The sequence below is a fragment of the Ahaetulla prasina genome, chromosome 7 (assembly GCF_028640845.1).
Source record: "Ahaetulla prasina isolate Xishuangbanna chromosome 7, ASM2864084v1, whole genome shotgun sequence".
Taxonomy (NCBI): Eukaryota; Metazoa; Chordata; class Lepidosauria; order Squamata; family Colubridae; genus Ahaetulla; species Ahaetulla prasina.
In genome coordinates this window covers 54899546-54971634 of record NC_080545.1, presented here as the reverse complement: position 1 = coordinate 54971634, position 72089 = coordinate 54899546, and the positions used below count along the sequence as shown (strand labels likewise).

General features: G+C 37.0%; 2 protein-coding genes across 3 annotated transcripts; one reads left to right on the top strand and one right to left on the bottom strand.

Moving 5' to 3' along the window:
* Nucleotides 1-23067: 23067 nt before the first annotated feature.
* Nucleotides 23068-61426, bottom strand: METTL25 (methyltransferase like 25). Of its 2 annotated transcripts, XM_058189896.1 has the most exons (13): nucleotides 61135-61426; nucleotides 58895-59053; nucleotides 57775-57881; nucleotides 52289-52927; nucleotides 50475-50619; nucleotides 44697-44791; nucleotides 36366-36395; nucleotides 34219-34292; nucleotides 33511-33604; nucleotides 29592-29666; nucleotides 27982-28053; nucleotides 26554-26662; nucleotides 23068-24387 (listed from the first exon to the last, which is right to left on the bottom strand). In XM_058189896.1, the coding sequence occupies exons 1-12, from the start codon at nucleotides 61424-61426 to the stop codon at nucleotides 26576-26578; spliced, it is 1869 nt and encodes a 622-aa protein (XP_058045879.1). In that variant the 3' UTR covers nucleotides 23068-24387; nucleotides 26554-26575. The 2 variants fall into 2 exon arrangements, with proteins under 2 accessions (XP_058045879.1, XP_058045878.1); XM_058189895.1 differs by having other exon boundaries at nucleotides 23068-26662.
* On the top strand, nucleotides 61253-66749 carry CCDC59 (coiled-coil domain containing 59). Its single transcript, XM_058189897.1, has 4 exons — nucleotides 61253-61825; nucleotides 62805-63027; nucleotides 64243-64342; nucleotides 64712-66749. Exons 1-4 carry the CDS (start codon nucleotides 61687-61689, stop codon nucleotides 64871-64873), a joined length of 624 nt encoding a protein of 207 aa, XP_058045880.1. The 5' UTR covers nucleotides 61253-61686; the 3' UTR covers nucleotides 64874-66749.
* The last annotated feature ends 5340 nt before the right edge of the window (nucleotides 66750-72089 follow it).

Here is a 72089-nt window from a genome sequence, read left to right as displayed (position 1 = left end):
CTTTCTCTTGACCCTTTTATCTTAATATCTGCTCCTTCTTCGCTTCTAAGACAGAAAGGTCAAGAGAAAGCAATGTAGAGTTCAGAAAGGACAACCAATAGTGGATTCAAGTTGTTTGATGATTTATTAATTAATAGAGGACAGAGTGATAAATTAAGTAAGTTGAATCCAGAAAGACTCAGACAACAACTTGTCCCGTATTTATCTGCCCCAGCACTATGATCCTCATCAGATCCTTTCCAATGTTGTTTGTAGAAAATGAATAGTACCATAGTATAGAAATACAGCAAATGCTACACACTTGAAAGGCCGCACATCCCCTAAAAAGGATCAAGTAGAAGATTGTGGGAAAGGAACCTCTATGTTAAAACCTTTGATGAGCTCCAGACTACAACTGCTAGCATTGGAGAAAATTTCAAGTAGGGTTCTTTCAGTAACACAAATCCATCTGTTGACGCACAAACTACTTCATTATAGTACCCAGGGTATTAGAGTAAATACATATGAGCAGTGGGGTGCAATCCAATACATCTGTATTTATAGATATAATCTTTATACTGATTAAAAAATGCTTACAATTGGATACAGCAGCAGAATATTGGATCAGATATAATAGCATATTGTGTGCTTAATGAAATCAGAAATGGTGAAATAGTTAAGGTGATATCACAAATGCAATAGTATTTTGAAATACCAATGGCTACGTCTTTAAGAATAAAATTTACTATCTATGCATTGGTTTACTCTGTTATCTTCATTTGGACTTGTTTCCCAAAGCTTTTCTTACCTCCCATTGTCCTTTTACTGTTTAATCAATATTTTTGTCTCTAAATATTGGATGGATAAACTGGCAGCTTTATTTTCAACAAGAACGTTGACTTGAAAAGTGATTTGCTTATCTTAACTCATAGGTTTTTCCCCACACTAGGTTAGGTGGTAAATTTGGCCCTTAGTGACAGATGATTATTTCTTTTTTCTGAATTCCTCCTCTTTGTAGTCTGTCTGCCTGTCTGTCTGTCTGTTGATTGACTGTGGAACAGATTGTGAACTGCTCATATGCAAGTTCCAGGTTAAGCTAAAGAAAACGAAAGCTAATCAGTTTCCATTAATTAATACTGTGGATTTATCCATAACATCAGGAATTGCTTTGAAGTCTTGAACCTTATTAGATAGAGAAGGAAAGGAACTGTGAAATTAATTTAAAATTATTAAGGATGAATCAGAAGAGAGACAGCCAAAGATGGAAAAACAGAAGAATGAGTAAACAGTGAAAATTGCCAAGAAAAGAAGCAAAAGCCAAGAAAGCCAAAAATCTCAGGAAGGAGGCAACAGAAGAATCAAGTTATGTCACCAAAATAGCATATGCTAATGGAAAGAAGTAAATCTGCAATCCAATATCAAAAAAAGAGAGAAAAGATTACTACACAATATCCTTAAATCTTCATGTTAGCAGGATAATTCTTAGGATCATCCAATACATGTTGGAGCCCTACATGGAAAAGGATATGTTGGATTTTCAGTCTGGCTTTAGAACAAAAGTTACTATTGCTGATGCATGCTGGATAATTGAGAAAGTGAAAGAATACCAGTATGTGCTTCACTGAATACAAAAAATTGATTTTATTGATTGTGTCAAGTTGTGGAATGTTTTTAAAAAGTGGGAATCCCAGAATGTCTCTATTTTCATACTAAACCTCTATCTACTGGTCAGGAAGGCACAATACAGACAGAATGTGATGAAACCGACTGACTTCAGATTGGCAAAGGAACGAAACACTGCTGTATACTCTCTTCGTATTTATTCAACCTTCACTAAGAAAAACTGGACTGGAAGAAGATGAGAAGCACTGTAAAACTGAAGGAGGAAACATCAATAACCTGTATAATGCTGATAATACTGCTCTAATAATTAAAAATGTGAAGGACTTGCAAGGTTTAGTATTGCACCTGACAACATTGTGCCTGACCAATACTTTAATGCGTGCCATACATGTGGAACTATTAGGCTAAAGGCAGACTTGTCCCTTTCATCATGGGTTTTCTTTTCAAGTGGCAAAGGCATAAAAAAGAATAGTATTAGCCATCAGCATCATGGTTTCTCTGGATGAAATGTGAAGATTACATACACATCAAAACAACAATAGACTAACACCTTAATAAGACTATATTATTAGCAGCAAAAGGATTTAAGGAAGAGAACATATTTAAGGTCATTGTGGTGGCTCAGCAGTTAAGACACTGGATTTGTCAGCTGGAAACCAGCAGTCCAGGTTCAAGACGCAAGCGCATGTGATGGGCTGAGCTCCCATCCTCACCCAACCTAGCAGTTTGAAAGCATGCAAATGCAAGTAGATGAATAGGTATCACTTTGGTGGGAAAATAACAGTGCTCTGTGATATCATACTGGCCAGATGATTGGAAATGTCTTCAGTCAGCACTGGTTCAATGGCCTTGAAATGAAGATGAGCACTGCCTCCTGAAGTCAGCAACAATTAGCGGAATAAAATCTGCAGGGACTCTTTTACCTTTACATGGTTAAGAACTCTGGTTCCTTATGGAATAAACTGGCAGCTATACAATGCAAAATTTTACAGTTTAATAGAGGAGAGATTATGAAATTGTTTCTTTTTTAGTATTCGGTATTTGAGCAAGACAAGAGTGGAAACATTTTGGCATGAAACCTTTACTTTGCTTTTGTGCCTGGACATGGTTTGTGATGTTGAAGGGATATGCACAGTTGAAAAACTAATATTTTCAGCATGCAGGTTAATAATTTATCTCTCAGTCTAAGCTATTTTGCAGAATGACTAATAAGATACAGTAGAGTAATATGCATTATCCAGAACTGTCCAGAAAATAGCAGATGTTTGAAAAAGGAATAGTAATAAATAATAATAAAATAGTGTCTGCTTTTTAAACAATAAAAAACATGAACATGCAGCTAAATAAATCTGAATGGAAAAGTGGTTCAGAAATAATCTGAGAGGGATGTATGGTTGGAGAAGATGCTGGTCATGAAAGAAAAATTGCCTGGGAATTGTTGGAAATACCTTACAAGAGAGAAGCATCTGTAGGTTCTCAACCTTATAAATATTCAACAACCATAAACTATCAGACTTTACTGTCATCAATGACGACAGCTGATTCTTTTGGCAGATTGTAAGGACATCAAAAACAGACTAAGAAAGTCTCAGTGCAAACATACATTGAGATTGATTGGTTCTTAATTGAAAAGTAGTTCACTTGCTGAATTTCTGTACTCTTTCATCTTAGTAAATCTTGCCAAAGGCAGGTTTGTAGCATCATACTTCGGGGGAAAAAATCACTTTTAGTTCAGGAAGTTGTCAAAGCTTGACAGCATCTACTTACAGGATTTAGTTATACATCTATTTGGAAAATAAATGTTTGCTCTTTAAAACAACCCCTCCTAAAGAACTTGTCATATCCTACTAGCATTAAGGTGAAATTTCAATTCATGTCAAGATCGATAGATCAATTATCATTAGAAAAGTCAGAGTTAACCCTTCCAGCTTCCAAGCTTCCATTCTCCTCTAGAAAACTGGATGGCTTTTCAAAACTGGTGTGGTATTGTAGGGTAGAGGCAAAAAAAAGAGGTCATATCCTAATCTGGACTTCACTCAAGAATATTTAAAATTATTTGTGAAAAGAAGGGAAAAAAAGAAAAAAAGAGCAAACCAAAATGCAAATAAACAAGATAAGCAAGATGCTGATGTTGACACTGATGATTCCTGATTGTCTGTAAAAATAACAATAGAGTTTTATAGAGCTTTCTTCTATTTTCCTTCCCCAAAGCTGACAGTCTGTATTTATTAAATATGGTAAATGGTGACATCTACTGGAATTTTCTGCACCAGCCAATATAATTTCAACAAAACACCATATTTTATGCATTTAAATGTAAAACTGCAAAGTAGCTTTAAAAAATAAATAATCAGAATTTAGCTGCATCTCTTTAGTACCCTTTAAAATAGACAGAGATAGAGACCAAGTATTGCCATTATGACATTTTTTGTGAATGTTCACATAGGAAACCCCCAAACTACATAATATACTGGAAGAAGACCAGGGGCAATCACTAGGAATCGTCAACCTGTTCTGAAGGCAGATGAAATGTTTCTCAGGCCATTCAGTTTAAGCTTAATTTTCTTTAATGTTCCTTTAATTACTTTTATAATATTACTTTTGTGTCATTGTGGCTTTTGTGAGTTTCCAAGTAAAGGGTGCTTCAGACTTGCAGGACTCTAGTTTTTACTATATTTTCAAATTCGAGTTACAATTTAGGCATACTATTTAGAATGCTTATTTTACTAGACAGGAGTCAAAGCGAGACAGAAAGGAAATAAAAGAAAGGGGATAAAAATTGTCTGCACAATGGGTGTCAAACTTGATCGTGTCACGTGACGTATTATTACGTATCATGATGTTTTTTGCCTTTGCAGAGCCAGGGTGGGTGTGGCCTGGCCATAACGCATCAAGCCTGTGGGGCTACCAGTTTGATAGCCCTGATCTATACCCTGTTTGATTAGGGCCAGTAAAACCTAGGGACAATTCTAGATGCTAGGAAAAAATACTGAAAATACTAATTTTTCACATCTGGTGATTGTCTAGCAGCCTATATATGTAACCATAATCCCTAGCAAGACTTTCACTTTTAAAGAAGGTTGACCAGCAGACCAAGTATTTTCATTTCTGTGATCACAGGTAATTAATAGGCTTGGTGGGAAAGGCAACTTGATCTCAAAAGCCACATTACCACATGACAAAAACATGTGAGCTTTGGAATCTTTCCACACATACTTAAAATTGGTGTGTGTTTTCTGCTTATGTTTTAAATACACCCAATATGGTGTACATTAACCATACAACAAGAATAGACAATGCTTGAAAGGCTGACGATTGTACTGTATTTCCTGAGCTTCCAAAAACCCAGAGAAGTTTATCCATAGATAAGATGGCATTGTTGGAAGGAGCAAGGCCATTTATTTACTGCTGTTAAAGGAGAGGAAAAGAATAAACCATTTTTTTTTCACATTTAATTTGCCCACCTCAAAATACAACCCCCAAAACCTAGTATTCATTATCAAAATGACCAAATACTGATTTTGGTTTCAGATCTTTAGGATTTTTTTTAGGTGGGAATAGATTTGCTTCCAGGATGGCTGATTCCATTCTTTAAAAAAAAGAAAAAAAACATCAACCAAACCTAGTCAGTCTTGGGGACTAAGAAACTATATAAGCCTATGGCTTGCCTGTGCTTGCTTCACAGCAACAGTTGGTTTAACACAAATATCACAGTGATTTACACACAGAATAAAAGGATTGGAAGGAAAAGTTTTCTAGTCCAACCTCTTACCAGGGCAGGAATGCTCAGATTGTCCCAGACAAATGGCTATTCAGCCACCAATGTTGGAGCATCCATGACTTCAGGAGACAGGCTGTTCCATTGCGTAATAGCTCTCACTGTCAGGAAATTCCTCCTTATTTCAAGGTGAGATCTCCTTCCCATTGGGTCTTGTCCTATAGTATAGAGTATCCACACCTGTGACAACCCTTCAAATGTTGGGAGATTGCTATTATGTGTCCTCTTCATCTTTTCTTGTGGAAAGTTTTATAGTGGATCTTACCAGTCAATGTTATCACTAGAACTGTTAACTAAACCCATTCATAACTCACTGAGAAAATGAGTTTGCCCATTGTAAATGTGTAACGGCAAGACTGCAAACTTGTTAAATGAAAAAAGTATCCTAGCAACCAAAGTTATTCCCATGTATGCCTAGTTTAATTAATTCGAGGAGTTTTTGCTGTAAGGAGGCTGATCTATACTGTTTTGAATATATGCCTGTTTTGCTGTTCACAAAACTACGTCCTATTTGCTTAATGCCCTTTTGTTTCATCAAGCCCATAGATTTGATATATTAAGACTGTATTTATTCTCCTCTATTTGTTTTTGTGAAATGCTATGTTTATCTGAGAAAAGGGACAAAAAAATGTGTGAATGGCGAAGTAAAAATTACATAATTGATATTATAGAATAAACTGAGAAAATGCTCAAAAACCTAGTTTTCTTTTTCAAAATTGTAAATTCAACTTTATTAGCCCAAACAAATAGAATAGAATAGAATTCTTTATTGGCCAAGTGTGATTGGACACACAAGGAATTTGCCGTGGTGCATATGCTCTCAGTGTACAAAAAAGATCAGATACCTTCATCAATGTACAACACTTACAACACTTAATGATATTCATAGGCTACAATTAAGCAATCAGGAAACAATCAATATCAGTATAAATCATAATGATACAAGCAACAAAGTTACAGTCATACAGTCATAAGTGGAAGGAGACGGGTGATGGGAACGATGAGAAGATTAATAGTAGTGCAGATTTAGTAAATAGTTTGACAGTGTTGAGGGAATTATTTGTTTAGCAGAGTGATGGCGTTTGGGGAAAAACAGTTCTTGTATCTAGTTGTTCTGGTGTGCAGTACTCTATAGCGTCGTTTTGAGGGTAGGAGTTGAAACAGTTTATGTCCAGGATGTGAGGGGTCTGTAAATATTTTCACGGCCCTCTTCTTGATTCGTGCAGTATACAGGTCCTCAATGGAAGGCAGGTTGGTAGCAATTGTTTTTTCTGCAGTTGTAATTATCCTCTGAAGTCTGTGTCTGTCTTGTTGGATTGCAGAACCAAACCAGACAGTTATAGAGGTGCAAATGACAGACTCAGTAATTCCTCTGTAGAACTGGATCAGCAGCTCCTTGGGCAGTTTGAGCTTTCTGAGTTGGCGCAGAAAGAACATTCTTTGCTGTCCTTTTTTGATGACGTTTTTGATGTTAGCTGCCCATTTTAGATCTTGCAATATGGTAGAACCTAGAAATTTGAAGGTTTCTACTGTTGATGCTATGTTGTCTAGTATTGTGAGAAGTGGAAGTATGGAAGGGTTTCTCCTAAAGTCTACCACCATTTCTACAGTTTTGAGTGTGTTCATTCCAGATTGTTCCGGTTGCACCATGAGGCTAGTTGTTCAACCTCCCATCTGTATGCGGATTTATCATTGTCTCGAATGAGACCAATCACTGTTGTGACATCTGCGAACTTCAGTAGTTTAACAGATGGATCATTAGAGATGTCCAGTTTAGATCTTGCGATATGGTAGAACCTAGAAATTTGAAGGCTTCTACTGTTGATACTGTTTTGTCTAGTATTGTGAGAGGTGGAAGTATGGAAGGGTTTTTCCTATAGTCTACCACCATTTCTACGGTTTTGAGTGTGTTCAGTTCCAGATTGTTTCGGTCGCACCACGAGGTTAGTCGTTCAACCTCCCATCTGTATGCAGTTTCATCATTGTCTCGAATGAGACTGATCTGTTGTGTCATCTGCGAACTTCAGTAGTTTAACAGATAGATCATTAGAGATGCAGTCATTGGTATACAGAGAGAAGTAGGGAGAGCACACAGCCTTGGGGGGGCGCTGTGCTAATTGTACAGGTATCTGATGTGATTCTGCTTAGCTTCACCTGCTGCTTCCTGTTTGTTAGGAAGCTTGTGATCCACTTACAAGTCTGTTCAGGTACCTGTAGCTGGTTTAGCTTAGTTAGAAGCTAAATTTGTTCATTGCTAATACTTACTCTTCTCACAAAGTTCCTGTATTAATCATTTTGTTCATGTAATACCATAAAATGGTTTGAGGGGGGGAAATGTAGTATTGAGAACTGTTACTAAGGCAAAGCAACAAGAGGCACTTTGCTCTAGTAGTTAAGGCTAGAAACCAGGAGACTGTGAGTTCTAGATCAGCCTTAGGGATGAAAGCTACCAGGGTGACTATGGCCAGTCACTCTTTCTTAGCTCATTTGACAAGTTGGTTGGTCAATTCTTGTAGCAACCAATTGATCAGCACTCAGGTGGTCTGAAAAAGCAGACCCTGCACTTATGAAAAAATACTAGGGAAAAAAATGCAAAATTACAAAATCTAGAAGATACGTTTTGCAACAGATGAAATAAGCCAATGAATGGCAGGAAATGACCACAGCAGCTAATTCTCTTATGTTTGACCATGCTAATCTAAACATGCTCCATGTGTTTAAATATAATTACATTGGGGAATTAAAGTTATGCAAAAAAATTGCATATCTGTAATCCCAGAGTTTATTTCTATAGGGTTTCATAGTATGATTTAGAAAGAGCCACCAAGTGTGTAACTACTGCATAAATAGTTGTTGTATAGTTAAATGAGAGTTTTAAGTAAACAGGATCATTTAGACCTTGTACAACATTGTATTTCTAGAAAAAGAATAACAGTAAGGTATGGTTCAGAAAACGTTTAGTACCCCTGTGTATTGCAACACACACAAATCTTTGTAATGAGCCTGCTGACTTTATTACCTGGATCTTTCATGCAAAAGTACTTTTCCAGAATCTTATCACCATCCCATGAGATCTAGCTCTACAAAAGGAGACCAACTGAGAGTGCAATAATTATTAGTGCTACAACCACATTGTAGGAATTGTGATGTCGGATACTGCAGAAGAGACATAGCTTTTGAAGAAAGAGAAGAGAAAACGAAGCAATTTAATATTGATTAGCTTTTCCAAATGATATTAGCAGGCAGCAGGAGAGAGTTCATAGGAGTTCATTGCATCAAGCTAGCTCATTGGAAAAAATTGTCATAAATAAATCTTTAATATTTGGAAAGATCTTAAACTGCTAGTCCTCAATGCCATTTTAACCCCATCTATATTATCTTATATGGTGTGAATCAATTGTGCTTTATTCTGCAAGTCATATTTAAATAAACAATAGGTATTTTGTGAACTCACAACTACACTGAATGTACATCTAAACTGGACTTCTACACATCCACCACTACATGTTCATGCAATGATTCTTGTGCAATCAAATCAACTACATGTACATTATTGTACATGTGAAAATGTTCTTTTTTAGGTGTGCCCCTCCACATGCAGAGGAAGAATTTCCAATGTAGTGAGATGGGACATAACAAAGGAATCAGAGATTTCATAGCAATATGAATGGATCAATCGGTTGTGGTTGCCATTGTAGTTACACAATGCAGTCAAAAGAAAATCATTTTCTTCCAGTGAAAATTGAAAACAGCAATAACTCAACAGCTAATCTGAAGCTACATTTTAAAATGTTTATTTCATAAACCATTGAAAAGCAATAGTAATGAAAACACTTGTTTTGATATGTATTGCACTGTGCTGAAAATAAAGACATTAAAAACCACTCCCTAATTCTTGGTTCAGATAATTAAAATTAGCTTCCCCAGCACTCAATGTTGAATCACTGAATTATCCCCAATAATATGCTAAGCCGCAGTAAAGGATTAGAGGGAATACGCAAGTCACCATCTCTCCCTCCTTCCCCCATGTGCCTCAGTAATCAAAATCAGTGGTTTATTTGAGGATTAGTATGTCACCAAAATAGCCACAATAGAACTGCCTGCAGTCTTGAAACCTCCAGGACACCTGTGGAAAAGCAGCTGGTAATGATACTGCAGTGCTCACTGCTCAAATGAGAGAAGCCATGAGACATTTCTTTCTAATCAGTGTCATATGGAGATTATTTTTATTTTTACTAATAGAGCTCTGCCCTTCCCTTTCCTGTAATCACACACACACCTCCCTACTTCACATCCCATCTGGCTGAAGCTGATGGTTTAATATCCATCCTGATATCTCTTGATACCTTTATTTCAGGCATGAACTCTGTAGGTGATTTGGTAAAATGATCAGGATGGAAGCATAGTGAATATTTGAAGATATGCTAAAGTGTTATTATAAATAGCTAGAGGGAGGGCTAAGATATTAGAATCTACAACTTTCAAGACTTCATTCCCTCCCAGCCTGAGTTTTACTCATTTCCATTTTATGGAAAAAAAGAAAGAAAGAAAAAGAAAAAGAAAGAACAATTCACTGAGAAGGCTGATCTTTGAAAAAAGATTTAAATAGTTAATCCTGCTTTTTTTGGACAAGATAGGATAATTTTCTATCTCGTGGCTTCTTTAAAAAAAAATGTCAGAATGATATATATAGCAAATGAGTGCTAAAGTTCAAATGCATTAACAATGCCTGAAAGGGATTTGTTTCACCTGCATAAAATCTTTGGGGGAAAAACATAAAGAGAAGCTATATATTCTGAGCATAAAAGAGTATCTAAGTACTGTATTCTAAAAGATACTTCATGTACCATTATGTATTTCAGATACTGAAAGGAATTAAACTTAGCTGAATATGAAGACTATAACAAGTAGCACAGAATAATTATATAAGGGGTTTCACATGGGGAAAAGAGTCTGAATCTCAAAAGCTTCACTTTCATTTTCTAGCTGGCCTGAGAGCACAATTTATTCTTGAAAAATGCATAAAGTAGGAAAGTGTTTTAGGAGAGATGTGATTTCTCAAGGACTTGAATTTGTAAAGCAATCTGAAGTACAACTGAGAAAGGATATATATCTTACAGTACCATAATGCATAATGTAAATTATCACATTTTTCTCTTGCCCAGATGTATTCAATCAGAACTACCAATAGTGGCCAGGGATAACAAAAAGTGATTCTTCAACATACTGGAAGAACTAATTTGGACATGGCTGAGTTACAGTATGCTACAAGGAGTCTCCAATTCAAATTCTAAATCACCACTAACCTCCATTAACTAGAGTACACTGCGTTGATTTGTAATATGGTTTGATTTTGGCTTTATTTATTGCCACTGAAGCTTGCAAACCATGATATTACACATATTACTGTATATGACAGTTTCATAATTCATCATGATCTTTTTAAAAAAATGATTGGCATGACCTGAATTCAGTTTTAATCTAAGGTATTTTAGACCAACTATCCCCAACCTCTGTGGACCAGTGATGGCAGTGGATGGTGTCCGCAGTGGGGAGGGGGTAGGAGAGAGGGATTGATTTTGCGTGTGCAGCCTAATCCCACACATGCACAAATGGAGATTTGCATGTTCACTCATCACTTGCATGGCCCATTTCTCAACAGGCCGTGGACCACTACCGGTCCACAAACCAGGGATTGTGGGGGGACCCCTGCTTTAGACTAAAGGAAGGACAGTAGAGGCTACTATAAATATTTTGGAGAAATATAGATAACAGTTGTGCTATTTTTAATTGCTAAAGATACATTTAGTTAATAAAACAAGATCACTTCTTTAAAAAAAAGTCTACATTTCTAGCCATTTGAAATCATTTTTGTTTCCCTTTTTCAATAAAATGTTTTGCTGAGTAAAAACAAAACAGATAATCCTGAAATAGTCCATTATCTGGAAAACGTGACTGCATCAAATGCTAATTGAGTTAATTAACTATAAATCATTGCTCTCACAAAATGTTCTCACCAGCTGGACTATTAAAAATTATTTGCAATTGAAGAAATAAGTACTTTGCTTGGGAAAACAACTAATGACCATAGTTTTTTACACAAATTTATCAGACATTGCAGTGAACAGAAACAACACAAACTATGTAAAAATGTTTCTAAAGGAAGCCCTTTATTAGATTCTAGTTTGTTATCAAAGTAAATTAATTTCTCACCCTTTATAATTATTAATTTGAATGTGATATGAATTGGACATTGAAAAACATTATACTAAAACCATTCTAATACTAAAACTGATAAATCTTTATTAGTGGTTCATTAACATTTGGAGAATAGATAGAAAACATTGAGACTTTGCTTATTTTTTCAAATATCACTTACTTTTGAATATTTAAAGTCTCACTAAATGATAGTTTACCTTTAACACAGTAGAACTCTGTGAATGTTGAGATTTTTTTTTTAAATTATCAAATCTTGAACCATGTCAGAAAACTGTATTTTAGATTCTGGGGATGAGTTTATGACTATATCATCCATTTGTTTTTACTTTATTTTAAATCAAGTTAGAGAAAAAATTCTCATTGTTCTCATGAGAAACCTATCTGCATTTTATTCTATACTTACCGGTACTTAAAGTATACTTAAAATACTTAAAAGTTATTTGAATGTATATATAATGGTATAAAAGCAAAAGATTTGTTGGAACCAGAACGCTTAGATTTACCAAAGAAACAGTATTTTCTAAGTTAAAAGTGCAAAATAGCTTATTAATTATAGAGAAGTAATTTAAACTTCTAATGTCTACTGAAAGGTCACAAAGATTCCTCAATTAGACAAAACAGCACACAAAACAATGAATAAGATTTCTAACAATTCATTAAAGTTTTAATGAAACTTTAATATCAAGTTTAGTCTTCTTCCCCTTCCCCCAACAGTCAGCTAAAATCTTATAATGGTACATTCCCCAAAAGTTTTCTCTTTTTAAAAAAATTGTTTTTGCTATGATTTTGTGCTTTTTTAAAAAACAAAGCTATCTGTTATTTTTAACATTTTAATGTTTTTATATTCTTGATTTTATTGCATTTTAAGTTCCAGAGTCATTCCAATAGTGAGATGGGCAGCTTATAAATACATAAAATAATAAAAAATGTTGTTTCCAAAAATGTAAATTTAAATATATCAGTTCCAATATAGTTTGGGGTATTCCTCACTTATATTAAAGTAACTGGCCATCCTTAACAACTGTTATGTCTGTTTGTTACATTCTGTAATTATCAAATTAAATATCAAAAAGACTCTTGTAGCAACTTTTCCGAGTAATCAAATAAAAGGCACATACAGAAAATAAATGTCAGGAAAAGGGCTACCATACCATATTCTTGTTGTGTTTTCCTCTATAGACCAACACTGTTCTTTTAATATTCTTAATCATCAGGAAAGCAATATAAAAGTAGATGTACTTCTTTTCTCAGAGGCACGTATTTATAGAGTAGAATAGATTTTTTTATTGGCCAAGTGTGATTGGACACACAAGGAATTTGTCTTGGTGCATACGCTCTCAGTGTACATAAAAGAAAAGATACGTTCATCAAGAATCATAAGGTACAGCACTTAATAATAGTCATAGGGTACAAATAAGCAATCAGGAAAGAATCAATAGCAATATAAATCATAAGGATACAAGCAATAAAGTTACAGCCATACAGTCATAAGTGGATAATGGGAACAATGAGAAGATTTACTAAATCTGCACTACTATTAAATAGCTTGACAGTGTTGAGGGAATTATTTATTTAGCAGAGTGATGGCATTCAGGAAAAAACTGTTCTTGTGTCTAGTTGTTTTGGTGTGCAGTGCTCTATAGCATCGTTTTGAGGGTGGGAGTTGAAACAGTTGATGTCCAGGATATGAGGGGTCTATGAATATTTTCACAGCCCACTTTTTGACTTGTGCAGTATACAGGTCCTCAATGGAAGGCAGGTTGGTAGCAATTGTTTTTTCTGCAATTCTAATTATCCTCTGAAATCTGTGTCTGTCTTGTTTGGTTGCAAAACCAAACCAGATAGTTATAGAGGTGCAGATGACAGACTCAATAATTCCTCTGTAGAACTGGATCAGCAGCTCCTTGGGCAGTTTGAGTTTTCTGCTTTTAGCTTTTATGCTTTGAGAAGTAAAAATTACTGAAATACATGAGTTTAATAGTCTATTTAGAATTTTTTTAGGCTTATCTATTTAACAATGAAATGTATGGATCAATGAATTTGTCTGAATGTTACCTGGTAATTCAGAAAATAATCCAATTCAATTTGGAAAGTGCTCAATAGCCCAATCCAAATTTTTATTCAAAGTATAGAGGTTTGGGCCTCTTGCTTACTTTTACTGCAAATCAACCAGTGGACATTTTGTTTCTGTCTGACAAAATTGGATGGAATGTGGAGTGTTATTGCATTCCTTATGCAGAACCCTGTGAAATGTCAATAAATTGCATCTTTTTGAATCAGTGGCCTTTACATTGTGACCTTTAATTAAAAAAACCTGGCAGTATTTTCTGAAATTTATGGGCATACTTGCCATGCTAAGAGGATCAAGGATTTAAGTTAATAGGTTGAAGGGGGTGGGGATGCCACAAATTTTGCCCTTTTAAGAATGTTTGGGTTTTTTCCCCCAGGCAACTCTTATAGAAATGTCAATCACTTTCCCTAAGAGATTTATGAGATTAACCTAGTTTGCTAAAGCAAACAGAATATTCTTTTCTGATTGGCAGATTAATAATTCTACCAATTGTTAATAGGTAGATTAATAATCTTTCCTATTTTCCCTTTCCCAAGTAATTTATGTATTACATTTTCATGCCTCTTCTAAAAAAAGAAATGAGAGCAAATTAGAATATTGTCATAGAATTGCCTATTGAGACTCAGTAAAAACCAAGTAGCAGCTGAAAAAAGCACTAGTCTCTGCAATATCTTCAGACCCTCTTGGGAATTTTAATCTCTGATCCAGAGCATATTAACTCTAAGCAGCAGCACTACTACCAAATAGAGCAGGGGTGTCAAACTCAAGGCCCGGGGCTCAGATCCGGCCCACGGGCTGCTTAGATCTTGCCCACAGGGCTACCTTGAAATAACAAGGGACTGGCCCATGGTGCCTCTGCCAGCGAAAACAGAACTTATGAGGTCCACATGCGGCTGTCCCAAGCTTCATTTTTGCTGGCAGAGGGCTGTAAGAGGCTGTCCCAGCTGAAAATGGAGCTTAGGAGCCCATTTTAGCTGGCTGAATGGTTGGGTCACCACAAATGCCCCCCAACACAAGTGATGTCATGCTGGCCACACACACACACTCAAGGTCAAGCACAACCCTGATGCGGCCCTCAATGAAATCGAGTTTGACACCTCTGAAATAGAGGGAGGGGTCTTTGAATAGTGGAAGAGTTTTAGAAGACAAGGTCAAGCTCTAAGGATGCAGAGAGCTACTGTGATAAGAGAAGGGAAGAAGATATCAGAAATAAAAATTACAAATTGACTCTTTGCTATAAAACGGACATAAATAAAAATATTGTTGCAATGAGCAAATGGCAGCCATGACAGGATGGACTTTGCCTAACTCTTTGTTGTGCACCAATTGCACTCTTTCTTGGACAGGAAGGCTCTATCAGTTACTCATGCATTGGTCATCTTCTGATTGAATTACTTTCAATGCACTCTACATGAGTGAAAATTATCTGCAAACTTCACCTGGTGTGCACCACACTGGGTGATTGAAGACATATATAATACTCTTGCTGCATTAGGAACCAGTTTGCCTCTGGGTCCAATTCAAGGGTATCACCTATAAAGCCCTACATGGCATGGGCCCAGCTTACTTATAGGACTGGCTTTGTTCCATCTCATCAGCCAGTCTCACTTGATCAGGCAGGGAAGGTATGTTGCAGACTCCTTCAGTCAAAGAATGTTGAGTGGCAGGGTCTAGGAAGAGAGCTTTCCCAACATTGTGGACCATCCTTCTCCCAGAGGTGAGGAAAGTCCCCAATCTCTTGACATTCCACAAAGGGGTTAAATCTTGGTTCTGCACCCTTCTATGGGAGGCACAGAAGACAATGCAACTGTGTGGTTGGCTAATAAGAACCCCCTCTCTTAGGATTTTTTTCCTCTTTTAATGTTTGACATTACTGTATAATTTTTTAAAATGCTAATTTAATTGTTACGTTAATTTTAATATGTTGTCTTATTTATTGATATTACATTGTATATTGAGCAGAAACCTACCTTGAAGGAGATGGGTGGTTTAGAAATATGATATATAAATCAATAATAGATAAGTATTTTACTGTCTTTGGACCCACATACTAGGTTGGGTAATTCTTTCTCTAATATCCTAGTTTATCTTGGTTTTCAACCTTGGTTGACTCTTTTTCTCAATTCCCGCAGTTCCCGAAAATAACACAGTGGTTCCTCCAGGCAAGATACTGGCATTTTTTTTAAAAAATAGAAAACCTACAAATGAGTAATGAGTGGAAATTTTGTTGTAGTTGTGGTTTTTGTGTTGCCTGATTTGCAAAGTATGCAATAGAGTATATGATGGATGTGGGACATACAGAGCAGAAGGGCATGCTCAAGTACTATCAACCCTGAATTAAAACACCCTCTGATATATTACTTCAGCTTTCTTCTCCCAAGGCACCAACTGAAAAATGCTAGCAAAAACATTCATTACAATTAGAAGTTATCAATCATGGACTATGTCTTTATCATTTTAATTTATACTCCATCTTTGTAGCTATTAATGGCCAACACATTAAGCATAATTTCATTATATGGATGAAAATAATGGTCAATTAAATTGAAGAAAACATCCTTCCTTACAGAGAGAGTCCGAGGAGAAAGATATCACATTCTGTTCCTGTCCTATTCTGCATTGATATTCAGATTAGGATTGCAGCTGTTCTTCAATTTTGATAGTTCAAAGATTTTGTCAATGAACCTTATGCAAGATTAAACTCAGAATTTAGTTATACCCAATGAACAATTTTATTAATGAACTCTTGTTGGATTGTAAAGCATTCCAAAACTGAAACATGATTGGGGTGGGATCTTTCCTCTTTGCACTGGGTAGACCGGGCCAAAGCCATGCTGGCCCGATCTTTCTTCTTCGCATTGGGTAGACCAGGATGGGCCCATGGGCCGGTTCCAGCCCATAGGCCTTGAGTTTGACACCGCTGCAATAGACTATTTGGGAACAGAAGATTTGTTGCAATTGAATGTCTGAGAAATGGGATTTTATTGCTTGCATAAAATGTATGCAATATACCTTGCTGGGGAAATTTAGACTTGGTCTATTGTATAAAAAAATGTACAGTTTCGCTGAAACTATAAAATGAAGGATTTACAAACATGTCCCATAGATAAATACTGTATTTATTCACCTATAATAATATATTATATTTATATAATATAATATAATAATATATTTATTATATAATATATATATAATATAATATATTATATACTATTATATTATTATATAATAATATATTATATATTATTATATATATTATTATATATTATTATATATATATTATTTTATATTATTTTTTATTTTTTATTATTTTATTTTTTTATTATTATTTTTTATTTTATTAAATATTATATATAGATATATTATATAATAATATATAATATATTATATAATAATATATAATATAATATAACATAACATATAATATATTATAATATATTATTAATATATAATATATATAATATAATAATATATTTATTCACCTATGTGATCAAAATACACCTAATTTTATAGACAGTGTAACAAAATACACATATTTCCCAGCTTCTGAATCAATGTTTTAACTGTTTTACTGTAAAATACATTTTTTCAGAATTTTCCAATGTGTTTTTCTCCACAAAAATATGCACAGATATGTTTATTAAAGAGTACAGCCAAAGCTCATTTAGTGGTTACCTCATTTTAGCAACTGTTCATAAATATAATGGTAATTTTACAAAGTAATTTTTCAACCAATACCGCACATTTCTGACCAAATTTTGTGAGCCTGACAACCAAAGTCTTTAATGTTAAACTGACTAAGTTCTAGTCAGTTTCAGGCCGTAGCTGAGGTGCTGAGGATTCTAATGGACTAATTAAGGCACAGAGCTGAGCTTGTTAACTTGAGGTTAATGCTTTTAACAGAGGTGCTGTGCAGGTGGGGAAAAAGCAACTCAGGAAGAGAGCTCTGCACTGTGAGGGGGCAAAAAAAAGGGGGGGAACCATGTCAGGCACAGGACACTGTTTGAGATAACTATCTGAATGAGACAGCAGCAATCATTGATCTTTGCAGTTGTGCTTAGTTAGCAACCATTTGAAAGATAAAACAAATATGAGGGTTTGTTTTTTTTACTTAAAACACCCAATAATACTTTTACTATTAATGGTTACAGCACGGAGACGGCTTTGGTCGCGTTGGTAGATGATCTCTGGAGGGCCAGGGATAGGGGTTGTTCCTCTGCCCTGGTCCTATTAGACCTCTCAGCGGCTTTCGATACCATCGACCATGGTATCCTGCTGCGCCGGTTGGGGGGATTGGGAGTGGGAGGCACCGTTTACCGGTGGTTCTCCTCCTATCTCTCCGACCGGTCGCAGTCGGTGTTGACAGGGGGGCAGAGGTCGTCCCCGAGGCGCCTCACTTGTGGGGTGCCGCGGGGTCGATTCTCTCGCCTTCTGTTCTTTATCTACATGAAACCGCTGGGTGAGATCATCAGTGGTTTCGGTGTGAAGTATCAGCTGTATGCGGATGATACTCAGCTGTACTTTCTACACCGAACCACCCCAACGAAGCTATCGAGTGCTGTCCCGGTGTCTGGAGGCCGTCGGGTCTGGATGGGGAGAAACAGGCTCAAGCTCAATCCCGCCAAGACAGAGTGGCTGTGGATGCGGCATCCCGGTACAGTCAGCTAAATCCGCGGCTGAACATCGGTGGCGAGTCATTGGCCCCGATGGAGAGGGTCCGCAACTTAGGCGTCCTCCTGGATGAGCGGCTGTCTCTAGCAGAGCATTTGACGGCCGTCTCCACGGGAGCGTTCTACCAGGTTCGCCTGGTACGCCAGTTGCGCCTTTCTGGACCGGGATGCCCTATCCACGGTTACTCACGCACTCGTGACGTCTCGCCTGGATTACTGCAATGCTCTGTACATGGGGCTCCCCTTGAGGGGCATCCGGAGGCTACAGTTAGTCCAGAATGCAGCTGCGCGGGTGATAGATGGAGCCCTCGTGGCTCCCATATGACACCTATCCTGCGCAGACTGCACTGGCTTCCTGTGGCCTTCCGGTGCGCTTCAAGGTTTTGGTGACCACCTTTAAAGCGCCCATGGCATTGGGCCGGGTTATTTACGGGACCGCCTACTGCGACCGAATACCTCCCACCGTCCGTGCGCTCTCACAGAGAGGGTCTCCTCAGGGTGCCGTCAGCGAGGCAATGTCGCCTGGCGACGCCCAGGAAGGGCCTTCTCTGTGGGGCTCCCACCCTCTGGAACGATCTACCCCCCGGACTTCGTCAGCTTTCGGACCTTCGGACCTTCCGCCGCGGGCTTAAAACATACTTATTTAATTGTGCAGGACTGAGCTAGATTTTAAATTTTGGGTTTTAAATTGGGTTTTATTTCTATTTTTAATTGGATGGGCTTTAGAATAAGTTTTTTAAATGTTTTATATTGTATTTATATTCTATTTATCTGTTTTTAGTGCCTGTAAACCGCCCTGAGTCCCTTGGGAGATAGGGCGGTATATAAATATGATTAAATAAATAAATAAATACTAAAACATTACTAAAATATTCTTACATAAGAACATTTCATATCAGCAGCATATTTTAGAGGTCATATAGAACTCAGTTGCTTGCTAGCAACTTTAAATGTATATGAATGTTATTCTGGTAGAGAGATGTTCCTTAAGGATGGGCTCCAGCATGAATCTAAAAGCTTGGAAGACTAAACCTCTGGTTCTGTGACTGATCCAGATTGGATCCTGCACCATTATTCTGGGACATGTATATTTGGTTTCATTTATGAATTTTATGAATTTTTCAATATGTTTTTCACTATTTCAGAATTTTAAATCAACAAAGGTAAATTCAGCCTTTCTGGCTGAGAAAGATTCTGGGACTTTGTGTTGTCAATTAATAAATACACTTAGTCCTCAAACCTGTTATCTGGATTATAGCCAACAAAATTTATCATATTATGTTCATCTCTCATATAAAACTGAAAAACACTGCTTTTTAACAGCCATTTTATTAACATGAATATTATCTGTCACTGCTTTGGACTCAAACATCCTTTTTAAAAACATTAGAATTATTTGTTCATTGTTTCTTAGATAATTTGAGATATTGCAATTTTCTAACTGCATAATGCTGCATTAGTTTGTTACCACACAGTGCCTTCATTCTCTACTCAGGAAAAAATCTACAGCCTAGTTTTCACAAACAGCAGTTGAACAGGCAATGCTGTGTCTACGTAGTCCACACCACTTAAAGCTGCAGTGGGAAGCCAACATGATTAAATGAGCCTCTATACAAAAACACAGTTGCCTGGATGTTGAGAAATCGCACTTCAGAGACAGCCTAGCTTTTTTTTTAGCATGCCAATTCTTATCTACGTGCAAAGAATTAATTGAAGGAGGTTCAGTCATGTTTATTTCATTTCAGAATTGTTTTCAAAGAAGGCTATCTATGAAGAAATGAATGTCTGACCATCTAGTATCTCTAATTTTATACATATTGATCAATGAATTGTAACATCAATTATTACTTGATGTTACAATCATCAAGTGATGATGACAATACCATGTGTGAAATCCCTTTCCATTCTTAAAATATGACATATTTGGTCATGCTACTTGGGATTTCTGTCTGCAGGTGAAATGCTTTGCAAGTGTCAAGTTTAATTTCTTATTTTACTCTTGTAAGAATCATTGAACATCATGCTTTGATGAAAATAATAATACTTAATATAGAATAGAATAGAATAGAATAGAATAGAATAGAATAGAATAGAATAGAATAGAATAGAATTTTTTATTGGCCAAGTGTGATTGGGCACACAAGGAATTTGTCTTGGTGTATATGCTCTTAGTGTACATAAAAGAAAAGATACCGTCATCAAGGTACAACATTACAACACTTACTGATAGTCATAGGGTACAAATTTAACACTTAATGATACAACACTTAATGATAGTCATAGGCTATAATGTATCTATGATAATATATCTATAATGGATATAATGTATCTATGAAGATTCTGAGTCATCTAGGTCATAGTTGTATCAAAAGTGGTTTTTGTTTTTTGAAATGGCAACTGGACTGATTTTTTTGAGGCAGTCGTCTTCCTCAAAAAAGAAAAATAACTGTCCAGTTTGCCTTTTTAAAAAATAAAAACCACTTTTGATTAATACAAAATACTTAAACACAATTTTGAAACTTATGTCAATCTAACTCTGTTTCAGGTGAATACTTTATGCTAAAATGAAGTGGCAGCAGTTCTCATACAAGGACTGTATTAACTGATGCATAATTACCATGGCAGCAGACCTGTTTTTGGGGGTGGGAGGGATAATTAATATGTTGTTTTGAAGAAGTGCTGTTCTCAAATATCCCAAAATAAGTCTTCTGAATAATTTTTGAAGTATATAGTACACTACTATTTTCTTCAATAAAGGTAAGGAAAATAATAATAATAATAATAATATTTTAATTTATAGACCGCCCTTCTCCCGAAGGACTCAGGGCGGTGAACAGCCAGTTAAAATACAAAAAACAAACCCATACAATATTAAAAACTACCCATAAAAAACTTATTCAATTGGCCAAGCTAAAATACAATTACACCCTATAAAATCACTAAAATTTAAAAACCCCAATAAATCAATTTAAAAGTTTAAAAATTAAGCCAGTCCAGCAAGACGAAACAAATAGGTTTTAAGTTCGCGGCGAAAGGTCCTAAGGTCGGGCAGTTGTCGGAGTCCGGGGGAAGCTCGTTCCACAGGGTAGGAGCCCCCACAGAGAAGGCCCTCCCCCTGGGGGCCGCCAGTCGACATTGTTTGGCTGACGGCACCCTAAGGAGTCCCTCTCTGTGAGAACGCACCGGTCGTTGGGAGATTGAAGCCGGCAGAAGACGATCCCGTAAATATCCCGGTCCTAAGCCATGGAACGCTTTAAAGGTCGTCACCAATACCTTGAAGCGCACCCGGAAGACCACAGGTAGCCAGTGCAGTCTGCGCAGGATAGGTGTTACATGGGAGCTCCGTGCTGCTCCCTCAATAACCCGCGCAGCCGCATTCTGGACTAACTGGAGTCTCCGAGTGCTCTTCAAGGGGAGCCCCACGTAGGGAGCATTGCAATAGTCCAGGCGAGAAGTAACGAGAGCATGAGTGACCATGCATAGGGCATCCCGGTCCAGGATGGGGCGCAACTGGCGAATCAGGCGAACCTGATAAAAAGCTCTCCTGGAGACGGTCATCAAATGATCTTCAAAAGACAACCGCCCATCCAGGAGCACGCCCAAGTTGCGCACCTTCTCCATCGGGGCCAATGACTCGCCCCCGACAGACAGCCGCAACTGCAGCTGACTGTACCGGGGTGCCGGCATCCACAGCCACTCCGTCTTGGAGGGATTAAGCTTGAGCCTGTTCCTCCCCATCCAGACCCGTACGGCTTCCAGACACTGGGACAGTACTTCGATAGCTTCATTGGGGTGGCCTGGGGTGGAAAAGTACAGCTGAGTGTCATCAGCGTACAGCTGGTATCTCACCCCAAAACCACTGATGATCTCACCCAGCGGCTTCATATAGATGTTGAACAGGAGGGGTGAGAAAATCGACCCCTGCGGCACCCCATACAGGAGGCACTTCGGAGTCGATCTCTGCCCCCCCGTCAACACCGTCTGCGTCCGGTCAGAGAGGTAGGAGGAGAACCACTGATAAACGGTGCCTCCCACTCCCAACCCCTCTAACCGGCGCAGCAGGATACCATGGTCGATGGTATCAAAAGCCGCTGAGAGGTCTAATAGGACCAGGGCAGAGGAGTAACCCTTATCCCTGGCCCTCCAGAGATCATCCACCAACGCGACCAAAGCCGTCTCAGTACTGTATCCAGGTCGGAAGCCGGACTGGAATGGGTCTAGATAGACAGATAGACAAATTTATATTAGCTAGACCTAGCAGATTAAATCAACAGCAAAAAGTTATAGAAGGTTTGTTAAATATCATTAAACAACTAAAAAGAGCTTTCTCTGAAAATCCAGCTGCCTTTCTTTATTAATTTAGCACTTTGAATTTAGCAATTTCATTATCATATTTCTGGATCAATCTACAAAAGAAAAAAAGTGGAAGTTACAGTATCTTAACAAATAAAAACATCTATATTTTCCTTTCTCTGTAGGAGGCTCTTTCCCTGAGAGTCTTTTTGCCATAAGAAAAGAGGTGATGATAGAAAACACAACAGCAGAATTCTCTATCTTGGATTAATTACTTTTTAAATATGGACAATGAATTGCTGATTCTTTTGTAATGATATTATGTCACTCCAACAGACAAAATTTTTTAAAGTCTCAGACTAGATAGATAGACAGACACATACACACACACACACACACACACACACACACATACATACAGACAGGGAAAGACATTTATATATATATATAAATATTTTATTAGGAATGTGGAACTATTACACAGCCACTAATGATTTTTAGCAAGTTATCATTAACATTAATAAATTTACATCATTTGCATTAATAACGTATTAATAGTATTTAAATTAGATCTTATGCATGGAAATAGTGAGTTCCCAGTTCTACATCAAATCTTGGAAAAATCCAATAAAAATAACTGTGCACTTTCTCATTTACTTCCCACTGACAAAAATCTTCAGGCTTCTTAAAATAAACATAAATCAACTATAAAGCCTCATGTATACAGTCTATGGAGTTCCTAACAGATAAATATTTTATCCAGCAAAATTTCAATAAACTTGCAATTCTCCCTTTGTTACCAAGTGGTATATATCTCTGCAAATACTACTGAGTCAATTCACAGGGTCTAACATTTAGCACTGAAAAGCTCTATGGAAACAACTATTACAGGAAGTAATACATGAAATGTGTAACTACTACAGGACAAGTTCCTGGTATTAAACCATAAAATGTAAAGCACCTAGCAAGAACAATTAATTCAATGTCTCCTCCCATCCCATCTTCCCATGGCCATGGATGAATGAATCAGTCTACAAAATCTACTGGATTCTTGTTATACAAATGCACCATTTCCCAATTATTTCAGCAACATAGTTATTCATAGTAAGACCAGTTTCTTGATAAAGTTCCTCAAAATAATAGGGAAAAAAAGTTAATTGCGAGAGCTCTGAGAATATGTATACATATCAAAATAAATTAAAGCAAAGATTTACCACTATTTACTTTTAAATAATTAATTTTAACTTCTTTAACAAATCATAGGAATCCTCCATGGATTTAATTTCAATATGCAAGATATGGATTATATTTTACATGAATATAGAACACATATACATAAAACAGATTAAGAGAGTAAAAGACATAGGAAAGGGATTTGGAATACTTCATTCCACTTCATGGTCCCAGGGGTAGAAAGAGTTTTCAACAGAAGAGAGTCCTGCACTGTATCACTAGATTCTCATCAATGTTTTATGACCAGGTCAGCTAAGCAAGCACAAACTCAACAAGCATGTGGTTTTCCAAGCCTACAGTTCCTCTGAAGTCAGGGACTCAGATTCGTTCAGAGAACAGGTATTTGTATACCATTTCTTTCTCTTAATCTGATTCCAGTTGTTCAAGAAAACCTGGGTGGTTCTTTCAGTCTGTTAAAGAGACTTGAAAGATGTCTCACAGAACTTCTGAAATAAGCAAAGACTGGCAAGAAGTTCATACCTAGGATCTCAGCTCCTGCATCTCTCATGATTTACTTCAGCCTGGAATGGAGATAAGAATTCAACATGAGATTTCTTTCTCCCTAAGAAGGCTTTAAAAAGCAAGATTTTTAGACCAGGTCTCTCCAATATACAGTTTAGAGGGGCAGCTAAATTATCCCAATAACTAGCTCCAAAATAGAAAGACCTCCCAGTTCTTAGAAATATGCTTAGACATATTTACAAGATCATTTTCTTCTTTTTACATTCATATTCATTTACATTCATGAGCATTGATTATATTTCTAATTCTTAAGTGATGTTTGCAAATGGAGGGATGGAGAATGAAAATAAGGCAGATGATCTCTCATAAAAATTGTTCTGCAGTTATCCCATATCACTCCAAAGCCTACTAGGTTGTGACAACTTTTCTTCCTGTGTAAGGCTAATATGGTGCAATATTAAGATTTCAGAAATAAGAGTAGAACCATCAGGAAGAATTTAAAATGTGAAGATGGTAGCTGTGATCATGGGATCAAAGTCTGCGCCGCTTTTTAAGGGAGTGACATAAACAAAGCGGATGCAGGGCTTTAATCATGCAACTGTAGCCACCATCTTGACTTTTTCAACATTTCCACTCCTCCAATAGATGTCCCTGAGTTAGTCTTTCTCAAGACAAGTTGAAAGGCAAAGCTTTTTGACCAAATTGGAATTATGACATTCCTTTTCCTACCCATTGGTATGGCATTTTCACCCTTTTAATCAGACAATACTATCAGAAATATTGTATCTTTTTTTTAATTTCTTTGCTGAATTTTTATGAAGGTATTTCTCTTTTTTATTTTTATTTTCCATTTTTCCAATTTACATAACAATAAACATTTTAACAGTACTGTTTCATGTGTCTCTTACAGTTATTTACATTTATTTCTATAGATTTTTGTTTCTCTGTTCTAACCAGTTATACCACTTATCCCACACCTCATAAAATTCTGTTTCTTCTTTGCCTTTCATTTCTAACATGAGCTTATACATCTCGGCACATTCTAATACCTTATGTATAATCATCTCATTGGATGGTATATTTTCAAGTTTCCAACACTGAGCATAAACAATTTGTGCTGCTGTTACTATGCGTAAAATGATATATTGGAGTTGCTTCTTTATCCTTTGATTAATTATTCCTAATAAAAATAATTCAGCTTTAAATTCAATTTGTTCTCCTATTATCTCCTGTAACCATCTCCTTATCTGTTCTTAATATTTCTTTGCTTTGGGGCATTGCCACCACATGTGATAGAATGTTCCATCCTTATATTTACACTTCCAGCAGTCCGGTTTCATATTTGTGTACATTTTGGCCAATCTTGCCAGTGTTAAATGCCACCTATAAACATTTTGTACTGATTTTCTTTATATGCAGTTGACAGTGTTAATTTACAGTTTTTGTTCCCTACTTTTTCCCATTCCTCTGAATTTATATTACAGCCTACATTTTGTGCCCATGCTATCATTGGACCTTTCACTATTTCTTTTTCCATTTCTACCTCTAATAAATATTTATATGCTTTTTTAATGGATTTTTCTTCTTTGCCTGAAAATATTCTATCCAATTGTTGTGGTACCCCTTGAATTCCATATTCTTCAATATCTTTTCTATATCTCGACTGTGGTCTGTAGATATTGCCATCAGTCTATAATTATACCCTGTTTTTTTAATTCTTCATTTGATTTAAGATTCCCCTGGCTATCTAATAACTCTTTGTATCTTCTCATCTTTTTTTATCCAATGTGTTCGGATAAATCGTTGCCTCCATTGGGAAAACCCAGCTTGGTAATTTCATATAATGTTTCCTTTTGACCTTTCCCCATGTCCATATCAACGCTTCTCTTATTTGATGTCGGTAGAAATATGAATGTGCCTTGTTACGTTTATCCCATAGGAAGGCATGCCAACCTGCCTGTAGGTCATGTCCTTCAATCGTTAAAACATTTTTATTGTCTAAATTTATCCAATCTCTGATCCATAATAGCCTCGCAGCTTGATAATAAAGTTCCCATTTTGAGAATCCAAAGCCATCTCTGTTTCTACTATCTTGTGACGTTTTCATATTTATCCATGCTTTCATAACACATTAGCAATAAAAATACACAAATAATGGAATTCTTAATCATGTAAGGTAGTCGTAAAAATAAAAACAAATTTATAATATTTTCCCCCAAATTTACTTCATCCTGCATGTGAAAAGTCTTATTTCTTCAAAGCCACAACTGCATAGCATCTGGGGGATTTTATTGGATCAAATAACTTTACCAGTCCAGACCAGGCAATGTTGTCCTGTAAAATAATATTTGATCAGAAAATATCAAAAAGATATTAACTTGAGATTTAGCAACACATTGAAATCTAAGGAAAAACCTGTGTTATAAATAAAACAGAAGAAAACTTTTCAAAAATAGTTACTTCTGGTGCTGCTAGACTCGACTTTTTTGCCACCAAAGACTAACATGATTTTCCTCCAACATAAATTTTGCATATGGAGAACTAAACTGGGAACTCAATACAATAGTAGCAGTATAAAACTATGTATTAAAAAATCAAATAGCTTTTAATTTCAGTTTACTAACCAGAACTTCAATATTCTCAGATGGGAGAAGAAATAAAAGCCTCTTATTCAGAATTAAAGAACCATTAGAATAAAAAAAAAATTATACTCCCTAAAATCTCTTACAGATTTTTTCCTTTTCAGAACATTCTTTGCTGACAAGGATTTAAAACATTCTTCAGTGGTTTAACGGAACTAAACCAGATTGTCTCTATTCTACATCCATGTATCACACCACCATTCCATTAAGTAATCAAATGTCTTAATTACTTAGGAAACGTAAGTCCATGCAACATAATTTGAAGATTGTTAAAAAGAAAAGAAAAATCAGACTATCTCTGGAAAAGTCTAATGGTCACTATTCACAATCTTAAATAATAAGATTGGTGTAACACCCTTTATTGGTTTTGACTCAAGCCAATGGGAAATATATCTTTATATTCTACTGGAATTAAATAATCACAAATCAAGTAGCATAAATCCCAAATAGTCATGAATCAAGAATGAATCTTAAGTCAAATGTATCTGCCACAGAAGTACAATCTGTTATAGACAGACACAGGATTAATAGTCAAGAAAGTATGTTCTTTAACTCTAAATCCTTAACTTAGAACAATCAGTAATTCAAACAATAATTTTACAGTCACTTAGTAAAAATTATCTAGGATCCACAAAGTATAGAAATATTTTTGAAACATAAATATAGAAAAGAATATACTGTTAAAGAAAATAACAGTTGCACAAAAGTCATTTACTGTTTCAAGCATTAATAATTAAGTTTTCTATATAGGCAGTATCACTTCAATATTATTGCAGTTAAATTACTGCAGTAATTTAACATGCAATTTAAACTACATAAAAACTTTATTACAGCAATTTTTTCCAAAATAAAAATATTTGCTGGTAAATGATGGATATGATAGATTGGACTTTAAAATTTTGGCAAACAGACAGAAACAATTATTTTTTTCTTTTAATATGAAGGAGCCATGATTTGCTTCAAATATTTTAAAAACAAACCTATATCATGGCTAAATCTACCAAGACTTACCTGTTCTTTGAGATAGCAGAGACGATCTAGAAGTATCAACACCTCTATGCAAGGTCCTAGAACAACTTTCAGCTGAAAATTTAAACACAACTGAATCACATTTCTAAAACCTATACTGAAGAAGAAAGAAATACTACCTATTAACACAGATTTAGATTTCTTATTCAAATATTTGAAGGTAAACTCTCCTTTGATCTCTTTACCTCAAGGATATTAATTATTATCTATGAATCAGCTCCAATCCAGTTCAAAATGTTGATCTCATTTGGATTGTTAGTTTAATTCATAAAACCAAGACTATTTAAGAAAGGGCTTTTAGAAATAGATTAAAGACATTATATTCTCAATTAGATTCGAAAAGTTTAGTTGACTGGAAGAGTCAACTGAATGACTTTTTCATCAAACCTGTCCAAAGGATACTAAGCAGGATTTTCGAAGCGGCTAGGCCAAAACAATTTTAACTGCTGTCAAAAAGATATATTGGTAAAGCAGGGTTTGTCTATAATTATTAGCTGTTTAATATAATCATGTAAATGTTATACAATTACCATATTTTCCGGACTTTAGGACGCTCCGAAGTATAAGACGCACTTAACTTTTGGGAGGAAAACAAGAAAAAAAATCATCCCATTTTCTGCCAGTTCCAGGCGGCGGGGATTGCTGCCACCTATTCCCACCGCCTGGAACGGGCCAAGAATGGGGCGCGCAGAGACCAAAAATGGGATGTGCGGAGGCCGAAAATGGGATGTGCGGAGGCGATAGGTGGCAACGATCCCCACAGCCTGGAACAGCTGATCGGAGGTATTCTGGGAGGCAGATCCAACCGCCAATCAGCTGTTTATGCTAAATCAGGCTGTGGTGAAGCTGACCACGCTGTTTGCTGCAAGGAGGCAAATTGCTGGGAGGCAGAGGCCGAAGGGTGGGGGCTGGTGGGTTGGCGAGGCTTCGGCAACATTCGCTGTATAAGACGCACAGACATTTCCACCCACTTTTTTTGGGGGGGGGAGTGTGTCTTATACTCTGAAAAATAGAGTATTTTGTGACTGCACATAAAGACATCTACAATATTTTTGTTTCAGAAAAATTTCTGAAATCATTTTTGGCATTTATTGTTTTACTACTGAACAGAAAATTACTACATTTTCCTGCCAAATCTATTGAAGAACATGGAATATTTATCTTTAAAAACAAACTTTGTATTATCTTGCCAATTCCATTTTACTGGACATCTTTAAAAAAAGCAGCATAATCTTGTTCAAAGTCTATGAAAGTTATTAAATGTGGTATCTGTTACATAGTATCTCTGAGGTGTAACACAGCATAAAAAACATTTAAGTTGCAGCAATTTTGTTCAAAGTTGAACAAAGTAATGTATTAAAAGGAGAAAAAAAATTCTTAAAACTTATTTGACTAGTAAAAGAATCTTCATATGTTCTCAATGAGTGTTAATATAATTTTGGAACAGAATATGCTCCTAATTAAAGGTTATGTGGTTTGTTTCCTTCTTTATAGAAAATATCAAACACAAACTGACCTACTTCATCATAAAATGTTAGCACAAGTGTTATTCATGCGATGCTAGCAAAAATATTCCAATATTTCAATGTTACCATATTAAAAGCTTCCAATTCATTCATTCTGTGCTTGTATTTTTCAAGGTATTCCAATACAAGGCTATCTGAAATCTGCAACAGCAAGAACACTGATGATGGCAACTAACATTTGCCTGAGGCATATGCTAAAATTATTTTTATAATTAAAACAGTTCAAAAATAAAACAATTATTTTACAATCAACATTTTTTAATTTATTATAATGACTTCTCAAACTTTTTTCAAACACAGATAGCAATACATAAGGAACTATATTTGAAGTGTTCAAAAACAGTCTGGTTTTAGTATCTGAAAATAATATATCAGCTCATGACGACATTAATCTGTAAGCATCTTTAAAACATACAGCAATTATTACAAATCAGTGCAACTTTATCAAGTCTTACCAGAATGTTCCCATGTCACTATTTTTTTAAAAAAAAACAACAGGTAGTTTTCTGAATATTCAATGAACATATTAATAGTAATTTATAAACTGAGTATGAAACAGTATAGCATAACTGGAAAAAAAGGGAAATGCAATTTTAAGTCACATTAATAAAAGCATATTTTCTTATTAAATGCTTAAATCAACAATCAATTTGAAAATATGTGGTTAGACCACAGTGCCTGATTAGATTCATGAAGCATGAACAGTGATAAAACTAATGCAATGAAAGTATTTGCTGTTTTCCCATTTACTTGTACTACCACAGAGCATATATATTATATATACTGTATGGTTATATACATAGTTTTGAAACTCTTTTTCAGTTAAAAGCAAAAAGCAAAAAGCTTTCATGTATTGATACACTAATAACAGTCAAAGAATGTGCTGCTGTTCCATCTCCATCTCTTAATTCGCACTGATTTTATCTGGAAATTATATTTTTAGCCAAATATCTATATTTTTAGATATAACTGATCATATAGTTATGATCTTTAGATATAACTGACAGAAAACAAGTCACACAGGAAGTAAAGAACATGATGACTGAATCCCCTCTTTTTGGACATCCAAGAACTGTTCACTATGCCTAAACTAGCAGATGTAAACTACAATGAATGGTCTTTTCATGCAACTATATAATACCTTCTAAAGAACTGAAGGAGAACCTTGGATCTCCAAATTACTAAAACTTTAGAATATAAATACAAGGTTACAAGCAATTTTTATCAAGAAGTTGCCATATGTTCACATAAAAGAGGTCATCAACTCTTGACAGTGAAAAAAGTATCAATAATAAAAGTCCATGCTTATTTGATCTTGAATGTTTATCTATCAGAGATTTGTTCCTTCTTCTCCAACACCTTACTAAATTTTCAGTTTGCTTACTTTAAACTGAAGTCTGTAGTTTGTCAGATGATTCGTGTAGCTATTACAGCTGTTAAAACTGTCAGATTAAACTGAAATTTGGCATTGGGATCATGAACATTGCATGTGAGTTTATATTTAAAGTACAGTTATCCATGAAATATTGCATAAATAAAAGTTTTTACAACTATGCTATCAGCCTTTCATAATCTCACTTGACAACGGAACTACATTGTCTTGTCCACAAATGCCTGATAAATACTTTTACTGAAACGCTTATTATAATTTAGATTATCTATTTGCATTAAAACTCAAGCTAATAAGAAGCAGCCAAACCAAATTCTAAACAGCTGCAAATAATTTCATACTAAAGTTTTCTTGACAATAGGTTCCACTGAATTTGACTGGGCTTATATCTGAGTAAACTATTGCTAAAATTGCACCATCGCTATTGAAGAAAATTTCACCAGCAAAAACTGAAGTTTTTTTTTTTTACTTTCAGCTGTTTCTCATTAATTAGTTCTAGAAATGTATATGGATGTGTATATAAAATGCTATGCAGGACCCAGTTTAAATAAAGTAGACATAACAGTAATTCCTTCTGAAAGGCCAATTTGTATCTTATAATAAAAGCCACTGTTACTGCTGAGTACGCAGACAAATAAGTGGAAGATAAAAACATTCTCTTCCCTGAGATTTCATCTATTCCCTGAATTTGAGATAGTTTTAACATATAGTTTTTAAAAATGTCTAAGTAGTGTATAGGTATGAAGTCTAAGAGTATGTGACTATTTTAGTTATATGCACTTTGGCTAAATACTATGAAGCCAAAGATATATCAAGATATTTTATCATAAACAAATGATGCTTTCTGTGTTCTTTAATAGTAATTCCAAAGGAGAAAACAAAAAGGAAAAGTTGAAAGGATGGATCATCCTTATGGATCATATAGTAACTTGTCTCTCTGGCAAAAATTTTGTGAGTATCATACAATACAAATAGGCCAGCTAGTGAGAAGTTAATAGCTATGGGCATATTATCATCCATTATGTTAGGGAAATGTGAGGTCATAGAAGCAACATATTTATAAAACTCAAGTAGAACTGAGAGAGCTCAATGCAAAGATAAGATTGTGCTATCAACGTGTACAGATAGATTATTTTAGATACTTTAAATGTTTTAGGACAGTGATGGCAAACCTATGGCACACATGCCAGAGGTGACACGCAGTGCCCTCCCTGTGGGCACGTGAGCTGTTGCCCCACCTCAGCTCTGCCACACATGCGCACCTCCTGCTGGCCAGCTGGTCTTCGGGTCTCTGCCACTCATGTGCGGGGGTATGTGCATGTGGAGGGGCCTGTGTGCATGCGCAGGGGAAATGCATGCACGGGGATGTGTGCATTCATAGGGGTGGGGGACATGCAGGTCTGCATGCGCATTTGCCGGGCAGGGCACATGCGGGGGGGGTGCGTGCAGGAGATTGCATTTTGGGGGTTCGTGCATGCATTTGTGAACGCACACATGCACTTTGGCCACTCGGTCCAGAAAAGGTTAGCCATCACTGTTTTAAGACAATCTATGTATTAAAAAAGTCAAAATTTATTTACAAATATTATTTTTCACACTGTAACTACATTTAAAATTTGCAATACCACAATATATTAAGTCATTGCTAAAACAAATGTTTGTATCATAACGTGTTTCATGAACACTTATTCCAATATGTATATTTTGCATATCTCTTTTTTAGTAGATAATGCTTCATAACAGATTGTGATAGCAAAACTCATATTCACATTACAGACTGCTAAACTAAAGAAACATAGGAATTTCCTGTTCTTTAAAATATAATCATACCTGTTTCTTGTTTACTATCGCTTATCAAAGTGAATTTACCTGTTTCTTCTATTTGATATGATCAATTGACTAATCAATAAGGTACACTATTATTACTGTTACTACTACTACTACTGTCTCTTTGTGATTTAACAGAGAAGCAGAAAGACTTCAAACTGTATAAAAAATATTGATAAATGCTTATTTAAATTTTCAATGAATTAGAATACATGTTGCACTGGCATGGGGTATGCAATGTCCCACCATTTTCTGTAATTGCTGTTCTAGCATCATTTATCCATGACGTTTTACTTTTTAATTACAGTAGATTAAATGTAGCATGGGGAAATATTCCTCAGATAATTAGCAATAGAAATAGTACTTATATCCTGCTTCATAGTGCTTTACAGCCCTCTCTAATGGGTTTACAGAGTCATCATATTGCCCCCAACAAAAGGAAAATTTAATAAAGAAGGCAAAAATCATACCTAACCTTGGAAGGATGGAAGGCTGAGTTAACCTTGAGCCGGTGAGAATCAAACTCCTGGAGTGAACAGTGAGTAGCCTGCAGTACTGAATTCTAACCACTGCACAACCATGGCTCTTATACTCCGTAAATATTAGAATTTGGCAATGACTATTGTATATAAATTAGATTTAATTGTCAGCTCTTACAAAACTGCATGTTCTCCTTGATCTCAGCATAATTTATATTACCAAACAAATCACGGAAATAATCTGCAGTGTGTTCACTATATGAATTTCAATTTATAACCAGATATTTACCTTTGATTCATCTAGTTCAAGCTTTTTCAAGGAAATTCTAACATAATCCAAAAATGAAGATGATTTAGAATATACTTTTCCAATATTACGATCACTGAAATGACAAATTATTTCTTTTGTTATTTTTCCAACATCACACAGAGAGACACTCAGTCCATGAAGAACAATTCTGAAGTCTTTTGAAGAACTGTCTTGGCTTATCTTCCTCAGCCTGGTTTACCTGAGATGTAATATGGGCTGTAACTCACTGGCATCTCCTTCCCCCCCCTACAGTTTACAAAAGGAACTACTTCTTCCCATTGACAAAAATGTTATAGTGGCATTTAATTAAAAACAAAAATAAAAAATGTATTTATTGCATGTAATGGAAACCATGTGACCTATACAATTTGAATGGTCAATAAGCAAGGACTCTCTGTATTCTAAAACTCAATTCTCAGTCTTCAGTGATAATGACCCATCTTACAACTCTACAGTTCAACCATGAGCCGCATATATTCTCTTCTGGGATAGCAAAGAATTAAAGCAGATTTCAAAAAGTTAGCTTGCTGAGAAAGCCCGAGTCAAATTTACAGATAGATATTTTTTCAAATAGACAAAAAACAAAAAATAGCTTTTCTTTTAATAAACTCATTGTTCTCAGATTTCAGGATCAACAAGAAGTAAATGTTCTGTTTCTATAACAAAATATAAAATTACAGCAATTACCTTCTCTTGATGCCATAACATTCTTCTACAATAACCTGCAGCACAGCCCGATAAAACAAAGATTCTGTGGGTAACTAGAAGAAATCAAAGAGCAAAGAAGTTAAGAGGCAACCATACCCCACGAACAAAACAGCAACAGTTATTGGCTATCTTCAACCAGTATTTGTATTCATTTCATCTAATGTTACTAGGAAGTTTCTTATTACTAAAATAAAATATTGCTCTGTTAACATATTGCTGCCAAGTCGAAAAAATAAGCACAACCTGCAGAAAAGGTTGCGCAGAATTGAAAAGAAAGCTGTAAGAATGACAAAGCCATATAGATCAAATTATGCTAATAGGTATTTAGGTTGGACCACAGAAATTTAATCTCCCTAAAATCAGGGGAAAATATTTTGCAAATAACTATCTTTTTTTTCTCCTTAAAAACTTCATCTTCTCTCCTTGGTACAAACAGTACTATGTTTCTAAAACAATGCAAAGTATTGAAGAATATCTAGGAAAGACCATTTTATAGCCCAGAGGTTCCCAATCTTTTTCGCCCGCGGCTCCCCCGGAAATCCGACCTGCAACTGCGCATGCGCACCAGACGCGCCCGCGGCTCCCCGGAAATCCGACCTGCAACTGCGCATGTGCACCAGACGCCCCAGAAATGGCGCATCAGCGCCGGACCCAGCGGGCGCAGATATTCCGCGGCGCCCCCATGACGATAGCGCGGCTCCCTGGGGAGCCGCGGCTCACAGTTTGGGAATCACTGTTATAGCCTTTTTAAAATTCAGGGTCAAATTCATCCTGTATAAATTCCATCAAGATCTATAGCTTTGTAATAGGAACACAATGGTTTATAAACCTAGTGAAGTGAAGACTCAGTTTATGTACATATTTTAAAAGGGATGATAAATGATGTAGTGCTTATTTAACTTCTACATAAAAGAAATTTAGCTGTTGATTTAAAAAGAAAGAATATTTAGAGTCCTGCCAACATCTAGCATTTGTAGCAAATCAAAGTAAATGCTTCCAAATTTTTTACTATTGTTATATTTTCAGAAATGAAAGAATAATATTTAGGAAAAGTGATTTATTGGGAGTTTTGGCCAAGATTAGGAAGCCATTTCAAACTAACCAGTGTGTTTCTGGTTAAATGTTGGAATATGAATTAGATGATGAATAATCTAGCTTTAAATTAATGCTATTCCAGTCTAGAAAGAAACATTTGGTAACCATTCTTATGAAAACAGCATCACCACATTATAAGGAAATACAGGCAGTTGCCCAGTTATAAAATTGGAGATGACAAGCATATTCATTTAAAGAAACAATTTATAAACTTTGACTATATTACAGGAAAAATATGAAAATACCCAAATGCAAACATAGCTATTAAATCTCTAGAAAAAATATAGGTGTTCTTATATTTGTTTTTCCATGTAACTATATATCTATATTAATAAATATGTAGAAGAACTTGTCAAATTAAATGAGTCTGAACTGTACTTATTCCATAATCATTTGCACTTTATGAACGAACCTGAGTTACTATATATATTCTATTTGAAGTGTTGGCTTCATTTCCTTGCTTAATGGCCATTTGTTCACAGTGATCATTCAAACTTATGAGGCATTGAAAAAATTGTCTCATATATGTACCTCCCCATTTGCAAACTTCTTTGGCCAGTTGCAACAAGCAAAGTCAATGAGAAAGCCAGCAGGAAGTTGTAAATGACAAGTGACGTCCTCGCTTAATGACCAATGATAATCTGCTTAATGATGTGAAGTAGGAATGTCAGAATTTCCACGGCTAAGTAGTGTAATTAGATGACTTCATGCTTTATAACATTGTTTAGCAATGGAAATTCCAGATCCAATTAAGGAACTTGTTAACTGAGGATTATCTCTATGTTCTTTCTATTTTAGTCACTCTTAATTAACTGAATAAATTATTCAGTTAAATTGTTTTATCATAATGAAGGCCAGAAAATACAATGGTGCTGATGATGCAAAATATCAGTGTATCTCCAGTTCAAGTTTTACTGTTTGCCACCTATTCCACTTTGACAAATTTCAAAGTTCAACATAATGTCATGTGTTCAAAGTATTCAAAGAAAGAAAAAAACTGTCATTAGAATGGTTAAACAGATATTACTTACCATCTGACCAACTGCAACTCTTTCCAGAGCCTTTAAAAAGAAATTCAGGTATTTATTCATTTAGATAAACTTTATAAATAAGCAGACTTCATGAAATAAAAATATTTTAACAAATTATATATTAAGATGCTTTTTAAAAAATGTAATCACTTCATGATATTTAAAAATATATTTCTATTTGTGTTTGTAATATATATGCACACAAAGTGAACACTCTCTTCTGCAAAGAGCCAAGATGATATTGAGCTGTTTATTTTATATGTAATATTTTTTTCCAAACTTACTGATTAATAGATTTTAGTCACACTTTCCTAATTCATATTCAGTAAAGTCAAGTACATACATTTGGAACATATGACCTTAAAATGATAATATAATTTGAAATGTGCAATCATGAAATAAAAATTATTAGATTAAAACAGGATACCAATTCACTTGTGCAAAATTACAAAATAATGCATCAATGTCTCCTCATTAATATATAAACTTAATAAAGTAGAACATCAATCCACAATCTCTATGCTAATATTAGTTACTATTTCTGCAAGTCTCTACCTTACTGACTCTAATTCTAACTCTAAATTCAGTTCATTCAATTATGCTCTTTCACACTTGAAACATAGAACACTCCTTTAGAAAGTTTCTTTTGGGTTTTAGTAACAAAAGCTACAAACCAGGGCTGTTCACAATTTGCAAATGATTCTGAAGAATTGCTTAATTTATTTCTTAAGATTTCCATGCAGCTTCATTACTGCAATTAGGGGAAATATTTATTTATTATTCATTTTAAACTAATTCTGAGCAGTTCTCAAGGGGAAAAAATGTATTAGGAACAAATAAAAGTGAAACAAGCAGCAAGAAACCAAAACAGCAAAACGGCTTTGTCTTAAATGGTACTTTTTAAAGAAGTCAAGTCATTAAATTGACTCTTAAAAAGTACCAGCATCCTTTTTCTACTTCACGCTTGTGTAGATTTTTTTTAAAAAATCAGAAGTTGATGGATGAACAAGATTAAGACACTGAAGGCTTGAGCATTTTGCACTTAACTTTTGATCCAAACCAGACTGTGTCAGGTTTTCACATGGAAGGAACATTCAAACTAGTATAATGTGAATAGGAGCTTTTTCCTCTGTATTAACATGTGGTATATACAGAGTTATAAAATTCCCTACTCGTTTAACTAGATTCTGACCGGCATGCACACATTTGCTTGAAAAATAGCACTATTCCACAGTTGTTAATTGACTGATTTATTTCACATCTAGTTAGACTCTTCTTATATGCACTTATTAACTTTTATTATAAGCTTTCATTTTCAAATTTCTTTTGATTTCCCATTCTTGTAATTACATATAAAATATGAACAATAATCACTGAATGAATGTCAATTCCATTCAAATACAGTATTTTACTAACAAATCTCATGAGATTATATTTTTACTTTCTGCATCTTGCCAGTTAAAAACTTACATGAACTGTTAAAGTTCATACAGCTTTTACTCTTTAAAAAATCGAACACAAAATTATGAAATTTTAAATCAACATCCTCCTTCCTATTTTCTCTACAGCTCCATGTTCATAGTTAGAGATAGGATACACATTGAAGAAATGCATTATAACATCCTACTTTTTAATATGGCAGAACAATGCTCCTAAAACATTTGTTAAACTGTTGAGAGGCCAAAATGAGTGGAATTCAGCTATTGTTTCGTCCCCCCCCCAAAAAAAATCATTTTATGTAATCATATACAATGGTACATCAATAAAAATTAAACTTTTTATAATTCCAGCAAGTGTTATTAAGAAGATAAATTTAGCCATTAGACAATTTGCAATTTGTTGGCTACACAGAGAGATAAAATATTTTCTTTGAATAGGCAAAGCTATTGACAGTCTTTCCAAATATCTTCCCTATTTTAAAATCTAAGCATAGTGTTCAAAATAAAAATAGAGAAAGTTAAAGAAACAACAAACAGGAATGCATATGAATATCCAGCCAGGAGATCCAGATGATCTCTCTTCAGCCATCTTCTGAAATGAATACATGCTAAAACTCAAGAACTATTTTAGGACTGTGTTTCCCAAAATATGGTTCACAGCCTGGTATTGGTGCTTGTAAAAAAATAATAATCTGGTCTTTAGAAAATATACCCACAACTGCTCTCTTTCTCTCCAACCCGAGTGCCGCAGCCACAATCTTGCAAGCACTCTGATCAGAGAAAAGGAACTCTTGGACAGAATTGAGTTAAAGACTTAAAAACATGTTTTATGCATACATAAAAGCCTACTGGCCATTTTCTGCTTGTGTAATGTAATAACAAAGTCGACAGAAAAGCTGCAGTCCCTAACTATAACTATTTGGGAAATCTTATTTTAGGAGATAATAAGTAGGTACCTTAGCCAATCAAAATAACTTCACTGGATTTAAAATTCTATGGATATGATTTTTGCCTTCTTTATTATATTTTCCTTTTTTCTCAATACATTATTTTATATATCTTTAGCTTTGGCTTAGTTGGTTAAATAAAGAGATTATCATTAAAATACTCCCCACATGAAAGACTGCATAAATTGGCAGCTTCTCTTGTATTTCAGAATTGCCATATGGCTTATTACACATTTTAGGATTTTTGGCTATTCAAAGGCAACTTCCTTTGTTCTTCCCAGGTAGACTGAAGGAGATGTCCTTGCTGGAAGCGGTAACAATATTTCAACCAAACAGAATAGGTATATCAGGAGGTTCTGCTCTAACTGATGACTACCAATGATAATTAAAGAATTATCAAAAAGAATCAGAACACAAAATACAAGCTAAGTGGACACGACCTTGTAGATGACCCTCACTCTGTCAAGGACCTTGGAGTACTCATATCAAATGATCTAAGTGCCAAAGCCCACTGTAATAACATCACCAAAAAGGCATTAAGAGTTGTAAACCTAATCTTGCGTAGCTTCTTCTCCAGTAAGATTACACTACTAACCAGAGCATACAAAACATTTTCTAGACCAAATTCCTGAATACAGCTCATCTGTCTGGAACCCACACTGCATATCGGACATTAATACAATTGAGCGCATCCAGGAATATTTCACAAGAAGAGTCCTCCACTCCTCTGCTCGCAACAAAATACCTTATGCCACCAGACTTGAAATTCTGGGTTTAGAAAATTTAGAACTACACTGCCTTCGGTATGACCTGAGCATAGCTCATAAAATCATCTGCTACATTGTCCTTCCTGTTAATGACTACTTCAGCTTCAACCACAACAATACACGAGCACGCAATAGATTCAAACTTAAAGTGAACTGCTCCAATCTCAATTGCAGAAAATATGACTTCAGTAACAGAGTTGTTAATGCCTGGAATGCACTATCAGACTCTGTGGTCTCATCCCAAAATCCCCAAAACTTTAACCTAAGACTATCTACTGTTGACTTCACCCCATTCCTAAGAGGTCTGTAAGGGGAGTGCATAAGAGCACCAGTGTGCCTACCGTCCCTGTCCTAATGTTCCCTTTAATTGTATTCATTTTATGTATTCAATTCATGCTTATACTTATATATATATTATTCAATGTGTACTCGACAAAATAAATAAATAAATAAATAAATAAATAAATAAATAAATAAATAAATAAATAAATAAATAAATAATGAGGTACTTTTAGAAGTCTGCCAGTGTGGTTGTAAACCAATTCTGATTCCAGCTATAAAAATGTATAATTGAAATGGCAATAGTACTTCGACTTATATATTACTACCAATCTGCCTTCCAATGAGGACCTATATACTGCACGAGTCAAAAAGAGGGCTGTGAAAATATTTACAGACCCCTTGCATCCTGGACATAAACTGTTTCAACTCCTACCCTCAAAACGACGCTACAGAGCATTGCACAACAGAACAACTAGACACAGGACAGGTTTTTTTCCCGAACGCCATCACTCTGCTAAACAAATAATTCCCTCAACACTGTCAAACTAGTTACTAAGTCTGCATTACTATTAATCTTCTCATCATTCCTATCACCCATCTCCTCCCACTTATGACTATATAACTGCAACCTAGTTGCTGGTATCCTTAATATTTATATTGACTATTTCCCTATGACTATCATTAAGTGTTGTACCTTATGATTCTTGACGAATGTATCTTTTCTTTTATGTACTCCAAGAGCATATACACCAAAACAAATTCCTTGTGTGTGCAATCACACTTGGCCAATAAAGAATTCTATTCTACTCTATACCGCTTAGTGCTTTACAGCACTCTCTGGGAAGTTTACAATGTCAGCACATTGCCCTCAAAAATTTGGGCCCTCATTTAACTGAATTCGGAAGGATGGCTGGCTGAGATTAAGATTGAATTTCCAGGCTGTGGACAGTTTAGAACAGGGGTGTCCAAAGTTTTTTTGGTGAGGGCCAAATACAGAAAAATAAGCAAAGGCCCGGGCCACACCATTGAATGGGGGGGGGGGGCTAATTTTTTTCATACCAGTTCTGTGGGCGTGGCTTATTTTGGGGTGTGGCTTGGTGGTCATGTGACTGGTGGGCGTGGCTAACTGCTCATGTGACTGAGTGGATGTGGCTATGGGCATAGAAACTACTCAGAGGGCTGTGCATTTTGACCAGTCCTCACACTTATGACCATCCTCACATTTATGCCCATTGCAGCATTTTAACAACCATATCACTCATTTCACAACTGCTTCTCTTCACCACGGTTACAAGATAGGGTGCAAAATGTAAAGATAGTTGTAGGTGTGAGGACCAGTCAAAAGTGTGAGGACAGGTCAAAAATAACTTTTTCAGCCCTCTGAGTAGTCCTTATGCACAAAATGCTGCAACAGGCATAAATGATGACCGGTCATAAGTGTGAGGACTGGTCAAAAGTGTGAGAACCTGTCAGAAATCACTTTTTTCAGCCGTCTGGGTAGTCCCTATGCACAGTTTAGGCTTAAGTATACGAAAGTTTGGTGGTTGAGACACGAAGGACTTCACAGAGATGGCTATCAGTCATTCTGGATCTCAGTCTGCTTTTGTTCTGATTTACCAGAGAAAATGTTTGTTCACATATGTATGTTGAGCCGAACAGGCTCATCATTCCTTTTGCGTGGCGTCTCATCAGAGGAAACTTGGCATGATCCAAACTCTGATAGAAGTCAGGGAGGGAGAGAAGCTGATGTTGACTCTTCAGAGAATCATCACATTGCATTTCAATCAGTTCTAACTGCAGACTCTCCTCCACTTCTTCTGCATCCACCAGGAAGGGGGTCGAGAACAGCTTGATTTGTTTTTCAATGACAGAAAAATCTTGAAAACTGGTTGAATTCTGTCACAAGAGATGTAATTACAGAAACATTTTTTTCCTTTTTTCCTTTTTAGCAGAAAGGTCTGCCTTTGGAAAAGCAGACTTGATTTCAGACAGTGCAGGGAAGTGTGCAGTTTACAATATGTGGATATCATCTTCATTTAAGGGGGAAAATGTTTCATATTCATTCATCTTGGCCAGGGGTGTCCAAACTTGGTCTCTTTAAGACTTGTGGACTTCAACTCCTAGAGTCCCTCAGCCAGCAAAGCTGGCTGAGGAACTCTGGGAATTGAAGTCCACAAGTCTTAAAGAGACCAGGTTTGGACACCCCTGATCTTGGCTTTTGCTTTGTATTTGATATGAACTTGAAACTCCCTTCGTTATTCCCTGCCCAAGGGGTGGAGGCGCGAGGAGCCTCGCCAGGCGGCCCGAGGAAGGCGAGGGTAGAACTGCTGGGATCGGGCACAGCCAGCAGCCTCTTTCTCGCTCACCGCCGCCTCCTCCGCCCCCTCCCTTCGTTATTCCCTGCCCAAGGGGTGGAGGCGCGAGGAGCCTCGCCAGGCGGCCCGAGGAAGGCGAGGGTAGAACTGCTGGGGTCGGGCACCGCCAGCAGCCTCTTTCTCGCTCGCCGCCGCCTCCTCCGCCCCCTCCCTTCGTTATTCCCTGCCCAAGGGGTGGAGGCGCGAGGAGCCTCGCCAGGCGGCCCGAGGAAGGCGAGGGTAGAACTGCTGGGGTCGGGCACGGCCAGCAGCCTCTTTCCCGCTCGCTGCCTCCTCACCTGTTTCTCGATGGCTGTCACTGCCGCCACGCGTGTCCGACATGGGGAGGCGCGAGGAGCCTCACCAGGCGGCCCGAGGAAGGCGAGGGTAGAACTGCTGGGGTCGGGCACGGCCAGCAGCCTCTTTCCCGCTCGCCGCCGCCTCCTCCGCCCCCTCCCTTCATTATTCCCCGCCCATGGGGAGGAGCCGCGAGCCTCGCAGCAAACCACCGGGCAAGCACCGGGAGGCGGCCGAAAAGGGCCATATTCAGTTATACTTTCAAAATTTGCTGCGGGCCAATAAAAACTGACCCGCGGGCCGCAGTTGGCCCGCGGGCCGTAGTTTGGACACCCCTGGTTTAGAAGATCTAAACTGTGGGCAGTTTCTATCACTATAAGTATTAGGCCATACAAACTATTTCACAAACAAAGTATTTTTTAAATACATTTTCTTTGGCCATGTTCTTCCCTTCAGTTATCCATGAAGACACATGCTAAGAAGATTTGGGAGGGCCTCAAGGCAACTACATTGACCCTTTGAGCATTATAGCTGCTTCACAGATTTGAAAGTGTGTGCATGTGTGTGTGCGGTGCGTTTAATTTGCTTTACTGAATGTTTTGCAGTCCTTCCTGGTAAATATTTGTCAAATATGGCACTGTCTATGTCAAACAGAGATATCTAGCTTGGAAAAACCTCCAAATTTTAAAAATAAGAAGAAGAAAAAAAGAATAAGAAAAGAAAAAACTCTATATTTAGGGTTTAATTAAACAATACTTATACTTAAAACAAAACTAAGAACACTGAGATATGTAGAAACTGAGAACAGAGGACATTAATGAAGAAGTCAGAGCTGAAGAAGCTTCTTGGATTAGACATAACATAACATAATAACAGAGTTGGAAGGGATCTTGGAGGTCTTCTAGTCCAACCCCCTGCCCAGACGCAAAATGTCTTCAGAGAAAAATCAGAAAGTCTAGTTGCCTCTTGAAAAAAACACCTTTGGGATAACCATGACCTGGATGACTGAGAATTTCCATATACATTCTGCCAAAAGAATAATTTCTTACATTACTAAACGGATATTCCACATAAAGAAATGTGGACTGTATCCTACTATATTGTTATTATTGCTTATATTATTCTATTATGCAAATACAGGGTCAATGATAACATGGTTTCTCTGAAAACACATCCAATTTAAAAAAATGTAGAAGAGAACAATGCAATGGAGGAGAAAAGAAATGTATCTTTATTCTGATCAGGCTACTGAAGAAAAAAAAAAGCTAAGTGCAAAGAAAGCAACAGCCGCTTGAATGCACTTGCTGGAATTATGAAAACAGAGGCAGAGGATGAGCAAGTCAAAGGGGCAAAGATTGAAGTATATAAGAGGATCAGACAAGGATTAAAAAAGCATTTGGTTCATAGGAAAGATGTTTCAAGACAGGATAGCATTGCAACCAGAAGCAGCGAAGCAAACCTAATCTCTGATTTGTTTAACATTCTGCTACCCCATTATGATTTATAGTTAGCTTTTGTGAAAATGCTAATGAGTCGTATGAATTTGAATCTAACCAGGGAGAGGATTTAAGTGTCAGAAGAACAGGCACTTAAAATAAATTTGCTTAAAAACCTGAATGCATTTCATGGCTTGTCACCATGCTATGATAATGTAAAGTGCAAATGAATAAATATTACATATAAAAAAATTCAGCTGTGTCCATTATACAGTGAGCAACACAATAGTCAATTGTATGTGGCCTAGTATATTTACCAAACGTATTTATAATTTATAGCGTTCTCTATCTGTTACAAACCCAGAAAGTAGGATTAAGTAAATTATGGTTATCTAAATATCGGGTAACTGCATTAGGGCTATATAAAGTCATTCTATTAAAGACACCATAGATCTCATCCTGTAGTGAAAAGACCATCTTATTCACTATGCAGGGTATTAGAACCAGTAAAGACTAACAAAATTGGCAATTGTACTGTAATTTTACTGACTTTTTCCTTAATTCTCTTCTTTTATATTAGCATTTCTCCTCTAAACTTAATAAAATATGGATTCAACTCAATCAGTTTTGAAACCAGTGTCCATTGTTTCAAACTCAGAGAGACACACTATGTAATGTATTTATTTTTTACAAATGATCACTATTTTTGTTAATTGATACACCGTGATCTATTATTCAACATGTCCTGAATTCTTTGCCAAAGCTATGAATTTGCAAGTCAAACAGAAGCAGAAAAAAGGAATCCATACCAAACAGGCAGCCATTCTAGCATTACGACCACAGAACCATCCCTCTTCTTTCAAATAGCGGCCCAAAGGGAAACCCCATATTCCCCGAGTCCCTTCTGCAGAAAAAAGGTAAAACAATTACATTATTTTATCTTGTACATATGAATCCATAAATCCCTTTACGAACACCTATGTCTGTGTTCAAATCACGTAACCATAAAAAGCAATGACATTTTACATTAATGAACTGTGAAAATGCAATTCTTGCAAGGAGTTTAACAATCTGTAATATGAAGCAAGAAAACTGGGTTAATTAAAGCATGGTAGTGATTTACAATATGGCTTAAAATATGGGTGTAAGAACACAAGTTAAACTGATTAACAAAACATAGTGTATTAAGAGATTATTTTAAAGCTATTTATGTAACTTGTTTATTTCAAATTTATTAAAGCTACCCAAGTTCGATGAATTTGGATCTAACGGTCTGAACAAAATCATTTCAATTAGGAATTACATTTAAAAAGTGTGTGCGTGCACGCACACACGTGTGTAAAATTCCTTTCTCACCCCTATGTTAGAAACATGTGAGAAGTATGTATGTTCATCAGTTCAGGTTCTCTACTAGAGGCCTGGGAGTTTGAGGGTTCTGTGCAGCATTTTTAGCTGTATCTAGCACTGCACTCTTTTGGACAAAGAGCTCTGATGTCATTCCTGGAATCTGTTGAAGCTACTCTCCCAGTTTAGGAGACACCACCCTGAGTGCCCCTATCATTATTGGGACCACTTTTGTGTTTACTTTCCACATCCTCTCTAATTTCTCCTTCAGGCCCTGGTATTTCTCCATCATCTCACATTCTTCCTTGCTGTTTTGCTGTCTGTTGGCATGGCTACATCTATCACCAATGCTGAATTCTGATCTATTACCACGATATCTAGTTGATTGGCCAGTATTTATTTATTTATTTATTTATTATTTCAACTTTTATACCGCCCTTCTCCCGAAGGACTCAGGGTGGTTTACAGCCAAGTAAAAGCAATAATACAAAAGTTAAGAGCAATTTTAAAAAACTAATTTTAAATTGGCCGAAATATAAAAATTTGCTAAAATCCATTAAAAAACTAATTAAAACTATTAAAAACTATTAGGCCAGTCCTGCTCGATGAAATAAAAGAGTCTTCAGGTCACGCCGGAAGGCTCGGAGGTCAGAGAGTTGGCGCAACGTTGGAGGTAGTTCGTTCCAGAGGGCTGGGGCCCCCACAGAGAAGGCCCTCCCCTTGGGGGTCGCCAGCCGACATTGTCTGGCCGACGACACCCTGAGGAGACCCTCTCTATGGGAGCGCACTGGTTGATGGGAGGCCACCAGTGGCAGCAGGTGGTCCCGTAAGTATCCCGGTCCTGAGCCATGGAGCGCTTTAAAACGGTCACTAACACCTTAAATTGCACCCAGAAGACAACCGGAAGCCAGTGCAGCCTGCGCAGGATAGGTGTTATATGGGAGCCTCGAGCCACTCCCACTATCACCCGCGCGGCCGCATTCTGGACCAGTTGAAGCCTCCGGGTACCCTTCAAGGGGAGCCCCATGTAGAGCGTTGCAGTAGTCCAGACGGGAAGTGACGAGGGCATGAGTGGCTGTACACAGGGCATCCCGGTCCAGGAAGGGACGCAAGTGGCGAACCTGATAAAAAGCCCCTCTGGCAACGGCCGTCATATGGTCTTCTAACAACAGCCGTGCATCCAGGAGGACGCCAAGATTGCGGACCTTCCCCGTGGGGGCCAACAACTCGTCCCCCACGGTCAGTGATGGAATCAACTGATTATACTGGGATGCCGGCATCCACAGCTACTCAGTCTTGGATGGGTTGAGTTGGAGCCTGTTTTTCCCCATCCAGACCCGCACGGCCTCCAGGCACTGGGACATCACTTCAACGGCTTCGTTGGGGTGGTTAGGGGTGGAGATGTACAGCTGCGTATCATCAGCGTACAGATGACAACTCACCCCAAGGTACTTACCTTAACCCTGTAATTCTCCACAACTTTCTGTGGCATCTCTCATCTGGAGTTGGGAAGCTCTTGCCCCTACACTGTGCAGACATTTCTCATGAGATGTGTCTGTCTGTCTGTCCGTCCATCCATCCATCCATCCATCCATCCATCCATCTATCTATGTCAGGTTTCCCCAAAAATACAACCTACTCTGAAAGTAAGCCCTAGCTTGATTTTTACATGGGTGCCCAATATAAGCCCCACCCCCCAAAATAAGGCCTAATTAAGAACCTCCCCAGGGTACACAGGTAAAAATTAAGCTAGGGTGGGGGTGGGGGGGTGGAGCTGCCCAACTACTTACCGTCGGATAGTTGCAGCCAGGCCTCACACATCTTGGCCCATTTCTTTTGCTGCAGCCGGTAAGGCTTTCCTGAAGGGCTCTGGAGCCAATAACAGAGCTCTGGATCGATCTGGAATTCTGTTATTGGCTGAAGAGGCCTTCAGGAAAGCCTTGCTGGCCGAAGAAGTTCCTGAAGGCCTCTGTTAGCAAAAAAGACGACGCACACAAGTGAGGTGAGTCAGGGGAGACATCCCCTCTTGAAAATAAGACCTGTTGCCATTTTTGGTGGCCAAGAAAAATAAGACAGGGTCTTATTTTAGGGGAAACACGGTATCTATTTTTTACTGAATTAAATCCTTGCTGTCACAGAATTATTATGCTGGTTGCTTTACTTCAATCTAGTAAGGCACATATATTATACACTGTGGTAAAAATCCTTGTTCATCTCACAGGTTGGGATCACTAATAATGATTTGTTTTTGTTTTAATGTTGCATAAAGACAGCCATTTATGTTAAGCCATACACTATAACAATGTGTGAATACCCAGCCAGTTAAAACATTACACAAATCATGGTAAAGTAAAATACAAAATGACATAAAAATTATGGCAAAACAGGAAACAACCTAGACTGCCCTTCATGGGTTATTTTGCACACAAGCCTTCAACATGGAGTTGATGGATAGATATTTAATAGCGATTTTGATGGAAGAAATCAGTGGAGGAGAAATTGCTTTTAAATCACAGCAGGGTAGCATGTAAACATTGAAAAAGTAAACTAGGATTGCATCGTGTGACAGAGTAAGCTAAATTTAATTCACACTTGTGTGTCTAGACTATTATCTTTCAGAAGCCAATAATAAAAAGTACTGTTTGGTTTGATGGAATACACAAACAAATGTACACACTTTTTCAGAAATGCACAAATATAAATATAGATTTTAAATATGAAAACAGATTTTGCAGTTTTACCTCAAAGGCAGAAAATCCTTCATTAAAATATGGTATATTTCATATAAAGTGAAATTACTAGAATATACCCTCTACATGGGCTGTCCCAAAGATCACTTGGTAGCTGCAGCTTGTCCAGAATGCAGATAATGCGGGCAGATGCCTCAATGTGCTCATATTACACCTGTGCTCTATGAGCTGCACTATTCTCATTGTGAGGTGTCTTTGGTGACTAGCACTCATGATATTACCTAGTTTGGGTAATGAAATGTCTGTAACAAACAACCAAGCTCAGAGAGCACTGAGGACCACTCATTTCAAATACTCCTTTATTACTTTCCATTGTCTTTTGGGTAGAATTAAGGTCAGATTGTCACCTATAAAACCCACCATGGTATGCGGCCAGTTTGCTTGTGGGGCTACCTGTTCTCAGCTGTTTGTAGCATTCTCTTGATTCAGAAAGGTGTCTGCTCCAGATCCTTTCAACTAAAAAATGTGGACATTTTGAATTTTTCGTATTTTACACCACAGAAAACATGAAAAAATATATTCCAAAATATATACATATTCCCAAAATTTTCTGTACTTTCTGAAATGTACAAATATTATATATATATATATGTGCACTATTATCTCTGAACCTTTTAAACCTCTGTATAGGCCTTTACACAGGGACACGGTGGCTCAGTGGCTAGGACGCTGAGCTTGTCGATCGAAAGGTCGGCAGTTCAGCGGTTCGAATCCCTAGTGCCGCGTAACAGGGTGAGCTCCCGTTACTTGTCCCAATTTCTGCCAACCTAGCAGTTCGAAAGAATGTAAAAAATGCAAGTAGAAAAATAGGGACCACCTTTGGTGGGAAGGTAACAGCATTCCATGCGCCTTTGGAGTTTTGTCATGCCAGCCACATGACCATGGAGACGTCTTTGGACAGCACTGGCTCTTTGGCTTTGAAAGGGAGATGAGCACCGTCCCCTAGAGTCGGGAATGACTAGCATATATGTGCGAGGGGAACCTTTACCTTTTATATGCCTTTACATCTATGTTGACCACTTTATATCTATGTTGACCACAATTTCTTTTAAGAAATTTAAGAAATGTTTTTTTAATTTCCTGTTTCTTTCATTAGCTCCATGGGTGTTTGTGTTTGAAGAATCAATTCCATAAACCTTTAGATTATATTGCAATGACAAGAAAGAGCTCAGGTAACCTTTTCCAGAACCCAGGTCAATTACCTAGAATGTAAATAATAAGAATTTTTTTAAAGTAGCAGATACCCCTTCTAAAACTTAGCATAAATTTATCATGAAAATTATAAGAAAAAAGTGCAGTTATTAAAAGTGCAATTATTTTGTAACAGTTGGCAATGTTTGGATGATAAGACTTTATATTAATAAACTATAAATGAGCCCCCTGCATTCATATTTTTAATCCTTTTTTGCATTTTATGGGAACAAGCCAGCAACATAAACTACAGAATCTTGTTTATCTGACCACTGGAAATGATAAGTCAATGGCGAAAAATGGAAGCCAAGTCAGGCTTCATATCTGGGCATGGATCAAAAACTCTGTTGATCATTTTTGTGGAAGACCTGCAACATGACTAGATGAATAGAGGTATTCTTCTGGACTGATCATAGATATTGGACGTTAAAGGTATTTATGTTATATTAGTTCCATTTCTTGTTGCATCGGTGCTTATAATACTGGTGGGGGGCAAGGAGACTAAGCTTCTGGTCACTCTGATAGATGAGTTTTCATTCCATGATTTTAATATATATAAAACCATAAGAAGAGATCATCCATCAGGGATAGGTAATATCAGCAGGATGATGATAATTGAATTTTTTCACTAAATGACCTAGGAGTCTATGAAATGAGACGTCTATGAGAGATTGGAGTTTTGTCATGCCAGCCACATGACCATGGAGACGTCTTCGGACAGCACTGGCTCTTTGGCTTTGAAAGGGAGATGAGCACCGCCCCCTAGAGTCGGGAACGACTAGCATATATGTGCGAGGGGAACCTTTACCTTTTATATGCCTTTACATCTATGTTGACCACTGCTCATCTTTTAAGAAATTTGCAACTATAATATTCTACCACTAATTTTAAAATGTCACATTCTGAAGTTGAATTGTTTTATAAAGGAAATTTTGTAAACAGCAACTATGTTTCCAGAGACATATATGCATAAGTTACCATATAATGTATTACCCTGAGGTTGTTCTCTGTATATTGCCAAGGGCATTCATTCTTTAAGAGGATGGAATTGTAATAATAATGAACAAACACATTTTTTTACTGAGGTGAAGTAAAAACAGATGTCTCCACAACTACATAAAGTGTTTTGCATTAATAAGCCTACAACCATTACAAAACTGAAAAAAGAATCCCAAACAGGAAAACCACAGGGCATTCAGAAGTGACTTCTCCACAGAGCATAATTAAAAACAGAAAAAATGATTCAATGACAGGAAGAATGACAAGCATTTATTAATTCCATACGCCCTTAAAAAGACTTACCTTCATGCATTTCATGTTCCTCTGAAAGCAAATGGTAGCAACAACCCACACTGCAAACTGCTTTGATTTCAGGCACAGCATTAAACAGTTTCAATGTGCTTGGAGCAAGATCACCACAGGTATGCAGACCCACAAGTATACAGTCCTAGGAAACAAAACAGAATTCAAACCAGGATATGAGGGCCAGATGAGCACATATGCTAATAATTATCATTGTACACATCATAACAATCTTGGATTGAGATCAGTAAATTATGAAACCTAGAAAAAATCTAGTTCCTTGAGCTTAAGGCGAGTTATATTACTATTCATTTCTCTCTCATCCAGGCAATCCTCTACTATAGTAATGGGAAGATGGTCTGTTGACAGGATAACAGCAGAGTTTGGAAGAAGTCTGAATTAGGAAAGTCTGCCTATAGAAATCACTGTCCCCCGCCCTTGAACAGAGAGATTGCTTTAAAAAGTGGAGGGGGGTGAATGATTTCTCCTGTTCCTGACCTGTTTTTTTCCCCTCCCTATAACTTGTGGATCAGAGATAGAAGAGGAAAGGATTACAAGAGAATAAGCAGGCACACAATGGGGTATACACCAGGCTATTTGCCTAGCATACTTAGCTTTCAGACCCAGAAAGCTTTTGATATGTATTTCCTATTTGTGTGCCTGACTCTTTTGAATTCCCTTTTTCTCCAATGAATGCAAATACAAACAATAATTTTCTTCCTTGCTGGGATGAGTATTCTAAATGGCCAGGGAGTGAGAAAAAGGGAAGTACAGTCACAGGTTTACAATTTAGAACCTTCATTTAACAACAGACATACCAGTTCCAATTGTAATTGCTAAATGAGGACTGCCTGCATTACTTTTTATATGCAGATTCACTCCATCTTAAATGCATGTTTTACATACTAAAACTTGATAATCTAAAACTGTTAGATTTGCATATAGCATGGAAGAATGTGATAGAACAAAAAGTTCTCCTGATGACAGAAGGTTTTAGCTGGCAGAGAGGAACTAGATATAATCTGCTGAGTTCTATTAATTAGGTAGTAATGCATCTTTTGATTTTGTACCTGTCTTCCCAAATATTGTTAAGCTGACTTCACAATATGTCTAAAATGCAAGAATCTGTAGCAAGGGATTTGCTATATACGATTTTTGCAAACACAGCACTAGTAAATTAGTTTGGTGCATTCACTGTTTGATTACATATCTTAATTTACACTTTTTTGTCATGATAAATTGAATTGCATTCAAGCGTTACCTCTTCCCATTGTCTCCCTCCCCCTACTTCATAATTAAATTAAAATAATCTATACAGGATTTAATTGTGTATGCATTATGTATATTGTACTACAGTTATTATTAATATGAAATAATTACAATTTGTATGAACATATTTCCAACAAAACTTTCTGGCACAAAACGTAAATCACATCACATGAACATGCAATATTGTAACCGAGCTGGTTACCAAGTGCCCAAAATTATGCAGTTATGTGACTGCAGGGAAGGGGAGGGAGCGCCAGCATCAGAACTGGTTTGTAAGTACATTTTGGGAATTCTGACATAACTTCAAATTGTCACAAGTGCCCAATTGTTATAACACATGTAGCATATAATAAAGTAATGAATTTGTAATGCTATATATAAATAAATGCAAGTTTACTATGCCACTTTTTAGGAACAATAGTATTCCTGTAAATACATTTTATCTTGTATCTCCTCTAAGCTCTTACGGAAAAACAGTCTTATTTCAATATTTTTCAAATCAGACTCCAAAATCAGATTAAAACGTTAAAACAAGAATAAATAACCTGCAGATCTCCAACAATATCACGTAGCTCTGTTTCTGCAGTTATGAATGATGTCAACGGAGAAAAAATGTTGGCCTCTTTTGACCGGCTGGCTTTGGCTTTCAAAGAAGCCACCTTCCTTTGTTCTTTCTCTTCTTCACAGAGCTCTCTGCAATTACGTCTGGATGAACAATCCACTTCTATAGCATCAGTAGGCAGAATATCTAGAAATACATTTTCTGGTATATTGTTCTCAATGAGTTGTACCCGAACCTCAGGCTTCAGTTCATACTGATTTTTAGTAATGCCTATATTAGGATCTGGGCTAATTTCAGCTGATTCAATACCAACAGCATCTGAAACAGGCACATGGACCTGGCTCTGTAGGGTTTTATTAGTTCTTAACCACTTTTCACTGGTGCTTGTGTTATATTTCTCCTTATCTTGTTCTGCACTTTTCTTGGTTTCTTTCAATATCTGATCTCTGACATTTGCTTCTGCACGTCTTTGATAGGCTGTCCAGTGTTTTTTTAATTTCCTGTTTCTTTCATTAGCTCCATGGGTGTTTGTGTTTGAAGAATCAATTCCATAAACCTTTAGATTATATTGCAATGACAAGAAAGAGCTCAGGTAACCTTTTCCAGAACCCAGGTCAATTACCTAGAATGTAAATAATAAGAATTTTTTTAAAGTAGCAGATACCCCTTCTAAAACTTAGCATAAATTTATCATGAAAATTATAAGAAAAAAGTGCAGTTATTAAAAGTGCAATTATTTTGTAACAGTTGGCAATGTTTGGATGATAAGACTTTATATTAATAAACTATAAATGAGCCCCCTGCATTCATATTTTTAATCCTTTTTTGCATTTTATGGGAACAAGCCAGCAACATAAACTACAGAATCTTGTTTATCTGACCACTGGAAATGATAAGTCAATGGCGAAAAATGGAAGCCAAGTCAGGCTTCATATCTGGGCATGGATCAAAAACTCTGTTGATCATTTTTGTGGAAGATCTGCAACATGACTAGATGAATAGAGGTATTCTTCTCGATTGATCATAGATATTGGACGTTAAAGGTATTTATGTTATATTAGTTCCATTTCTTGTTGCATCGGTGCTTATAATACTGGTGGGGGGCAAGGAGACTGAGCTTCTGGTCACTCTGATAGATGAGTTTTCATTCCATGATTTTAATATATATAAAACCATAAGAAGAGATCATCCATCAGGGATAGGTAATATCAGCAGGATGATGATAATTGAATTTTTCCATTAAATGACCTAGGAGTCTGTGAGTGACTGGATGAAATAAAAAACAATCCCAACAAGATGAATTGATTTATTTTTAAACACAAAACCATCTTTCTCTTCCTTTAGATGGGATCTCTCTCCCCCTGAAGAAGCAGATTTGTAACCTGAAGGTTCTTCTGAACCCAAGAGTTCCTTCTTGAACAGCAAGCGAAAAGTGTGGCTAGGAAAATCTTTCCCCCATTTTTGGTGACTATCATTGGATGCTCTTTTCATCTCACGTTTGGATTGATGTAATGCATTTTACTTTGGACTGCTTCAGCAAGGTATTCGAAAATTAAAATTAATGCAGAATGCAAAAGCCAGTTCAGTAAGTAAGAGCTATTTCAGGCAGATTATCACCTGTATTGTGGACACTGCACTGGCCAGAAATAAATTTCTGGGTACGTATCAAAGTGGTGGTTAAGTATTTTATGATTTGAATTTTTATCTGCAGAACCATCTTCTCCAAATGAAATCTGCATAGTCAAAATCCAGCCCCAGCATGCAGCTAGAGAGATTTTTTTTTATTTTTTTTATTTATTTGATTTTTATACCGCCCTTCTCCCGAAGGACTCAGGGCGGTGTACAGGCAAAATAAAACCAGGAAAACAATGTACAATTTAAAATACCATTTAAAAAACTTATTTAAATTAGCCTGAAAAATTAAAATTTGCCATAAACTAAAAACCCCATTTAAAATTAATAAAATTTAAAATTAAAATTCAATTCAAGCCAGCCCCGCGCGGATAAAAAGGTATGTCTTCAGTTCGCGACGGAATTTCCGAAGGTCAGGTATTTGGCGTAAACCCGGGGGGAGCTCGTTCCAGAGTGTGGGAGCCCTCACAGAGAAGGCCCTTCCCCTGGGGGCCGCCAGTCGACATTGTTTGGCGGATGGCACCCTGAGAAGCCCCTCTCTGTGAGAGCGTACGGGTCGGTGGGAGGCATGTGGTAACAGCAAGCGGTCCCGTAAGTACCCAGGCCCTAAGCCATGGAGCGCTTTAAAGGTCGTAACCAACACCTTAAAATAAGATAAGAGAAGAGTTTAAAACTGGCCTTGATAGCTGTCCCAGCCCTCTGTTACAGCTTGTTCCTAAGGTCAGATTGGCCCCTTCTCTTTTAAAGTTTTGCAAATTAGTAAAGACAATTTTCTGTTGAACATGTGGGACAGAGGTGAAATATACTGAGTTTGTGAGCTCTTGGGCAAATTATTGATTTTTTAAAATCTAGTTTTGTGGTCCAAATCTGGAAGCCCTACTGAAGTTTTATCTTAGAAACAAAGGGCTGAGAAAAGAGAGAAAACCCATATGCCTTTTAACAAGTACTTTCTTGTTAAAATAGGCAAAATCCACCAAAAATACTATTATCTCCAACAGAGACAAAATAAATTTTATGGCATAGGTATCAACAGTAATTGTGTATATTTTTGCTACATTCAGCTCTTAAAAATGATTAAAGTATTGATCAATTTCAGAGCAAAAAAAAAACATAAAAATTTACTGCAGACTATTTTATTTTCATTTTTATTATTAAAGCTTGTGTTTTATAAAATTTTAACTGAAGAATCTTGACCGACCCAGACGGAATCTTGCAACATTATCCTGGGACATGTATATTTGCTTTTATTCTTAAAAATTTCTGTGGATTGGTCAACAAGAAGCCTATTAATAAAGCATTTTTACAAATTCCAACATACTAGGCATGCCTGAGATGTAGATGAGAAACGTATCAGAGCTGACAATCTGTGAAATATGAGATGACTAACATCCTTTTAGCATTTCCATGGCCTATCATGAGCTGACCTTTAGAATGGAGCAAGCTGATATTCATCAGATTGACATGCGGCTTGTTCTACCCCAATTCCAGGCTATATAAATAATCTCCGGATATGATTGGATTCACTGAAGCCAAATGTTTTCTCCCTTCTTTCTATAGATCTTGTATATTAAAATGAGCTTTATGCTTCTTAGCCTACTATGAATGCACATTATTAAGCCTAGTCTAGAGGCATTTCCTTTCTTCTTCTTCTTATGCCATATCCGTCATCAGACATTGGCGATCATGTTAGCGATCCTATTTTTATCCACAGCCACACAAAAAAGTGCTGCTGAGTTTTGTCCAAAGCAGTCCCTTACATTTTGAAGCCATGATATTTTTCTTCTGCCTGGATCTCATTTGCCTTCAATCTTTCCCTGGAGGATTACGTGAAGTATGCCATATTTTTCTGGGTGTCACATCACGTCCACAATATTCTAATTTCCTTTACCACAGCAATTATTCAAGAACTTTTCTTCTGATTTCTTGCCATGTTCTGTGTACACAACTAATTATCAGTCACTGCTTGATTTTAACTGCTCGGCTGTTAGGCAGAACCAACCAAGGACAATGTCAACTCCTACATGCTACAAAAGGTTTTTTAACAATCAAGTCTCTGGTCCATCTAATATTTGGGCTCTGATATGCATCTGATATTTGGCTGCAGAAAGACAAATTATTACCCATCTCCTTTAAACATTCAGAACTGCCACTGCATGCACAATACAGGGAGTTCTCGACTTACAACCACAATTGAGCCCGAAATTTATGTTGCTAAATATAACAAATTTATATTTGTTAAGTGAGTTTTGCCCTATTTTACAACTTTCCTTGCCATGGTTAAGCAAATCATTGCAGTTGTTAAATTGGTAATAAGGTTGTTAAGTGAATCTGGCTTCCCCACTGACTTTTCTTGTCAGAAAGTCTCAAAGGGAGATCTCATGACTCTGGGACAATGCAACTGTCACAAATATGAATCAGTTGCCAAGTAACTGAATTTTGATCATGTGACCATTGGCATGCTGAAATGGTTGTAAATGTGAAAAATGGTCATAATTCACTTTTTTCAGTGTCATTGTAACTTCGAACGGTCATTAAATGAGCTGTTGTAAGTTGAGGACTAGCTGTATTAGGAAACACTTTACTAGTAAAGCCCCAATGGATCTTATTCTAGGGAGGTATTTTTTGCCACTTGGTAAAGATGGTTTTAATTTAACAAACCTTTCTTACATCCTAAATAGATTCTATGTTATTTGAAGCTTATTTTAACTGGGGTCTCTGCTGATGTTATTAAATGTGATTTGAAATGCCATGAAATATGTTCAGTAGGACACACGTACAAGAAGAATGAAACATTATTTTTATCGGGGGTTTTCCTCATCAAATGATTGGGCTATGTTGCATTTTAGACCTACCCAATTGTGCTAAAGATGATTACAATCATCTTTCACACAGAAATCAGAAAAGCAAAATAGTGCTATTGTATGAGGTTTAATTTTTATCATCTAAACAATATTGTACATTTCATATATCATTGTACAGCTTGAGTAGAAAGATAAAGCTAGTATAAATCCTTTTGCTGAATTAGAAACTTTTAGAAAGCACCCTTGAGATTATTATTGCTATAAACAATGTACTTCATTTTACAGATCGAAATTCTGTTTACATTTGGCATTTTCTTATAAGAAGGACCAAAAAAAATCTAATATAAAGATGCCTTTCACAGTTTATTAAAACAAAACCAGTAATTAGTAAAGAAATTGTGACTGCCTCAGACAGTGATCATTCACTTATGACAATGATGAAAAAGATACTTTGATATCAATCTTCACATTTATAACTTTTGCAGGTCTGTAACGCAAAGGAAAGCTGAAGCAAGATCATCTAGGGTCATGGTTTCAGTTAGCAACCACACTGCTGAATGACCAGGTTGCTGGCTCCAACTGTGGTTGTTAAATTAAGACAACCTATACATACAAACACACTTATACTTACTCTTTATCTTAAATTTCCTTCATAATCACAGAAAATTAAGCCAAATATAATTTTCTTCTTCCTATATACATATATATATGTATATAACTGCTTATAACTCCTAATATTTACTCAAATATGTGTTTATATACTATATAATCTTTTTGTATGATACCTACATATATTGTTGTGACGAAATAAATAAATAAATAAATAATTTAAATTCAATTTACATTTAATAACAACATATCCCATTTCTAGCTTCTGACTCTTTAATTGGTCTTCTTAAATGGAGAAAAGCAAACCTAGAACAAAGTCTAATTTGATACTATAATCTTCCTCAATAGGCAATAGCATCTCCTTTAGCACATCCAAGCCTTTGGAAGGAATTCAACCCCAAAGGGATAAAGTAATAAAAATTCTTACCTGGTTTAAGCCATAATATTTTGCAATGCCATCTACTAAATCTGACATCAGTTTTACTTCATGTGATTTCTTATCATTCATAAAATTATCTGTTTTCATTTCTACCTCTGATCAAAAAGAAACACACATTTAGCTTAAGAGTTGGGGGAACATGTATCACTAAAATATTGTTATATGTGTACCTTATTTATAAACTATGGCTATGCCCCAATAAATACCGGTAAGTAAAAATGCTCTGAACCAATATTACAATATATTTGCTATGCAATGGTTTCTGATTCTGACTTTCTGACAAAAGTTTCCAAAGATCTTAAATAATAATGTAGGCTTGCAGGTGTTATATTTAAATCTATTTGTGAGCCAGAGATAAAATTACATATCATCGGTTGATTTGCCTTTATATACTAGAACAATCAAACAGATGTCAACTCATATAAATACCATATTGCTCCTTTTGTCCTATCTAAGGGAAGGTCATTGGAGAGACAGGAAGAAAACAGCGGCAAAAGAGACAGAATGATTCAAATGCTGAGATTGTTCCCTCCCATTTGAAGTATATGAAAAATATTTCTGTATTTGCTTAGAGCAAGAATATTCAGGGGATTATTGAATATTTTTGGGAAAAGGAAATTCTTTCCAAAATAAGGAAAACTGTTTCTTTAATCAGGCATTAAAACTACTTCACATGGAAACCACAGGCTGGAAATCCATGTGATTCAGAAACAGCTCTTATTCTATCTATCTTTTTACAAATAACTCAAGGTGGCAAAAAAACTTAATACTCCTTCTTCCTCCTATTTTCTCCACAACAACCCAGTGTGGTGGGTTGGGCTGAAAGAGAGTGACTGGCCCAAAGTCACTCAGCTCACTCTCATGGCTAAGGTGAGATTTGATTTGGAAGAGTCAACATACTGCCCCCAACAATCTCTGTCCTTAATTTACCGACCTGGGAAGTATGGAAGGCTGAGTCAACCTTGACCCAGTAAGAATTGAATTGCTGGCAATCGGCATTATTAGCTTGCAAAACTGCATTCTAACCACTGGGACACTATGGCTTCTAATAACTGAATTTTAAAGAAAAAATCTTGCAGATATTAAAAACAATACAACATTAACTTACTCGATTGCTGTTTTCTGTCCATTGCTTTCAGTATCTGTTCTAATGAGGTGCATACACCAAGATTTGGCATTGAATAGTATTTAGCAGCTAGTACAAAAGCCTGGACATTAATCAGCCTCTGAGTATTTTTACAAAAAATGTTGTAAAATCCAGGGTTATCTGTGTGGAAAGAAGAGGAAATAGTTTATAATAATGGATGAAACAGGGCATCTCGAAGCAAAACTTTCCAATCAAGATAGGCTAACCTAAAGCATCTATTCTTAATCTGCAATTAATACAAACCCATTTTTCCTTTTGGATTCAACACATAGCAAAAACCTACTATCTATAATACCTTCTAGACTAAAACCAAAATGTAATCTAGGAACCATACTGATAATAATCTCTTAATGATGTAGAAATGTGTTATTTTTCAGCTAATAAAAAGAGAAAAAGTGTTGGCTTCAACAATTAACATAAAACAATTATATAAAATTATCAATTCCATTCAAGGAGAAATCAAACTATCTCAGTAGTATTTAAAACCCAAAATACTTTCCAGAAGCTTGGAAGAGCCGAAGATCAGTTCCTGAATTGCAAACAATACTAATACGCTAAATAAAGCAGAGACAGGATCATGAAGTGTTAACTTTATTTATGTGTATTAATTCATGTATTCCCTTTATTTATTTTTTTACTTCTCAAAGGCAGGTCACATAAAGCTGATTCCTCCTATTTTCCCCACAACTATAATCATTTGAGATGGTTAGAACTGAGATCAAAGATTCCCTCCGACAGTGCCTCAGAAGGCACTGAAGTCTGCCTCAGAAAGTGTCATTTTTCAGCAGAAAAAACAATTGCTACCAACCAATTGCTACCAACCAACCAGTAGCTACCAATTGCTACCAAGGGCTGTGAAAATATCTACAGACCCCTCACATCCTGGATATAAATTGTTTCAACTTCTACCCTCAAAATGACACTATAGGGCATTGCACACTAGAACAACTAGACAAGGATAGTTTCTCCTTGAATGCCATCACTCTGCTTAACAACTTATTCTCACAACACTGTCATATCATTTACTAAGACGGTATTACTATTATTATTCTTTTCCTCACTAGTATCTATGTCTTCCCACTTATTACTATAACCATGTTACTTGTATCTTTCAATTTATATTGTTTTTATTTGTTTCCTAGTACAATTTGATAGCTTATTAGTAACCTTGACTATCACTAAGTGTTGTATCTTATTTTTGATGAATGTATTTTATTCTCCTTATGTACACTGACAGCATATACACCAAAGACAAATTCCTTGTGTGTCCAATCATATTTGGCAAAATAAAGAATTGAATTGAATTGAATGCTATTCTATTCTATTCTACTCTACCTTACACTATTAAATGTACTATGCGGAGAGCTTGTAATGCACACTGGGTTGAGGAAAAGGAACCGTATGAATTAGTACTGACGGGTCTAAGGGCGGAGACAGAGGGAGAGACAGGATGAGAGACAGAGAGAAAAAGAGATTGCCCAGGGAATCTCCAGAGTTCCCCAAAACAATCTTTCTCAACCGGGCAACATGGGCAATTCTGGTCTGCCTTTTGAAAAAAAATAAATTTTAATTTCATTTTGTCACAACAGTATACACAAACATCAACATAAGAAAATCAACACATTATAAAAGAAATATATATATATAAGCAAAAGTATGCAACAACCATGTTAACTTGTTATAACGAAAGGGAACAATAGGACAGGAACGGTAGGCACATTTGTGCTCTTACGCCCGCCCCTTATAAAATTTTATAAAAATTGCCAAGGTTGAAAAACACTACACTAAAGCAGGGGTCTCCAACCTTGGAAACTTTAAGAGTTGTGGACTTCAGGTGCCAGAGTTGAAGTCCACAAGCCTTAAAGCTGCCAAGGTTGGAGACCCCTGCAACTAAAGGATGAACGTTGGGACAGCAGTAACATTTTCATCCAATCTTCGTAGACCAAGGAAGCACATCCTGGTTCCAGACGGTGAAGAAAGAAACGATGACGGTGGCGGCAATAGTTGGCAAGAGGCTAGACGGACAAGAGCGGAGGGAAAGAAACCGAGAAGGAACGTGGCCGTCGCTCGTCTCTTCACGTTCTGACCCCGCCCCTGCCGGCGCCCTCGCTCGCCCCGGACCAGCGCGCGCTCTGAGGACAGCGTTCTAGCCGAAGCAGCTCAAGCCAGCGCCGGCGGCCTTTCCGGATGGTGGCTCTTACCGGCGACGTCCTCTAAGGGGCGCTGCGGAGTCGGCTCTTCCAGGAGGAGACGCTGCAACCTGTCTCCGCTTAGCTCGCCCAGCACCGTCTCGGGAGGAAGAGCTACGAACTTCTCCCAGAGCCCCGTGGTGTAGAACTCCACCGTGTGGCTCTGACACAGCGGAAGTCCCCATCGGAGGAACTCTGCGACTGCCCGTAGTCGCTCGGTTACTGTCCCCGCGGAAGGCTCCGGAGGCAACGGGTAATTCTCTCGGGAGGCGGCCGGCGAGGGCTCCCGAGGACACTTCGACATGGTGAGCCCCGCACAGAAACCGCGAGCCAATCATCGAAGAGAAAACGCTGGGGAGGAGTACCGATAGCTCAGCATCGATGGGGCTGGTTGTCGTCTCCGCCCCCCTTCCCGAGCTCGACCTTTCTTCCCAGGCAAAGTGAATCAAGTGCCGAGCTAAGCTGTTTCTACGTTGTTCCCAATCGGATACCCCTGCAGCTGAAAAGACGACGGTGACACCTACTGATGACATCGGCAACGTGCGACAAAATCGAATAGCTTGCATGATGGCGCCAGTTGGGAAGAAAAGAGACTCTCCGAGCTTCAATAGAAAAGGAGGCAAAGAAAAAGACCCGGCTGGCCTGAGTCGGAAGCAGCCCCGGCGATGGGACGCGCGTCCGTTTAGGGGAAGCCTCCAGGAGGGTATGAACTTCGCCGCGCTGGGCGAGCCAAAGGGGGGAAAATGTTACGGTTTCTCTGCAGTAGCATGGGCGCTTTCTTTCTTATTTTTTTCCGTGACTCTAAGCTAGGTGACAAAAGTAGCCGATCTTGACTGGTCTCAAAAGAAAGCGGAAACGGGCCAGACTGAAATTAAGGACTCCTAATCTGGAAGAGAATATATCGTTTCTATATTTTTACTATTGTGGCAAAAAAGTAATATCAATAGTTGGGAGATCGTTTTATTAATACAAGACTAGCCTATTACAGTGATTTGGTAATGTCTTGCATCCCAACGAAGAGCAAGAACCACAAGGTTTCAAAAAATAGATAATTTTGAGTGTATGTGCACTCACGCACACACATGCAAAGAATCCCCACTAAATTTTTTTAAAAAATCACTTTACTGATGAGGAAATTAATGAGGGAAAGGACAGCCACAGAGGAAGACACTTATATCCTATTTGAATAAATATGATTTGGTTATCATATGTTGAAAAAAAAAGTTTACATGGACTTTACTTTTTCATATGACTCTAGCAGTTTTTATATATAATTTAGCCAGGAATCCCCAATCCTCAGTCCACAGCTTCTTGAGTACTGGGCCGCACAAGTGGTGGACAAGTGCACAAAGCTCCATTTGCGAAAATGGCAGGCAAAACCATCCCCTTCCCCTTGCCCGCAACTGCCAATCTACAGAGCCAGAATTTTGGGGACTGCTGACTTTGCTAAAGCTCTAATTGTTAGTTGACATTGAATTTACAGATGGAACAGATAAAGGGGTATGGCAATATGTATCCTCGAATCTTGTTCCATCTCAGGGTTTAAACTTTGTAACCAATTAATCACTACCAGATACAGATTGGTATAGTAACAGAATTTCAGTTTTAAATATCAGATTGTACATATTATAAAAGAAATAAATTACTTAAAAATAATTAATCTTTTTGTCCTATACTTTTAGGTCAAGGCTTTGCCATTTGGAGAAAACAAAAGATTCAACGTGCCTACAAAAAGTTACTTAAAAAGGAAAGACATGTGAATCCTCAGAAGAATGTTGGGTTTACTGAAGATTATCCAGAACATCTGAAACATCTTTATTTAGCTGAAGAGGAAATGCTTCGGAAACAACAGAAACCTAAACATAAACTAGTAGTACTTGAAGAGAAGGAGACTGTAACTTCAGAGTAAGAATGCTAGTGTTCTTAGTAGTAAAATAGTTTCTTTATAGTAATGTTGTTAAAAATTACAATTGGAACAATGAAAACTAATACAAACTGAAAAATAAAACAAAGCAAAAATGGAAAGTGCAGAAAAGAAATAAAAAGATAAATAGAAAAGAAAGAATAAGAATATAATAAAAATATATAAAGTAATGACTTCATCACAAGAAGTATAAACAATTTTAGTTACTCATCACCTCTTAAAATAAATTAACTTATTTTCAAATCTCTTATCTATAAACAAATTTTTAAAGCATTTTCATTAGAGTTCTGATTTCAGCAAAAGTTTATTAAGGGTTGGCAGAACAACAGCTATTTTAATCTTGATCAAATAATCAACTTTATATTTCCTAGCAATCTTTTTCATTCTGAATTTGTAAGTGTTCTTTAATACAATCCTTCTAGAGTATAATGTTTGAAATTCCATTCTATTGTTTTTAAAGAATTTAAAACAAAAATATTTTCCACAGAGAGGATTTCTATAAGTAATTCCAAAATCTTATTTCAAGTTTATCTGGACTCTTAGTCTATTTGTAACTTTCCAAAATCAAAGTTATAATCATTTCTTTGCTCTTTATTCAAAAAAAGTAATTTAACTTATATTTAAAACTTCTGTTGCTAAGACTTGAAGGAAATTCACCCAGATTTGTTGATCCAAAAGTTTCTAATAATTGAAAAGCAGTTAACAATTTGTGAAAGTGGTTAGAAAAGTAAGTATTTAAACCCAGTGACATTTTAAAAGGTATCAGCTGTGATTTGAGCAAGATTCCCTCACCGCCCATGGAAACCTGTTACAGACTGGTGTCTTTGGCCTCTTTGCAAGAAGCAATTGCCTAGAGTACGTGTGAGCAATCTCAAGCTCCCAAGAGATATTATAAAGAGCCAGTCTATTTGCCAGCTTTTCATTCTACAGTCATTCGCTCTGCTTTTAGCAAGCCATTTTTACTTCATCATTTTTTCCCCAGAGACCAATGGTAAAATTATTTCTAGTGCTGTTACAAAAAAGTTACAGTGACTAAATAAGATACTGGGCTGAAGCAAATAATAATCTAAGGATCTTTGCCATTCATCCATTCCACAGATTTTCACTCATTGAATCAAAATTCCCAACTGCTTAGAGAGTATAATTCTGCTTAACCAAAGGCATATTTTAATTGCCAGTATTCTTGTTTAACACAGGAGCAATGTGATTCAGAGAAAACTTAAAGCAAAAACTTCAAACCAGAAAGCAAAAGAGGATTATGAAAAAATAAAGACTGAACGAAACGAGAAAAAAGAAGTATGTAACTTTTAAATAAAGTCATTGGTTTTAGGGTTATATATCTTGGTTTGGTTTTAAGTTTTATATAGGCAGTTACTTATTGATTTCAATAACGCTGATCTCTTGAGTATGTCTTGTATAGTCTTAAAAGCATATGTTTATGTTTCATCAGTAGAAGAAACTTACCAGTATGTCAACAGTTGCATACTCTGTCTTGTGAATAAAATGAGAAGAGCATTCAGAATGTATGCTGATAGATGCTATTTTTTGTCATATACAGTGTATAGTTGCTAAGATTGATGCAGCATGCATAGTATGAAATAACTCTAAAGGAATGAAATAAGTACATGTCTTAATGATTCTAGTTTTGTTTCGTTTTTATTTCAGGCAGCCAAAAGAAGAAGAGAAGAAAGAGAGAAAGCTCAAAAACTTTATAAACAGAAGAAAATGGAAGCATACAAAATATTAAGTAAAAGGACTAGAAAAGGACAACCAAATCTAAATTTACAAATGGAATATCTACTTCAAAAAATTGAGGAAAAAGCATAACTTGTCATATTGTTTTAAATTATAGACACAAAAAAATGATAATATGAACTGGTTATGGACTTTTTTCCCTATGGCCTTTAAATTTTGTAGTATCAGCTATTTTTAAAGTTTAAAGTTATAATGAAAATATTTTTGCAAATGGAAATCTATTTGCAAGGACTTTTAAAGTTTAAATTACAATTTGAATAGGCTAACTATATTAAAATGTTCTTTGTATTTTTTAGAAATGCAGCTAAACTTTCGGAATATATATGGTGCATTTGTACTGTGACTTAAAAACAGATTTTTTTGCCTTCATACAGATAGCCCTCAATGTACAACTGTTCATTTAGTGACCTTGCAAAGTTACATCAAGTACTGAAAAAAATGACTTATGACCATTTTTCACACTTGCAACCATTGCAGCATCCCCATGATCATCAATTGTGTTGTAAATGTTGTACCTTGATGAACGTATCTTTTCTTTTATGTACACTGAGAGCATATGCACCAAGACAAATTCCTTGTGTGTCCAATCACACTTGGCCAATAAAAAATTCTATTCTATTATGTAATCAGAATTCAGATGCCTGGTAACTGACTCATATTTATGATGCTTGCAGTGTCGCAGGGTCATGTGATCCCTTTTGCATCATTCTCACAAGCAAAATTAATGGGAATGCCAAATTTATTTAACAACTGTATCACTACTTAACTTGTGTCCCACTCCTCCTCTGACGGCCGGGTCAGGTAAGTCCGTATCAAGTGTGCCTCTGCAGCTTTGCCAAAGTTCTGTCAGAGTTCTCAGGGCAGGCAGGAGACCAGGATGTGACTTCAGCAATCCAAATTAGACTTTGCCTGACTAAAAGAATGACAGAAAGCAGATCCTTTATATAGGCCATGGGGTGTGGCTCCATGACTCAGCACTTATCCAGGCCTGCCCCTCCCTTCCTTTTGCTGACGTCGCCTCTCCACTCTTCGGAAGCATGGGTCCCTCCAGCTGCCGTGCCGGCAAGTCCAGCTCGTGACTGGCTTCACACTCTCCAGGCTCACATGCTGTGGGGGAGGGGGCCAGCTGCTCCGTTTGTCCGGGCATGGTGCCAGAACTGGGGGCTGAGGCATGTCAAGCCATTCGTCTTGCTCGGTCTGTCCGGGCATGGTGCCAGGACTGGGGGCTGGAGGCATGCCAGGACATTCTTCTGCATTATCAGCGTCCGGCAGGAGATGAGAGGGGCCCGGCTGCGGAGAGGGGGGCGAGCGAGGCACAACATAACATTTACAGTGATTCACTTAACAACTGTGGCAAGAAAGGTTATTAAATGGGGCAAAATTAACAGAAATGTTGGGCTTCATTGTAGTCGTATGTTGAGGACTACCTGTACAATTTTTACACAGTGGGCATGCATAGAAGTGCATTGCTGGTTTCAATACAATTGATCTTTGATTTAGTTTAAAGTTTGCAGTACTTCATTTTCCTCTGTTCTTTGTTTTCTTTTGTATACATTCAAAAATTCACTAACTGACTATGAACAAAGTGTTCTTGGCATAACTTGATAAAATACAAATAGAGTTTCTAAATGTTTGCCAAATATAGTGTAATTATTACAATGATAAACCTGAGCATATAAACATATTTAAAGAACAATTGCTTACGGAAATATAACAGGATTAATTTTTAAAAAACATAGGAATATATGGGATTAATGGGATCTAGTTGGAACAGGGTAGGAAAATGTTGTGTATGTAATGTATATTGTATATGTATATTATATATGTATAATCTACGTATAGATAACATTCAACACTGAAAATTATAATAAATGGTTTAGGAGCATCTTCAGTAACCAGATGCCTAGATGCTAGTAGGTCAATACTATTAAATATTTCATAAACAATCTTCACAATAGAGGCATTTTTCTAATAATTTGCTCAAGAATTTTGTAATGAATAGAATTGAATTGAATTGAATTGAATTTTTATTGGCCAAGTGTGATTGGACACACAAGGAATTTGTCTTGGTGCATATGCTCTTAGTGTACCTAAAAGAAAAGATACCTTCATCAAGGTACAACATTTATAACACAAATGATGGTTATAGGGTACAATTTAACACTTAATGATACAACACTTAATGATAATCATAGGGTATAAATAAGCAATCAGGTACAATCAATATCAATATAAATCATAAGGATTACCAGCAACAAAGTTACAGTTATAAGTGGAAAGAGATTGGTGATGGGACCGATGAGAAAATTAATAGTAGGGCAGATTTAGAAAATAGTTTGACAATGTTGAGGGAATTATTTGTTTAGCAGAGTGATGGCCTTTGGGAAAAAACTGTTCTTGTGTCTAGTTGTTCTGGTGTGCAGTGCTCTATAGCCTCGTTTTGAGGGTAGGAGTTAAAATAGTTTATGTCCAGGATGTGAGGATCTGTAAATATTTTCACGGCCCTCTTCTTGATTCGTGCAGTATACAGGTCCTCAATGGAAGGCAGGTTGGTAGCAATTATTTTGCTACCAACCAATAATGAATTGCAATAATTTAACACATACAGTCATGTGAAAAAGAAAGCCTCTTTGAGTTCCATGGCTTTATGTATGAGGACATAGTAAAAATCATCTGGTCCTTAGCAGTCTTTAATAGTAGGTAAATACAACCCCAGATGAACACTAACAACATATGATATATTACATCAGGGGAAACGGGCGGCCTGCGGGCCGGATGCGTTCAGGTGCAGGCCATGCTCATCCCAGCTCCACGAAAGGGTAAAACCTTGCAATTTGGCAACATGACGCCACAAGTTTGACACCCGTGTATTACACTATATCAGTGTTAGCGAACCTTTTGTGTTCTTGCGTGCCGCCCGCGTGCCAGAAGTGGCACGCGAAACCGTCCCAAGGCAAAGGCATGGCCTCGCCGGCTCCCATCGCTCAAATGCGCACCGGCCAGCTGGCGTCGCGCATGCAGTGCTGGTGACCACGGAAGTGCGGTGGTCCATCGTGCATGCGTGTTGGTGAACCTCTGGCATGCATGCCGCCTAGCGTATGCTTGTTGGCGAACCTATGGCATGTGCTGCCTCGTGCATGCGTGGTCCGCCGGCATTGTGCGCGCACGACAGCCAGCTGACAAGCGCAAGTTTGAGCACAAGAACGCGATGAGGAGCCGGCAAGGGCGCGCATTTGCCTCAGGATGGTTTCGTGTGCTGCTTTCGGCACGCGTGCCATAGGTTCGCCAACACTGCACTATATCATATATTTTACAAAAAGCCAAAATGGAGAAGCCATGTGTGAAAAGTACACCATACATAGTTTCCATAGATAGGAAGAGGCTAGAGCTGTGATTATGATTTTTCCCCATCCCTTTGCACTTGAAGGAAGTTACTACTAGGTTCAACTCTGTAGGGCTGTTCATCACCCACACCTGTTCTAGCACCAGAGCTTTCCTGTTCTGAATTGGAAGTATATCCAAAACCAAATGGAAACGTCTCCCTACTCTCTAATTCTCTCAGCTTTTCTTTAGAGAAGTCATTAATTTCACCTTAGTCTCTCTAAATAGCACAGTATGCTATATACCATGATGGGATGTAGGGATATCATTCTATATAGGTTTCAGCCATAATTGCCTAACATGGCTTTGGAAAACATACTCACAGAATGCTGTCCAGTGAGATGGTATGTATCAACTAGATTACCTATGTTAACATACCCATCACATCTAGCATTCTGATGTCCTGCTCTGACAACCAGTTTTTCTCACAATCTAAGTCAGTGTAACAGTGCTAGAACTAAAATATAACCTAACAACATGAACAAATATAGCATGCATTAGGCAAGGCCCTATGTTCTTGGACTTGCAGAAGAAACTTGATTTAGACTAGAGAACAGGAGACAGTAAGTTCTTGTCCTGCCTTGGGCATGAAAGCTAGTTAGGTGACTGGCTAGTCAGTCTCTCTCAGGTCAACCACCTCACAGTCTAATTGTCGGAAAATAGGAGGAAGCAGTATTGGATATAGTCTTGACTTAGAGCCATTCGTTTAATGACCATTCTAATTTACAATGGCGCTGAAAAAAATTATGACCAGTCCTTATGCTTACAATCATCGCAGCATCCCCAGGGTCACCTCATGAAAATTCAGGCACTTGTCAATTGGCATGTATTTACAATGGCTGCAGCATCCTGAGATCACATGATCATTATTTGCAACTTTCTTAGCCAATTTACAACAAAGTCAATGGGAGAAGGTGGATTTACTTAACTGTGATACACTTAACCATAGCAAAAATGATTGTAAAATTGGGTGCAACTCATTTAATGACTGTTTCAGTAACAGATGTTTTGGTCCCAATTGTGGTTGTTAGTCACTGACTACCTGCATGTTTGCTGCCTTGAATTATTTATAAAAATTACAGTGTTGAGATATGAATAAGTAAATATAAAAAGTTCTTTTGGTGGAACATTCTGAGTAGTAATACATTTGCTTAATTTCTTTTAATTGCCTCTGAATAATAAGAGAATTAAAAATATTTGCATTTGGAAGCAGTGCTTCAACTATTGCAATATAACTATACATGCACTTCAAGAAGTTAATCCATCTTTTATCATGGGACATCTATGCAGGAATCAATAGTGTCCAGTTGTTAAATCAAGAAAACAACCAGATACGGCATACACACGCTTAGGATGAAATACACATAATGTGTCTATAAATTCTGAGCGAAGAATTTTATGTAGAACTCAGCCGAGCCCAAAGCCCTTTTACACAACAATCTGTTCCTTCCTATGCCAAGCTTGCTTTATTTCACCAAATTTAAAAAGATTCAAGAGGTATTTTTTTTAATCTGTTTGCTATCCTTCCTAATGTTGGAAGAAATATCCATCTGGTTCAGTTCCAAGGGAGACTGGAAACATGGAGGCTGATTGGAAAGATGGTTTATTGATAGACAGGACCACATGAGTTTGAGGTCCTGGGCAGCTGACCACATGAAGTGGAGAGTGAAAGGTATTTATACCCCCTCTTGGGCTTTGAACTTGAGCTTCCTGTGCCTGTGGCAAAAGCATGTATTCTATTGGTTGCTGTCAGACTCCCATGGGGCTATGTAGGAGTCATAGCTGAGGTTTACTAAGTTAAGTTTGGTTAAAACATGGAGGGTGATAATGTAATGAGGCTTGTGTACTGTGGCCAATTCCTAATGTGTCTTAATGGCTTTGTCCTGGTTTGGATCTTGATTGAGTGCTAATCCTACCATTCTACCTTTGTTCAAAATATCCTGTCTTGAATGGATTACCAAATCTGCATTTCTAAAAGATGGCCTCAACTTAGTATCTGCTTGGGGGCAGGGAACTGTGGCTCTGAGTTTCTGTCTTTAGAAACATGTTTTTCCTTTAGGGAATATATAATATTCTGCCTTTTTAATATTTCCTAAAATATTTCATTCTTCTAAGAAGAGTAGGTACTAACTTTCTACCCTAAAAGATACACGTATTGTAGGAAGTTAGCACCCACCCACCTCCTAAAAGAATGAAATATCTTAGGAAATATTAAAAAGGGCAGAATATTATACTTCCCTGGATGAGAAATGGAGAAACATGTTTTAAGGACAAAGCAGCTCCCTGCAGCTTCCTGCCTCCCCCCACCTTTGTCAATGGGCCAGAGACAGAAACTCATTCCCCCCACCTTTGTCAACGGGACCATCATCTGTAACACAATACGACCCATCTAGCAACAGAAACTCACCACATGGCACCTGGAAGATTACATCAGCCACCAAGGCTAACTAAGACCCCCATCCCCTGGGAGTCTGACAACCAATCAGGATACTCTTTTTGTGCCCCAGGAAGTTCAAAGCTCAGAGAAAGCATAAAGCCAGGGCGCGCTCAGCATCTCGTCCCTTTTCTGTTCAGGAACTCAAGCCATGTGATCCTGACAACCATTAAACCATCTTTCCAAGCAGTCTCCATGTTTCCAGTGTCTTTATCCCCACTTGGAACAGAACCCAGATGGACATTTCTTCCAACAGTATCTTTTCTTTTATGTACACTGAGAGAATATGCACCAAGACAAATTCCTTGTGTGTCCAATCACACTTGGCCAATAAAAAATTCTATTCTATTCTAACATGTGCAATATAAAAGTACAAATAAATCAGAAGTCCGGTCCATCAGTATACTGTATCTATACAATACAATAACAACTACCTATTTTTGTGGCCTTTTTATAAACCCGTGGAATGTTTTAATATTCACTGGTTATAGTATGTAATATGGATTGGCTGAGTTGACATGTTAGTCTGTAAATTTGTACTGTAAGGATTGTAATTTCTACTATTACTGCCAAATACATGGTTTATGTATTGTGAGAGTGATGTAAAATGACTAAAGCCATTGCTAGATAGTTTAATTTAATTATAGTAACACTTCAAAAATTGTATAAATGTAACACTATTTACCCCAATGCAGTGGGAGAAAATTACTTCATCTTACTCCTGTTAAAAATGTACTTCAATTTTTATCAAGAAAACCCCACTGGGTGGAAGTATGGAGCTGAATTTCACCAGGAAAAATGTATTTGCACTCAGTAGTTCAATAGATGAAATCAGATGAAAATTGTTATGTTCGGGAAGTAACGAGGCTGGAGACCAGGGTAGTGACAACAGCTCTTTAATATATGGTGAACCCAGCAACAGGCTGGGGGAAAAACCTCTCCTTTTATACAGTTCTATTGGCGGCTTCGTCCAATCAGCAACGTGCTGATTTCCCGCCCAAATATTTAAAGGTACAAACAAGAATACATAACACTCCTCCCCTCCCAGAAAACACTTTGCCTCTATTTGCATTTTATTTACATGTTATTTTTCGACGTAGTCACGCAAATAACCTGGGCGTCTCCTAGTTCTTTCAGACCTGCGCGGTTCAGTCCTGGGTGGTGTTTTGAGCTGTTCGGAGGGTCTGTTTTCTCCTCCCAGCTCTTTCTCTAAGCCATCGGGCCCTGGATTATTTACAGATTCTTTTTCTTGGCCATCCGGCCCTGGATTACTTTTGTCATTTTCCCTGTCGTTTCCCTCTGGAACCTGATGGCGTCGCTGGACCTCCGGGACCTCAGCTAAGTCTTGCGCCTCCCCCGGGTCATGGTCAGCTGTGGGTTCAAATAAGGAGGGGTCATAATTTATTTCCTGTGGCTTAGGTTGTTCAGTTATTCGTCTCCTTATCTGATCTATGTGGCGCCTCCATACTCGGT

Excerpts from the sequence above, each read along its gene's own strand:
- CCDC59 (XM_058189897.1), top strand. The coding sequence starts at position 61,687 with ATGATGGCGCCAGTTGGGAAGAAAAGAGACTCTCCGAGCTTCAATAGA. Across the intron at positions 61,826-62,804 it reads TAGGGGAAGCCTCCAGGAGG|GTCAAGGCTTTGCCATTTGG; the intron begins GTATGAACTTCG and ends CTATACTTTTAG. Across the intron at positions 64,343-64,711 it reads AACGAAACGAGAAAAAAGAA|GCAGCCAAAAGAAGAAGAGA; the intron begins GTATGTAACTTT and ends TTTTTATTTCAG.
- METTL25 (XM_058189895.1), bottom strand. The coding sequence starts at position 61,426 with ATGTCGAAGTGTCCTCGGGAGCCCTCGCCGGCCGCCTCCCGAGAGAAT. Across the intron at positions 52,928-57,774 it reads AATATTATGGCTTAAACCAG|GTAATTGACCTGGGTTCTGG; the intron begins GTAAGAATTTTT and ends TTTACATTCTAG. Across the intron at positions 34,293-36,365 it reads GAGTTGCAGTTGGTCAGATG|TTACCCACAGAATCTTTGTT; the intron begins GTAAGTAATATC and ends GATTTCTTCTAG.